A 69,386-nucleotide genomic window follows, 5' to 3' on the forward strand; every position below is an offset into this window, starting at 1 on the left:
TAGACCACACAGAGTGGTGGGCAGCAAAGCAAGGTTTATTGAACGATCGTAAAGTTTATTGGATGATAGGGTACAAGCTCCCAAAGGGCGGGGAGGGGAACCCGACAGGGTTGCCAATTTGGCATTTAAATCTAGGGGCTTTATGGGCTTGTTGGCCGGCTGTTTTACTCTGATCAGCCCTGACCTTCCTTTCTTCCAACTGTTCTTCATCACGAGGTCAGGGGCTTTGAAGGAAAAGCTAAGCATGGACCGGCTGGGTTTTCTCTCTCACTGATCCTAGTTGGCCAGGAAGCAGGCCGATTTACCTAAGCGCCAGGCCCGGAGGAGCGGGGTGGGTGGGTGCCCACCAGGCAGAGGCTGGAGGCAGGGTCTGTAGGCTCATCCCAGGGGCTGCCGCCCCCCGGGTGGAGGCCCGGGGCTGGCCGCGGTGTGGCCCCGCGGGGTCCAAGAGTCTGATGGCCACTCCGCCAACGGGAGAGCGAACCGTCAGGCCGGGACGCTCACGACACCTGACTCACCGACCCGCCGTCGTCCCGCAGCTCCTTACACTTGTCCCGTTCCGGCTCTCTCATTGGCTCTTTCCGCCCCTCCTGGAGAAGGCTACAGGAGGACCGCCCACCCGATTGGCTCACAGTCTTCGGTGTGTCATTCTGATTGGTCGAGGGGGCTCACGCCCCCCTCTCCCCGCCCCCCGGAGGGCGACTGGACCATACCATAAGAGACGAGGGGGAAACGTGTAAATACCAAAGCTTCCCTTTTGGGCTGCCTTGTCCTAGGTCGCATACTTGCGTCTCCAGTGCCTTCTAATCAGAGTGATCGTATTACCAAGAGGAAACACGGAGGCATTTCGGGTAAGTCTGACGCGGAAAACAGCCCCGTGATCCGCTCCCCCCCGCCCGCCAAGGTCGTGCGCTCCGGGCGGGGCTCCGCCTTCTGGCCGCGCCCGGGGCTCAAGGTCTGTGAGCAACCCCGGGGCTCACCGAGTGCGAACAGTTCCGCTGCGAGCTCGAGATGCAGTCGCTCCAGTCTGCGCTCCGCCGTGCCCTGCTGGCCCGCCCCTGGAGGGAACCTGGGTGAGTGCGCCCCGAGTCTGCGGCGGGCGGGAGGGGGGGTGCCTGGGGGCCCCTCCCTGCCAGATCCCCGCGGCGATCGCGAGGGCTCCCCACGCCGGGGGTCGCCTCCTCTAGCCCTCTGCCCCTCACCCAGGCCTTCCTCCCGCTGCGACCCACCCCCCGGTCTCCTCCGCGAGGTGGACCCCTCCTGGCTCCCACGCTCGGAAAGTCACCTCCTTAGCGCTCGTCTTCCTCCTCACAGGGAACCCACCGACAGAGTGCATCTCGATTTTTTGCACAGCGCTTCTCAGCCCCTCATCCTCGGTCTCACATTCAAGACTCGTCTCTGGGAGTCCCTGAGTCTCCTGTCCCCTTTCTACCGGGACTCCTCTTTCCTCTTCTCCCTTTTCCAAATTAAGTCCTGGGCAGAAAAGGGACCCTTCCTCCCCGTAGGTGGAAGAGTAATACTTAGGGAGTGCTTGTAATGGGCCAGACGCTGGGCGAGGTGCTTGATGCATGCCTCACTGTGATTTCTGAGGGAGAGACACTACACGGGAAGTGCATCGAACAGTGCATGGCACTTAATACCCAGTTATTATTATGCAGATAGTCGTTTATCACTCTCTTTTAAGCTGTGCAGGAGACATTCCGAATTACAGGTGAAGAAACCAAGGTGTAGTTTTGGGGTAGATCAGCCCTGCAAATGTCCGAGCTGTGGAGTTGGGTTCCTGGACGCTTGCCCACTCAGTGACATGTTCTTTTTTTTTTTTTTTTTAATAAGATTTTATTTATTTGACAGAGAGAGAGAGATCCCAAGTAGGCAGAGAGGCAGGCGGAGAGAGAGAGGGAAGCAGGGCCCCCGGTGAGCAGGGAGCCCGATTCGGGCCTCAATCCCAGGACCTTAGATCACAACCTGAGCCAAAGGCAGAGGCTTAACCCACTGAGCCACCCAGGTGCCTCTCAGTGACATGTTCTTAGAGACCCTCTGCGCTAGGTAGAGGGTGGAGGGAGGTAGGCAGAACACAGACCCTGTCCCAGACAGGCTCAGTCTGACAGGCAGGTACTTCTGTGGGCCTCTCTTTCAGGGCTGGGCAGCCCCCGCCTCCAGTTTGAGTTTTGTTTGCCTGACCCCTAGGACTGTGACCAACTCTGTCTCCCTGCTGAGCTATGCCTTTTCTGAGTTAATCAGTTTCCCAAGGGATAGTGGGGGGGGCGCACCCTGGGCATGGGTCAGTTTCAACACTTCTGGGTGTCCTTTGTGGGTGGGGGCTTCATAGGTAAGGCCACAGGAAGAGCACATGGGGGAGGACTTCTCTCCCAAGCCAAGGTTGGGGGCCACACTTGCCACACCTTCAGTGCAATCTCTTTTGCAAGCTTCTCCCTGGACTCGGACACCACCCTCCGCCCCCACCCCCACCCCCCGACCATGGGGAAGGAAGACCATAAGTTCATGTATTTACTGAGCACCTACCATGTGCCATGTGCTAAACCCTGGAAGAGAGGGGTACCCAGGGGACTTGCACGTGGATGGGGACTTTGGAGAGTTTTCAGTTTAATGGTGCGGGGGAGAGGGCTTAGCCATAAAAACCTATAATACCTGGTAGAAAGCAATCCATATTCTAGAAAAAAAAAAAAAAAGCTTACGATAGCAGTAACATCTCTCAAGCGATCAAGAACCACAGACCTGGCAGTGTGCTGGTAAGCATTGTACTATCCCTATTTTTACAGATGGGAAACTGATCTGCCAGTTAAAACCAATGGAGAGCTAAAATCGCAGTCAGGCTCCCGCTTCCTGCTCTTAATTACAGAGCCTCCCGAGTGGAGAGTGGAGCTAAAGCGTTTTTTGCAATCTGATCTGAAGGCTCAGGTTACCTCTTTCGATAGAGCAGCTGGCCCAGAGCCCCAGACAGGGTTTCTCAACCTTGGCACTGTTAACATTTTGAGCTGGGTAACCCTGTGTGTTAGGGGCTGTCCTGGGCCTTGGAGAATGTTCGACAGCTTTCCTGGCCTCTGCCCACGAGACGCCACGAGCACTCCACAGTTGGGACCGTCCATATAGGAATGTCAGACACTGTCCAACGTCTCCGAGGCCAAAATTGCTCCTAGCAGACAGCCGTTGTGCTAGAAAAACAGGTCTGATGTTGGGCCATTTTTTTGTTTATTCAGCTAATATTTAGGATGCTCTTGGGCCATTTGTGGAAAAACAGTTTTAGAACATGTTTAATAGTATCTCTCCGTGTCCTGTTCATAGAACTAATGCTGAGGAAAATCACCTCTTTTGAGGAACCTGGTGTGGGTGATGATGTTCATAGTGTTTCCCTTTTTGCCTGGAGTGCCAGGAATCTCAACTGATTTTTTAAAAACACCTTTTTTTTTTTTTTTTTTTTTTTTTTTTTTTTTGTGGGGGAGGGGGTGGCGCCTGGGTGGCTCAGTCATTAAACATCTGCTGTTCAGGTCATGATCCCAGGGTCTTGGTCTTGAGCCCCGTGTGGGGCTTCCTGCTAAGCGGGAAGCCTGCTTTCTCCCTCTCCCGCTCCCCCTGCTTGTGTTCCCTCTCTCCCTGTCTCTCTCTGTCAAATAAAATCTTAAAAAAAAAATCTTTTGACCCCAAATTTTATTTATTTATTTATTAAAGGGGTGGGGGAGATACAGAGGGAGAGAGAAATTTTTTTTTTTTGGTTAGATTTTATTTATTAGCCCGGAGATCATGACCTGAGCCAAAAAGTTTAACCAACTGAGCCACCCAGGCGTCCCAGGAAGTGAGAACCTTGAGCAGGCTCCACCTTAACGACCCTGAGATCATGACCTGGGCTGAAATCAAGAGTTGGACACTTCACCTAGCCTGAGCTACCCAGGCACCCCTAAAAATACTCTTAATCATGCATTCCCCCCCGCCTTTTTTTTTTTTTAAGATTTATTTATTTGGAGAGAGAATGCAGGGTGCACATGCATGATTGGTGGGAAGGGGGTGAGAGAATCCCAAGCAGCCTCTGTGCCCAGTGCAGGGCTCGATCTCACAATGCTGAGATCAAGAGTTTGGTGCTTAACTGACTGAGCCCCCCAGGCACCCCCATGCATTTTCTTTTTATTTAATTAACGTGTGTCCATTGGAAAAAGTGCAGATAAAGCAAAAAAACATGAAAATGACCTAGAATCTCACCACATGGAGGTAACCACTGCCCTCACTTCGATTAATATCCTTTTAACTTTCCACAAATATATACGCTTAAAAAAAAAAAAGCAAACCCAACAGTATAATGGGGGGCTCATCTGCATACACTTTTTTGTAGTTTACTTTTATTTCGTAGACTTGTCCATTTTACTATCTCCGTGGCCTCGTACCTTGTAATGACGTGGATTATTTTACTGGGCTTCTTAGCAGCCTGTGATAGTTTTATAGGCATTACTATTCCCCCATTTCATGGATTAAACAACTAAAGCCCTTGAAAGTTAAGGAAAACTCGTCTAAGGCTTTAAGCTAGTAAACATCAGGCCCCCAGTTGACTGCCTCCTGTCTCCCTGGGCCCTGACCTGTTTTTTTCTCTATTTCGTTGACTTTATCAGGGGGTTATCCTCAGTTATGTCTCTGCACATTCTTATTGGAAAGAACCAAGATACATATTTATATTTATGTATAGATTTAATAAGTAAAAAAAGTAGCCCAGGCACATTGTAGGTTTATGCCAATTGTGAATTTTTCTCTGTTACTTTTGTACAAGATGCTGCTGGGTGCCAGGGGTCCCCCCCACCATCAGGGGGTGGGTGGGCTGGAATTGGCTACCGTCCTGTCCCCTGCAAGAATCCTGGGTCACTCCTCGCAGCCCACCTACCTGCTTAGTTTGCAGCATTTCAGAACTCCCCAACACATGTCCCAGCCTGCCTGCCCCTGGAATGGGCACAGGCTGTGCTGGGCAGGGGGCTGGCCCATCCCATCGCTTCCTGGACATAAACTCTGCTCTCAGTCCTCCTAGCAGAGCCCAGGCAGTGCCTCTCTCCTGGAATGTTCTCCCCTGCCCCCTTGGTGAGCCCACACCCAGCGCTTTGTGGCCTTGGTGGTGTGGCTCTCCTTTGGCCCTTCATTGTCCTGTCTGTATAATGGGGAGACTCATCCGCTGCAGAGCAGAAGGGTTAGAGATGGTGTGACGGTGGCTCATTATGTAACTAGTGTCACGAAGTGATGCTAATTCTGGCTTCAGAGGTTGACGGAATCCCCACTGGGCTGTGGTTGTCTCTGGTGCTCCCTGAGCACCTGCCTCTGGTACCGCCTCCCACCGGCCCCGGCCCAGCACATAGTAGGTGCTGGATGCTTGCTGTTGGAATGGTCCAGAGGACAGCGTGGGGTGGATTCTGGCCCCACCTCTTACCAGCTCTGTGGCCCCGGGCAGGCTCTTCAGCCTCCCTCCTGCCTCATTTTCCCAGGCGGTAAGGACAGTAGTAGCTGTCTCCTAGGATTGCCTTGAGAGGAGATGAGTTCGTACACACAAACCACTTTGAAGAGTATCTGCTCCTGGACAATGATGCTTTTTTTTTTCCCCTTTAATTTTACTCCTTTATTGGACAGAGGGGGGAAGCACAAGCAGGGGGAGCAGAGGGAGAGGGAGAAGCAGGCTCCCTGCTGAGCAGAGAGCCCGACTTGGGGTTCTATCCCAGGACCCTAAAGTCATGACCTGAGCCCAAGGCAGTTGCTTAATGGACAGAGCCACGCAGGTGCCCCAACAATGTTGCTCTGAGTATTGTTTTGATCCCTCTCCCCCCCAGTCATGAGCTGTCCCGAGTGATCACCCTGGACCAGGAAGATTCAGACACGAGGGTCCCAGCCAGCACAGGGATGATGGAGGCAGGTGTGGAGCTCGGGTGCCCTCGGTGCCTTCCCGTTGTCCTCACTAATGACGCCGAGGCAGAACCCTTTCTGTTGGGGTAGACCCTGCTCACCCCCCCGGGGTGGGGGAGACAGCTGCCCATTTGGGGGGTTTCCTACCCTGCCCCCACCTTTCCTTTCCTGGCACGGAGTAGACAGCGCCCATGAACAGCAAACCACCGCCCTCCTCTCTCAGCTGGGAAATGCTGGGAGGGAGGAGACACAAGCTGGGTGGAGAGGAGGACGAGCCCGTCCCCTTGGCCCCGCTGCTAGGGTCTTTGACAGGCGGCAGGTGCTTCTGCCGTGTGAGAGAGGAGGCCCTGGGTTCAGGTGCTGCTCTGTGGGGCGGGGAGCTGTGCCCTGGAGCCATGCGACAGCATCAGTATCCCGGAAGTCGGTTTTCTCATCTGTAATAGTAATAGTAATAGTAATCCAGGTCTCTTTCTCATGCATTCGGAGCTGGATTCAGGAGATAATCACTTGGTGTCTTGCCAGGCCTGTTGTAAGCACTTAATATGTATTCCTTGATATTTCTGGGGCAATAAAGTTCTGGGGCAATAAAGCTTGGCCTGAATCTGCCGGGGCCCTGCACTTTCTCTCTGCTCACCGCCCCTTATCTCCACGATAAAGAGGATTGGCCTTATCAGGTGCAAGATAACAGCTGGGAAAGTCTGGAAGCTGAATGAAGCAAGGGTAGTTTCCTTTCTCCTCCTCTCCTTGTGCTTGCTCACCCTGACCCCAGGCACTCGGGACCTGCATCCAGCCCCAGGTGTTAGCAGAAGAGCACTGGCCTGGGAGTCCAGTCCCGGGGGCCTGGTGTTGTTCCAACAACACTTTGGGTGTTCCTTGTTTTTCTCTTTATCTGCCCCCCTCTTTTTTTTTTCTTGATGAGTCTGATAAAGGGTTTATCAGGGTGTACTTTGTTTTAAAAGTTTTTTCTCCAGTGCTCCCGAGGGCCAGGTGGGGTGTCCGTGGGTGAGTGGCGGGGTCGGGGTCGGGGGTGGTGGCCTGGCAGGAGCCACAGACAGGCAGAGCACTGTTGGTGGTGCTGTGACCAGAGCGTGGGCTCTGAGATGACCTGATACACGGCCCATCCAGGCGCCAGAGGGTGGCGTCCCCAGAGGAGGGGACTCCAGAAAGACCCCCTGGTGGCCGGACCTGGGCAGACAAAGTGGGCAGGGGGGAGGGGTGATGGGAAATAGGCCTGAAGGCCTCAGGAAGGATTCCAATTTTTTTGTTGGAGAAGAGATGAGAAGCCACCGAGTAGGCAGGTTTCATTGGTGGTATCCAAGCTATCTCTGGGCCCTCGAGATGTGCGATGAATGTGTGTGCATGAGTAAGGAATGAGTCCTGCCTGGAAGGGCCTCAAGCAGACCCTCGCAGAGGCTCCAGGTTCTGTGAGTGATTCTTCTCTGCCTCTCCAGAGCCCAGGGAAGAGCTCGTGCTCATCCCACATGGCCCATAAGCGAAAACAAAAGGTGGCGGGGGGGGGGGGGGTTGGTTTTGTCAGGTGTCCTCGGGTTATGTTTGGCTTCATATTTGACTCAGGCTCATCTCTGAATTCTGTTCCCCACATTCGGACTGATGAGCAGCTGGGCTGGGGCTTGGAGACTTTCCAGGCAGAGGGGAAGCCAGTGGGGAGTGTGATGATCCTGTGGTCACAGTGGGCCTCGGCCCTAGGGAAGGTAGAGGAGGAGAGAATGCAGGATTTCTGCTTCTGACACTGCCTGGGAGGGAGCGGGGTTCCGTGGTAGCTGCTACATTTTAGGCTGGGTGGAATGCGGTGCTAAGTTTATTCCAGCACTGTCTGGTGAGTGCTCAGGCTGGCCCGATTGTTGTGACCTGGGGGGTGTCTGAGAACCATCTTGCCCTTGAACACCTGGCCTGGTGCGGTAACGTTCTGGGTGTGTGTATGTATACATACGTATACATATATACGTACACATCTGAAGACAGTATCCTTAGAAGTACAGAGCCCGAGGGGTGAGGAAAGGCGAGCACTTTTCACCTCCCAATGCCCCAGAAGGGCACACGGACTGCCCCCACTTTTCAGGTGGGCAATCAGAGACCTGCCGAGTTTGTCATAGTGGGCTGATGTCTCGGAGCCCGTGGGGGTTTTGGTCCCATGGCTGTCTGCTAACGGAGCTGGGCTTTCTGCATGCCCCGCGAGCGGGGTCCAGGCTCCCAGCCCACACCCCTCCTCAGCAGGCCCCCTCCTGGCTATAGCTGATTGACTGCTTGCTGGTGGTGTGCTGCTGCTGGAAACTTCCAGAGGGCCCCTGGGGGTACATGCCACTCCCGCTTTCCTGACTGGTGTGGAGGCTCTGTTCCTCCCCAACTCTAGGTTGGGGGGGTGGTCGGTGTGGACTTGAATTTACGGGATAAACCTGTAGTTTTGTGTGATTGTCTCCCTGGCTCCTGAGAGTAACCCAAGGGAAGGGCTGGTGGGAGCCTGGCCTAGCCCCACATTTCTAGCCGTGGTTAGGGGATGGGTGGGGCCTGAGGAATGTGACTGGCCTCCAGGGGTGGGGTGGGTGCTGCCTGGGAGGTGGGGTGGGGGAGGTAGGGTGGGGGAGGAGGCAGAAGGCCTACCTCACTTAGAGCCGTTAGGCAAAATCTTGGGCAACCGGGCCCTGCCCGCTTCCCTCCTGGACCGCCCAGGGACCTCTCGGTGCTTCCTGTCTCGTTTCCTGCTCTGGGCCTTTGGACTTGCTCTCCTTTGTGCCTGGAAGGCTCTTCCCAGTTCTCAGATTCCAGATGGTGCTCCGAGAGGACACCTCCCCTGAGAGGCCCTCCCTGATCACCTTGGCTGGAGCAGCCCTGCCCCTCCCCTTACTTGTTCGCTCACCCCTTGTTCTCGCTCACCCCTTGTTCTCACCGTGTTTTATTTCTTTGCTGTGGTCCGCACTGGAGGTCAGCTGCTTGGGATGAAGGGTAGTTGGAAGAAAGGCAGGTAGGAACGGGAGGGGTCCTCCCACCCTAAGAGGAAACTACCCTTAAAAGGATTTTACACCACCCTGAGGGGACCCTCCAGCCTTTCCCCACCGGTGATAGGTAGAGGACCGGAAACTGATTGGATGATAGGCTCAGGGAGTGTTAATCACATTAAAACAGATACCCTGCTAGTAGGCAGGGTAAAAACAGCTGGGCTTAGAAACTGGTGGTACCCCTCTCAGTCCCCTCCCTCTGGAGCTTTGTGCATCTCTTTGCTATCATGTCCTTAACCTTGCTTTGCTGCCATCACTGCCGGTCCACCTCCTCATTCTTCGGAGCCCGGGGCACCGAGGGGAAAGAAATTCTGTAGCCCATGCAGCCGGAGGCCTTGGTGTCACGGTCACGGTCACTGCTCTGTCCCCCGTGTCTACAGTAGCGTCAGGCATAGCAGATACCCAGGAACCTTCTAGAATGAATGAAGGACCAGTCCTGATGGCCCCTGCTTTCCTGTCCTTCCTCCAGGCCTTCCAGACTGGGTCCGTGAGCCTCCAGACCCCTTCCCAGGGAGAAGGAATAAAAAGTGCCCCCCAGCACTCACTGCCCAAGTGACACAGAGGCCTGGAGGACCCACCCGTCAGTGAGGTCCCAAGGTTCAAGATGGAACAAGGTTTCCGGGATGACGAGCTCTTGAAACTCAGGACCCTGTCATCAGACCCTGGACCCTGATAGCCACCCTCCCCATGGCTGCCAGCTGAGCTCAGGGCACTCCTCCAAGGTCCTGGCCCACATCTTGAATGTTCCTGCCCATGGGAGCTCAGCTCTTGGTGCCAAGGGAATCCCAGCTGGGTCCCATTCTGATGGGCTGAGCTCTGGAACAGGCTGCCTTTTCAGCCCAGAGAAAGCAGTCTGTCACTTGGGGCCCCTTGGGATAAGGGCTGCATTGTGGGGAAGGAATGGCAGAGTCCACCGTCTCTCCATGTGCAAAACACTTAGAAGTAGTTCTGTGTTGACTGAACTTAAGCTTCAAACGGCCTTGTGGGTTCATAGGATGGTCCTCACTTAGTCGATATAGAAACCAGCTCTGAGGAGGCAGGTCTCACACACCTGAGGACGCACAGGGGCAGGTCTGGGTCTGGAACTTGGATTTTGGACCCCAGGGCTAGTTCTTGCCCCCCCAGTTCTATATTTGTTCTGGATTTCAGGATTCTGGGCCAACCCAGAACATTGCCCTCCCCTACTGGAGATAGAGGGGCTGGGTCTGGTGGCGGTCACCACTGACCTGTCTGCCTCTGTTCCCTGCCCTTGGACCCCAGGCTGTGGTGGAAGCACACGTCGTCCTCCCCGAAGGTGGCCAACGAGCCGGTCTTGGCATTCACGCGGGGCAGCCCGGAGCGAGATGCTCTACAAAAGGTAATGGCCAGTGGGGGCAGGGGCACCCAGTGGGAGTAGGGGGTGGTGTGAGGACAGCCTCCAGCAGCGCCCCCAGGATGCCTCTGTGTGCCTACAGCCCTCACCCGCTGATGTGCCTGCCTCCAGCCTTGGAAGGAGACCAGATCAGGGACGGCCGTGCGTCTGGAGGATGGGAGAGGCTGGAGGCAGCAGGGGGGGAGGGGGGTGGCAAGCCAGGCCACTTTGGGGTCCGGGCACTTTTGGGGCTCCCTCCAGGTTAGGGGTGGTAAGCCCACAGACATTTGTTTTCTGCTTACAAACATTGTCCTGTCAATTGCCAGCATTTGAAAAATCGTGAGGTGTCATGTACGTTTCAGATGCAGGGTTTTCTTTTCTGTTTATAATTCGAAGCCCTGGCAGCACTGGCCTCCCCTCCAGCAGGACAGTAAGTGACGGTGGAGGGGAGTTCTGAGTCCTGCTGCCCCCCTGAGCAGAGCAGATGCTCTCTGGCCTCAGAGCCCGGCCCCTCAGTATTTCTGTTCCCGCCTGGGGATCTGTGTTTGCAGGCTCTGCCCCCCGGGGTTTTTAGGTGGGGCAGAGAGCGGGGAGGAGATACCCAACCCCACAGTTGTCCCCTCTGCAGGCCTTGAAGGACCTGAAGGGCCGGACGGAAGCCATTCCATGTGTGGTGGGGGACGAAGAGGTGTGGACGTCAGATGTGCGGTACCAGGTGTCGGTGAGTCCTGTGGGCGGCGGGGCTCAGTTTCTCCCCGAACCTGGGGTCCTCTCTCTCGGGCAGCAGATCACACGGGCATCTCTGCCCGCAGAGTTTATAGTCCGTTCCCTGATTTTGAGTTCTGTGCGCCAGTATAAAACCTCCAAAAGTAGTCTTGGGGGTCTTGTCATGAAAGATGCTGACTTCACACCAGTCAAGAGGGAGTTAAAACGGTGATAGCCACCGGCTTTGCCGTCTCCTTAGAAAGGTGGACCCATTGGCCACCTAAAGGGTAGAGAGAAAGGGCAGAATGGCAGAATTGAAGATAATCTTTCCAGAGAATCCGACAGTCTCCAAAGCCCTGCCCTCTATTTTGGAACTGCTGCTCTCGGGGAAGATAAGCTCCTCTGAGGCGAGCCCCCAGGGCGTGGACCCGGTGTCTGGCCAGGTGTCCCCTCCTCCTAGAAGCCCTCCAGCTGGAGCCACACTCCTACTGACACATCTGAGAGGTCCTGCCCATATGCAGGGGCTCCTCTCTCGGTCCTTGCCACTTCTCTTAGAGGGAGGAAGAGTAGGGAGTTAGCTGCCCATTTTGGAGATCAAGGCTCAGAGACACTAAATGACCCAGCTAGGGCGGCACAATTAGATCTGGAATAGGGATGATTAATCCTTGTTCTCCAGAACCACACCCTGTTGGTGTTGATTCTGGTGCATTTTCTGGGGAGGATTTGGAAGCGGCATAGTAATTCACAGTGCAGTAGGGTCTTCTCGCTGTGGCCTCCTGGTCACGGAATGAGAACCGTGGAGCCCTGGGTGCAGGAGACAGCCTGGACTTGCCTTGATGCCTCCTGGTAATCGCAGGGAAGCCAGCACATCACTTACACTAGTCAGAGTGTTCTTGAAATAAATTCCAGCTGCACCTTGGGAGAAGTATAGCCCTTCCCCATAGGGGGCCTGGAGAGAAATTGCTCCCGAGGGCGTCAGAAGGACGAACACTGCCTGAGTCTCAGCTCATGTCCAAAGGATGCTTTTTGTACACTGTCATTCCGTGCAGGCCAGAGCGCCCACTGCTGGGTCAGCAACCAGAGGGCATGACACCCGGAGCCCTGGGAGCACAGCCCCGCATCACACAGGTCACCCGGCCCCTCAGCGCTGTGCCACCTGCCAGCTAGGATTCCGATAACCCTCTGGGCGGGCACTTCCATTCTCATGGCCTGTGGTGCCTCACTGACCTGGCCACGTGGGAACTGGAGGAGCCTAGGCATGGGAGGCAGTGGCTGGCACGTGGCTGCTGGCGTCGGGGAGCTGCGGTCCACGGGGATGTGCTGGGTCGAAGGGCCGGGGTCCGAGCTGCCGCCTCAGGCCCTGAGCATCACAAGCCAGACTCGGGTGTGGACAGGATACAGGTGACTCTGCTGGTGGTTGGAACGAGGGGCAAAGGGCCACTTTGTCCTGAACCCTAGACCAGCACCGCCCAATAGACTATTCTGCAGTTCCGATGACCAGTATCTACATGCTGTCCCACTACCGTGGCCACGGGCCGTGCGTGGCCGTCCAGCCCCTGGAATGTGGCAGGTGTGGCTGAGGAATGGGGTTGAAATGTCAGCAGGCACATGGCTCATGGCTGCCGTGTTAGAAAGGAAAGCTGCAAACAGCCCGTTGGCAGACTGCTGGGTGGTAAAAGTGTTGAACTGTGGTGGAAAGAAGGGAAATTCCTCCCTGTCTTGTTGCTCACGCTAGCGTCTGACGCTGTTGGGTTCTGTTTGTAAATGTTTGTGGAGGGTCTTCTCGGTGAGTATATTTGGGTCCCATTCCAGGGGCTAGAGAAGTGGTTGGTCTGTCCCCTAGGCACTCAGGGGGATGGCAGAAATCCTGAGCGTGTGGGGCCTCGCAGGGGACAGTGCTCACACCTGAGCCCCAGCCACGAGCCACACCCACTCTGGCGGCGTTTTCACCTGTGAACCCACTTGGCCCTACTCCCCATGCTGTGAGATGGGGTGGGGGTGGGGTGGGGAGTGTCCCCATTTCCCACAGGGGGAGACGTGGAAAGGGGAACTCACTTTACTCTGGCCTTCAGCTAGTAGGTGGCAGAGCTGGATGTGAACCCGTGTCTGTCTGGCCATGAAGTCCACACTTTCCCTGAAAGACTGTGTGGTCCATGCCTTTCTCCGGGACTGTGACCCTTCCAGAGCAGGGATGGACTTACCGAGCCGCAGGTGCTCTGTAACCCTTAGTCAGAGAGACGGATGTGGGGATCGGAGGGGAGAGGGCAAGGGTGCTGAGGGCTGTTGCCTGGTAGGTGAGCTCTGTGCCCAGCCACGTCCCCACCTGTCCTGGCATCTCCCGACTGGGCAGTGACCTCGCTCTCCTCTCATCTGGCAGCCCTTCAACCATGGACACAAGGTGGCCAAGTTCTGCTATGCAGACAAGGTAAGGCCCTGGCGACTTCGGGTTGGGCTGCTGGCCCTCTGTTGCCTTCCTGGCTGCTGGCCTGGAGGCGGGCTTCAGTGTCTGCTTCCCTCTGTGCCCTGGTGGGCGGAGTCTTTCACAGCCCGGCCCGCCTGGGGTTCATTCGAGCCAGATGAGAGCTGCGTGGGCTGGGGCTGACATTCCCCGACATGCCTATGGCTGTGAGGCAGCCTGGTTTCCAAGGGGCGTAGATTCTGCAAGGCTGAGTCAGGGACATTGGAAACACCAAGGATGGGAAGGTAGAGGGTCGGCATCATGGGGGGCAGTGAGAGGGGTTGGGGTGCCCTGTGGCAGGGGGTCTAGGAGCTGGCCTCATGGAGCAGCGAGAGCATGCTGGTGTCAGGTTGGAAGTCTCAGGCTATTGTTCTGTGCACCTGACCTTGAGGGCTAGAGGCTCTGGCTGGTGGGCTTGGGGGCCCTGGGAAGAAGGTGAGGCCCTAAGGAGCCCACAAGAGAAAGCAGAGCTAGCTTATCAGCTGGGGGACTTGCTGCCGAGTCCCCTGGCATTCAGACCTTCCTGGCGGGTCCCTCAGACCTCCAGATGGCTGCAGGAAAGGCCTAGAGCCTGGGGTGGGCTGGCAGGTGGGACACTGTTTGCTACTGTGTATGTGGGGGCGGGGGTAGCACTGAGGCTAAGGGATCCACGGGTCCCTGGGTGGAGGGTGACCTCCAGTCTCCCTTGCCCATTCCCCTGGGGCCCTTGCTGCTGTAGGAGACAGCCCTGAACCTGTTCCTCTTCATTAGGGTGTACTCAACAAAGCCATTGAGGCTGCATTGGCTGCCAGGAAAGAGTGGGACCTGAAGCCCGTCGCAGACCGGGCCCAGATCTTCCTGAAGGCAGCAGACATGCTCAGCGGACCGCGCCGGGCAGAGGTCCTTGCCAAGACCATGGTGGGACAGGTGAGGTGCCCGTGGGCACAGTCGGGGTGGGGTGGGAGGCTGTGGTCACGCACCATCCAATACAGTAGCCTTGAGCTGAGCTGCTTTGGGTGCCGGGACGAGCTCTGTGCTGGAGACCGAGAGATGTCCCGAGACCCCGTGCTGGCCTCTAGGCTTAGTCAGCCCTCCGCAGCCCTCCACAGCCCTCCGAGGGGCCTTTATGACACCTTTAGCAGAGGCTCACAAACTGCCGGGGTCTCTCTGTCCGTGACAGTCATGTCCAAGTCCTGTGCTCAGGGCCCTGTTTCCGGCCCGTGCCCAGCTTGCCGGCGGCTCTGCCTGTGAGGTCACCAGTCTGGATTCAGCAAGATCCTGGACACCAGGCATCCCTTCTCCCTGCCTCTCCCTGCCGGCCCTGCCTGCCATGCTCCCTTTCTGTCCTGTGAACGCTTCCCTTCGAGCTCCTGCCCAGACATCACCTCCTCTGTGAGCCTTCCAGAATCTTCTCTGTCCAAAAGGATTCATCCCGCTTCTGCGCTCCCATAGCGTGCTGTTCATTTGTCCGTTATAGCTCAGGTCCTGTTGGGTACAGTGAGTTCCTGTGTGCGTATCACCTCTTTACAAGCTTTTTTGGGGGAAGAAATGGAGTTAGCTGTTCTCTCTCTTCCCGGGCTCACCGCAGGTCTTCCTGCAGTCATAGCTCCTGAGGAATGTTTCTGGACTGCGTGCATGGGGGGGAGCCAGGGAGAGGCACCAGCAGCTCCAAGTGGGGAAGGGAGCCTGGAGGGGAGAGGGTTAATTTTGCTGTCCCCAGGAGGAAGCCTTAGGCTCTTGGGTCACCTGGTCCTGGCCAGCTCCCCGCCCCCCCCACCAACGCCCCCCCCCCCGCCCCCCCACTCCATCCTTTGCTGAGAGCCCCCTCTGCTGCACAGAGGTGGTATGACAGCTCCTTGCCGGCTAAGGGTCTGTCTCCTGGTTCTCAGCAGCCCCTGCAGTGGTTGTGGGCTCCGCAGTGTCCCCGGTGAGCCACACACACTCGGTGGCCAGATTAAGGTGCTTTATTGGACTAAAGTCTCAGGAGCTTCTCGGAAGTGTGGTGACCTCACAGAACCGGGCAGGGCATCTTAGCTGCTGTGGCTGCAGGTCCCGAGCAGGGTGGCTGTTGACAGTGACCGTGTGCCAAGGAGGGGCTGCCCTGATCCGGAAAAATCCCATTCTTGCAGCCCAGAGGTCCTCCCTGGGCCCTCCTGTCTGTCGGGAGGAATGGGCAGTGAAGGAAGTGGCCGCTTTTGGGCCTCCTGCTGCTTGTTCAAATGCTCCCAGTGAAGGCACCTGCTCCCCTGGGGAGAAGAGAGCCGCCAGCACTGTGGGCGCACAGTCCGTGTTGGCAGAGGGCCGATGGGAGGCACGTCGGTCACCACTGACCCTCTGGTGGTCCTGCACGCAGGGAAAGACGGTGATCCAGGCAGAGATCGACGCGGCGGCTGAGCTCATCGACTTCTTCCGGTTCAATGCCAAGTTTGCCATGGAGCTAGAGGGCCAGCAGCCCCTCAGCGTGCCGCCCAGCACCAACAGCGTCGTGTACCGGGGACTGGAGGTACCCACAGGCGGTGGGGCGGGCAGAAACCTGCTGGAGGACGCCAAGAGCTTGGCCTCACCCCCTCCCCCTCCCCCAGGGCTTCGTGGCGGCCATCTCCCCCTTTAACTTCACGGCGATCGGCGGCAACCTGGCGGGGGCGCCGGCCTTGATGGTGAGACGATGACCTGGATGGTGAGATGGGGCTGGGCAGGCGGGCAGCTCTCCTCCCTGCCTCCGCAGACAGCAGTGGCCCAGCCCTGGCTGTGGGGAGACACCCAGAAGGTGGAAGCCGTGCGGGCCCCTGGAAAGGCTTTGGGGTCTGAGACTGGTTTGGATCCCAGCTCTGCCCCATGCTGGGGAATCCCCAGGCAAGCCCCCAAACTTTTCTGAGGCGGTTTCTAACCCCTTAAAGTAGAAATCCAGTAGGAGAGCCCAGAGTACAGTGTTGTGGGGAGCATGTGTGGGACATGCACATGGGACATGTCTGGCCTGGCCTGATAATGGGCTTCAGGGAAGGTTGACAGTGATGGCAGATCCCTTTCTAGTGTCTACTGTGTGCCCTACAAGTGACTTGTCAAGTCTAGGAAATGACCACACAGTAAAGATTCGGGCTTAGCTTCCAAGTCCCTGGCTCCCCTCCCCTTGTCAGGGAGAAGGTGGCTGTCACCCTCATGAACCCCCACCAAAGTGGGGGGTGATGCAGTCATGCTCTTGGAGGGTCTGGGTGGCTTGTGGGGCAATAGGAAGAGGGCTGGCAGGTGGTAGGGGCCTGGGCCCCACATGGGGCAGCTGGCTGGTCTCGAGGCTGCTCCTGCCCAGGGCTGTCCTCATCCTATGCATCTGTGCATAGACAGACATGCACACACCCAGGTGCCCCCGTGTCCTCAGCCAGGACACATGCAGAGACAGCCCTGTGAGCACTTGCCTGCCATGCCCAGTGAGCGCCCAGCGACGTGGAAACACTCAGAACAGGTCTGCCGGAGGCATGCTGGCAGGACCCGTCAGTACAGGCTTCCAGAAGAAGGGGACCTTGGCCAGAGCGAGGGAACAGGGGGACAGGGTGTGGTCTCACTGGCGAGGGTGTTTGGAACACCGTGCCTGACACCTGGAACCGTGGGGACATCCTGGCCTACCGAAGGGCCTGGTGGCTCCACTTGGGGGATAGCCATGCTTCAGGGTGGAGGGGCAGTTGGGTGGTGACCCCTGCTTTGTGTGTCATTGCCGTGCCTCCCGGGCAGGGCAATGTGGTCCTGTGGAAGCCCAGCGACACCGCCATGCTGGCCAGCTATGCCGTCTACCGCATCCTCCGGGAGGCGGGCCTGCCCCCCAACATCATCCAGTTTGTGCCAGCTGACGGGCCCACGTTTGGCGACACGGTCACCAGCTCGGAGCACCTCTGCGGTATCAACTTCACAGGCAGCGTGCCGTGAGTCCGGGGCACAATGGGCCGGGGGCATGGGGACGTTCACCAGGCGATCTGGGAGCCAGAGGTCAGGCACAGATCATACCTACGGACTCGCTGTGTGGTCTTGGGTGGCTCACTTCACCTCTCTGAGCCTTCATTTCTTGACCTGTTCAAGAGGAACATGGTCCCGACCTCGCAGGGCGATTGTGAGGTTCCAGTGAATGATCCAAGAGGAAGAACTTCATGGACTGGAAGCAGCCTACAGGCGTTTGGTGGTGCTGATTTTGATGCCACCTCTGTCACTGGGAAGGGCACAGAGGAGCTTGGAATGAATTAGAGGAAGCAGGAAGGCTTCTTGGAGGAGGTGGTATGTAGGCAGAGGTGATAGCCAAGCAAAGAGGCAGTAGGGAGAGTGCTGTGGGAGAGGGAACAGCACGTGCAAGGCCTCAAGGCTAAAGCTCCCGTGCTCCGGGAGCCGGTGGTGGTTCCGTGGGGCTGGAGTGTGGGGTGCCAGGGCCGCGGGAAGAGTGGACGCAGGAAACAGTTCAGTCGTTTATTCAGTAACGATCAGGTATATACATCCGGTGAACATGTGGGCAAGTCCTGATTCTCGGAGGGTTGAGTCCCATGACTGTAAGGCCCTGTGAGCCCACAGAGGGGTCTAGACCTTATCCCGAAGGTGATTGGGAGCCACGGAAGCTTTCCCCCCAGGGTGTACATGAAGCAGCAGCTTTTCAAGCAGAGTCTGCCGGTGGTAGTAGCTCTCTAGTTGGACCTGGCAAGTGGCCTTGTCTACTCTGACCCCTAACTGAGATGGACCAACCTTGTACAGTTGGGACGGTTTCATGCAGAAATCTTTTTGAGATTTCAGGCTGCTTTTGAGAACCTGCCCATCTGGGCCTGCGTGTCCATGGGGCAACCCTGGCTGGAGGTAGGGGTTTAGTGCTCTCCGATCCCTGCCAGCCTCAGCGGGACCAGGGCCTCTGCATACATGGTCATTTTTTTCCCAGTCTGGCCCCGCTGGGGCCCTGCCTTTGTAGTCTCTGTCCCAGATGATCGTTCTGGCTTCTCTGTGCATGAGTCCCCAATGGCCAGAGCGGGACACCAGTGAGGAGGCCACCCCTGTCCAGGAGGGGACAGTAGAGGACTGAAACAGGGTAGAGATGGTGGGATTGGGTTTAGGTGAGCAGGTGGCAGGGAGACGCGATTGTGTGTCCATGGGATTGGATCAGTGGATGGATGGGGTTCTGTGGGAAAGTCCAGGGGCTGGGCGGAGGGGCTTCTGGAAGGCGTGGGTGGACATGACAAGTCCCATGCTGGTCACTTTGAGTGTGGGGAGGTGCCCAAGAGTCATCTGAGTGGAGATGTCAAGGTCTGCACTAGGGGGTCCTTCCTGGTGACCCTAGGGACACCTGCGGTGGCTTTTGTCTCCCTTGCCTGGCCTTGGGCTCTCCTACCCCCCTTCCCAGGCTTTGCCGGGCGTGATGGCAGCATTAAAATTGCTGAGGAGGACTGTTTTCCAAAAAAGCCCCCTCTGCCAGCGTGGGCCCCACGGGTCCCTGCCTGTTAGCGGGCGGAGCAGGCCTGGCCCCCATTTGCCATGCTCTGATGAGCGGAGGGCGTAAAGGTAGGAAAGTCATAAATTAGTATTAGCTACTGTGTCGCAGGCTGCCTGGTGATTAGCATTTTTATTGTTTTGTGGTGCTGAGGTTGGTCACACTTGGAGCTTGGGGAGGAGGTGGGGGCCTGCGCTCTGTCTCCCAGGACCCTCCTTGGTTCGGCCTCTGGAGCCGGGGCGCTGGGCTGGGGGCGCTACTCTCTGTGGCCGTGTCTGTCCCCCGCCGGGCACCTGCAGCGTGTCTGGCACTGACCGAGGCACTTGACTCCCGCTGGAGCCACCGCAGAGCAGTGTTGCCAAGTGGGAACGTTCTCTCCAGGTCCCCGAGGAGCAGCGCCATTTGAGGTTGAGTGATGAGTGCGAGGTCCCATGGCCATGAGTGTCGGAATCGGGGCCCCTGGCCTTGTCGGCCTCATCTTGCAGCCAAGCCTACCTTTGCTCCCCGCCACGGGCCCTGAATGTAGTCTGTCTCCAGCTGCCCCTGCCTACTCCGTTCCCCTTGTCCAACCCTCGCTCTGACCCCTGCCCCCACCTGCTGGGCTTTGGGCCCCTTCCTCTAGTAGGGCCTTCTCCCCACTCCCCAGGACCCTCACTGTCCCAGGGGGCTGAGCCTCACTTCCTAATCCTTGCCCTGTCCTCTGCTTTCAGCACCTTTAAACACCTGTGGAAGCAGGTGGCCCAGAACCTGGACCGGTTCCGCACTTTCCCACGCCTGGCCGGAGGTGAGGGTCCCTCTCTACCCGGTGCCCTCCCTGTGGCGGGGTGGGGGGGCAGCCCTGGAGGAGCTGAGCGGGGAGGGGCTTTAGGGGTGGAGCCTCAGCTCTGCTTGATCCCGGGGCCTGTGCCCTTGAATGTGTAGTTCGTTTGTCATTCAGCAGATGAAACGCTAAGGAGCTACGTAGGCACTCTGGACTCCAGTGGTGCTGTGAGGGCAAGAGACACAGAGCCAGCCCTCAGGAGCTCGTGTTCCGTGCCAGCTAGCAGATAGTGGGCACACAGTGATGGCCAGAATCCACGGAGAGAGAGGCGGTGTGCAGAGTCCCTGGGGCTGGGTGTGGTAGCTGGAGGGGTGGTCCTTCTCAAGGAAGGAGCCTTTGAGCTGAGACCTGGACCCAGAGAGGAAGCCAGCCTCACAAAGATCTGGGGAGGCCGAGCTGTTGCAGGCCCCAGTGCCGTGCAGTAGAGCTTCGTATGGTGATGGGAAAGGTCCATGTCCATGCGGTCTGGGCGGGGGCCCACGGGTGCCTGTTGAGCACTTGACAGGCGCCTGGTATGACCAAGGAAGTGAACGGCTTGTTCTGCTTCGTTTAAATTAGCGTGAATATAAATGGCTACATGCATCTGGCAGCGGCCACTTACTGGGATCGAGGCAGAGGGACCTGCTGGTGCGGAGGCCAGGGGGTGGGAATGAGGCCAGTGTAAGTGGCATAGGGAGGCAGGGGGCCAGCAGGTCAGGGGCCCAAGAGCTCAGCTTGGTTGGAGCTTACAGCAATACTACAAATGTTCCCACAAAGAAACACCCACATGGTTGAGGAGATTTCTGTGTAGAAACAACAGAGTCCTTCGCTACAGGACTTCTCGGAGCCTTTAATGCTTTTAAAGGTATGACGTTTCTCTAGGAGTCAGGACTGATACGTGTTTCCCAGACTCTCTGGCTCACAGAACCCCATTTTTGTGGAGGCTCCCATGGACCAGGATTTTTTGGGGGAAAGGGCTGAGTCCCTGAGAGAGGGCTGTCCAGGGTCCTATAGCACAGCAGCCACAGAGCAGGGGCTGGTGGTTCAGCATTCCTGCTCCAGTGGATGAAGTGGGGCCCACGGGGAAACTGGACCCACTCCTGAGCTGGTGGGCTCTCTGAAGGGGGCTCAAGGAAGGGGTGGCATCTCCACTCCAATCCACCCTTCACAAGATGGGAACAGTGTGCTGGATCTGGGTTTCTGTTCCCTGCCCCCTTCCTGCTATGCCCCAAGGAAGGGAGACTACCACTTCTCTGCCACCTCCCAGCCTCCAGACTTAATCTCTCTGTGTCTCAGTTTTGTTTTTTTTTTTTAAGATTTTATTGATTTATTTGACAGAGCGATCACAGGTAGGCAGAGAGGCAGGCAGAGAGAGAGGGGGAAGCAGGCTCCCCGCCAAGCAGAGAGCCCGATGTGGGCCTTGAATCCAGGACCCCGGGATCATGACCTGGACCAAAGGCAGTGGCTTAACCCACTGAGCCACCCAGGCGCCCAGTTTTCTTTTTTTTTCTTAAGTTTTTATTTAAGTAATTTCTGTACCCAACATGGGGCTCGACCTCATGACCCAGAGATGAAGAGTTGCGTGCTCTTCCGACTGAGCCAGCCAGGTACTCAATTTTTTTTTGCCTTTAAAATGGGGATAAGAGGGTTGGTGTGAGGCTTTCCCGAGACAAAGCAGGAAGTGTTTTGAGCAGAGCTTGGCAGGTGATTAGTGCTTTGTGACTGGGAGCTGCTGGTCAGGAAGCTGCTGGTCACTCGTGTTTCAGGGAGGGAGGAACCAGGGCCCAGGGGCTGAGAAAACGGGTCGGGGAGGGGGTTTGGTTAGCTCCCATGAGTAGGGAAGAGGGACCAGCCCTGGAAGCCGGTGTGGAGTGGAGGAGCCCTGCCCTCTCCTCTTACCGGCCTGGGGGTCGGGAAGGGGCCAAGAAAGCGGTGTGTGCTTCTGGGAATGGATTGGTTCCTGTGAGGCTCAGATCCTGGTCCTTCTGCCCTGATGGTGGGCACACCCCTGCCCTAGCCTTGGTTTCCCCAGCCATGGGGTAGGAGATGGGTCTGGCTCGCCGGCTTCCGGGGCGCTGTCCCGCTGTGACCCGGGGTTGGGGCTGCGCACACCTGTGCACAGGTGGGATGGCCGGCTGGCCGGGGAGCCGGCTCCCCTCACACCCCCCTCCCCTGCAGAGTGTGGCGGGAAGAACTTCCACTTCGTGCACCGCTCTGCTGACGTGGACAGCGTGGTGAGCGGGACCCTGCGCTCGGCCTTCGAGTACGGCGGCCAGAAGTGCTCGGCCTGCTCCCGCCTCTACGTGCCCAGGTCGCTGTGGCCGCAGATCAAAGGGCGGCTGCTGGAGGAGCACGGCAGGATCAAAGTGGGCGACGTGAGTGGCGTCCTCCCTGCCGCAGCCCAGTGGGAGGTTGATGGGATTGGATGCTGGTGGGGGGGGTGGGAGGGAGGCTGGGGTGCACGGGGAAGGGTCTCCCTTTGTCTCGGGCCTATGGTGACTCACTCTGACTCACTCGAGCTCCTCTGGGACCTCCCCTCCTCCAGCCGGCAGAGGATTTTGGGACCTTCTTCTCAGCCGTGATTGATGCCAAGGTAAGGGCACGAAGCGGGTGTTCTGGGGGGGCAGACCCGGGCCCCGGTGGGAGAGGGAGTAGGAGATGTGGGGGCCTTGACGGGGCTCACCCGCCCCACTGCCTCAGGCAAGGCAGTCCAGCGGCTGCACGGACGCCCCAACCCCGAGCTTTGAAACCTGCAGAAACATCCGTAAGCAGACAGCTTGATCCCTGTGTGCCCTACGGCCAGGTTTGACCAGCCCCCGCTGAGTGTGGGTCCACACTCGTGCTCAGACAGGCCTGCGGGGCCGCAGCCTGCGCCCACACACTTGTGTGCGTGCATGCCCGCCCATGAACATGGATGGGCTCGGTGCGTAGGCAGGCACCTGGGTCAGCGGCAGAAGCAGACACACCCACATACACGATACACTACATACGTGCACGTGTGTGTCACGTGTGTCCGTATGTATATAGATGGACGTCGTCTGCATTCATACGCGTGTGTGTGTATGTATGTGTGTGTAACACTGGTGTGCTCATACACAGGTACTTCAGCACGAAGGCTCGTGACCATGCACATGCCCATGTGTACATTCTTGTGTGTGTTGTGTTTCTGTAAGTGTAATTGTGGTCCACACACACACACAGACACAGACACGCATGCTTGTCTGCCCTTGTTTCTCCGTGCCTCCGCTAGACCCTGGCTTGGCCCTCTCCCCATCCCCCCATGCCAGAATTTGGGCCCTTCAGGGATAGATGTGCTGGGGTGAGCGTGTTGGGGCCCTGCTGCTGGGCACGGCCTTCCAGCCAGTCTGTGACCTCCCTTCCTCCCCACCTACCGCAGTCCTTCAGCCGCATCAAGAAATGGCTGGAGCACGCCCGCTCCTCCCCCAGCCTCAGCATCCTGGCGGGGGGCAAGTGTGATGACTCCGTGGGCTACTTTGTGGAGCCCTGCATCGTTGAGAGCCAGGACCCTCAGGAGCCCATCATGAAGGAAGTGAGTGGGGCGGGCAGCTGGGGGCACAGACCACAGTCTCTCCCCTAAGCCCAGTGCAATAGGGATCCTTGTGTGTGGCTTCCCGCTTGTGGTGCTACCCAGACCCACAGCTGGAGTGTGAGGTTCTGGAAAGGGAGTGTCTCCCTCCCAGTGAGAACAGAGCCAGGCCTGGCTTTCCGGCTTCCTGACCCCAAATCCAGGGCTCTGTCTTTGACACTGCAGAGCCTGGCGGCGTCCTAGCACTTCCACGAGGCCACAGTCCCCATCTTAACTCTGGGCCGGCCACAGCTGGGCCCTGGACTGAGAGGAGAGGTGATATACCCATTTTATAGATGAGAAACTGAGGCTCCGAGGGGTGAAAGCACTTGCCCAGGATGGCAGTGCAGGGCCCAGAGGACAGTGATATTGCCGGGCTGTTCCTGTGCTGCGTACTGCCAGGTGTGGGTTTGGCTGGCATGGAGAAAGTATCCTGGGACCTCCTGCCAGGTTGGTATGGGGTCGGCGTGGCAGGAACCGTGTGTTACTCTCCGGAGGGAGCCCAGCAGTGGGAGGCACCTGGTCCTTCTTACTGGTGCTGAGCTGTGGCCCAAGGCCGGGGAGACGGGGGAGAGGTGGAGACCAGAGCAGGGGGACTGGGAGGCCTTGGGGCTCAAGTCCAGGGCGGGTGTGACCCTGGGCTTCTGTGTCAGGAGATCTTCGGGCCCGTGCTGACCGTCTACGTCTACCCGGACGAAGAGTACAAGGAGACGCTGCGGCTGGTCGACAGCACCACCAGCTACGGCCTCACGGGGGCAGTGTTCGCCAAGGATAAGTGAGTGGCCACCGCCCTTCTGCTCTTGGCCTGATGTCCTGCCCCATCCCGTCTCGCAACCATCCTCCTGGATGAGGATCCTAGTCCTAATGCCATCCCTTCCCCTCACTTCAGCCCCAACCAGCAAGCTGGCGGGCCTCCCAAGCACGGGGATACGGGCACCTGGGCTCTTTACTGAGATGCATATTTTGGAGTCCCAGAGGGCACCTGCCGAGGTACCTTTGAGCCCGGAGGCCATGATGCTAAACCCTTGGCTTTCCCTTCCTCCGTGCACTAGCTGCTGCCCCCTCTGCCTCGAGATCATGGAGATGAGATTGGGATCTGGGGGGGGGGGGTCTTGGGGAGTTCCTCCAGCTCCCCGGGGCAGAGGAGGGGATAGGAAAATGGGACCAGGATGGGCCACTCAGAGGCTCTCAGACCCTGCCCAAGGGGTCTAGAGCCCCGTGGCCAGATCCTGTCAGCTGGGCAGCTGGTATGGGCTGGGCCGGTCCCCATCAGCTGGGAGCCACTGCGGGCTGGGCTGGTTGGTGGCGGTCAGACCTGGGGCGGGGGGCAGGCGAGCCGGCTCCCCTCTGACCACTGCCCTGCCATGCAGGGATGTTGTTCAGGAGGCCACAACGTTGCTGAGGAACACAGCCGGCAACTTCTACATCAATGACAAGTCCACTGGCTCGGTGGTGGGCCAGCAGCCCTTTGGGGGGGCCCGAGCCTCTGGTGAGTGGGTCCCTTCTCTGCAAAGGAGGGGCAAGTTCTGTCAGGAGAGTCTTCAGCCCTCACGTTAGGAGTGTTAAGAGTAATAGCCAACACTGTGGGCCGGAGCTAAAGAAGGTCGTTCTTCCCATTTGACAGAGGGGTAAACTGAGGCACCAGGAGGTGAAGTGACTTGCTCAGAGGCACCTGGCTGGGAAGTGGCAGAGCTGGCATTTTGGTTCCAGGACCCACGCCTTTTACCACTGTACTCCAGGTCACCTCAGTGCAAGTCTGTTCTGTTTACAAACGGGGAAACTGAGGTTCAGAGTGGGGCGGTGGCTCATGCTAGGTCCCAGCTGCCTTGGCGCAGAGCCAGGGCTAGACCCAGGGCTCCTGGCTCCCAGTGGAGCATGTTCTTCATGGTGCTCCCGGACACCCCCTTGCAGGCAGGGCACATGGCCCCAGGGAGCGTGGGTCCTGCCTCCCCTGGCCTCACTCAGGAGCCCTGCCCTCGTGGACACGTTTAGTTTCTGTTGAGCTGCATATTGCCATTGCTGGTGCCCGGTTAGTCGGTCAGCTCTACCCACTCCCTTTCCCTTTGGCCCGGGGCTGCCGTATCTTTTCGGAGGCAAGCAGAGCTGTCTTTTCCACAGGAACCAATGACAAGCCAGGGGGCCCTCACTACGTGCTGCGGTGGACATCGCCCCAGGTCATCAAGGAGACCCACGAGCCCCTGGGGGATTGGCGCTACGCCTACATGCAGTGAGCCCCACCCGGTGCCTCTGCTGTGTGTCCACCTGTCTGTCCGGACAACCCACCTCAGAGCCCTTGCCCCGCTCCAGCCCCTTTGACCTGCTCCCTGTGGGACTGCCCCGTTTCCCTGACTGGGCTTTATCCTGGCCTGTCCCACACCCCTCAGGGGCAGGTGCCAGCTCTGATTTGAGACCTGCTGGAGGGGAATGGAGCTGCCGCCCCTTCTCTCACGGCTGTCCTGGAGATTCTGTCTGGCAGGTTCTCTGCCTGTCTTCTTTCTCTGCACTGTGGCCCAGTGGCTCAGGTACCTGGGGAATGGCAGTAGAGTGCCTTCCAGGATCCCTTAGGGACCAGGGGGCAGCTCTGGGCCCCTTGGTGAACCTGAGCATCCACAGAGACTCCTGGCCTTGGCCTTGGCTCCTCCAGGGCTCCAGGATTAGCTATGACCCGGGGTGGCTGCAGGGCATGGGGGCACCAGCTCGCCTGACCCTCCCTGGTCTGGGCTGCCCACCTTCCTCCCCAGCGGTTGGCCCATGCCCACCTGGGCCAGTGGGTACCTGGGCCTGATCTGGTGCCTTAGACACCCCTGTGCCTTTGTCCAGGGCGCCCATGTTCTCTGGAGGCCCATGTGACTCCTGGCAGTCTCTCTGTGTGGGCTTGTGGGGCTAGCAGAGGCTCTCTGTCGAGGTACAGGGTTTGATGGGCCTTCCTATTTGGGCTGTGGTTTCGTAAAAACCCTGGGGGGCCTTCATGCCAACTCAGCTTGCCGTTGGCTCACGGCTCCCCACCTGTGTGGGCCCAGGGCTTCCTGCAGGAGCTCGGTCCCCACCAGCTATGGTAGAACAGGCCTAGGGAGACTGCTCCCACCTTCTCCCAGCCTCAAGAACTAGCCTTGGGTTCCTGTCCAGCCCAGGCTGAGGATGGCCCCGTAGAACCTTCCCTCCCTGGCACAGAAGTGGCTCTGTGTGGACTAGCCCCCAGGCGGCCCAATCTTCGACAGAGCCAGCTGGGGGACACTCAGAATTGGATTGAATTGGGGGACATTGAATTGGATCGCAGGGGGCTGGGGACTGATAAGGGGTGACTTCAGAGGACAGTTTTTAAGGGTCCTGGTCCTTTGCCGAGGACAGCTGGCATGGGTCCCCTGTGGGGCTGTCTCCCAAGCACCGTGGTTGTACACTGTGGCTTGCAGTCTGGTGGGAATGCTGCTGGGACAGGGCGTAGTTCTGCTTCCTTCCAAGTTCCTCATGGCTGCTGGGAGAGGCTGGGGCCGTCACCTGTGGGGAGGTGCTGGAGATGTCCTGGTTCCACAGATGTGAAATTGCGAGGTGGCAGTGGGCTTCTCTCTGCGGACACCCTTGTGAATGCTTGTTACGTAGATTGCTGGTCTTTCTGGCGGGGGCTGGGGGGCTAGCTTCTCCAGACAAAGGCTGATGTGTGGGATGTATGTTGCTCCCGTGTCCTTGATGTCAGGAGTGCGGGGGCCTCGGTGTGATGGAGGAAAGGGCGGGCACTGAGGTTTGGGAATGTGGGCTGGAGGTATGAGAACTCTGGAGTCGGGTGGGTTCAAAGCCTGGCTCTCTGCCTCCAGAAAGTTGTTCAACCTCTCTGATCTGTCTCTTTCTCTGTGAGCTGGGTAATAATACACATACACACGTGCACACACGCACGCAGATTGTCGTGACGACTGAGTTAATTCACGTAATTGTTTAGAACAATGTTAAATACAGAATGAATGATTTAGCCATGTATACATTGTAACAGCCACTGTTACCGTGTTGTGATGGTTTAAGTTTACGTGAAAACTGAGCTGGGCTGTGGTGCCCAGGTAGTTAAACATTATTCTGGATATTTCTATGAAAGTGGTTTTTGGACAAGATTGACATTTAAATCAATGGACTCCTAGGTTAAAGCCCATTGTCTTCCGTACTGTGGGTGGGTCTCATCTAATCAGTTGAAGGCCTTCATAGAACAAAGACTGACCTCCTCCAAGCAAAAAGGAATTCTGCCAACCGACAGCCTTTGAACTCAGCTGTGACTCTTCCCTGGGCCTTCAGCCCACTGGTCTGCTCTGCCGATTTTGTACTTACCAAGCCTCCAAGATTGTGTTAGCAGTTTCCTTACAATAAGTCTATTCTGTTCGTTTTCTCTGGGGGACTTTGTTTTTTCACAGCAGCTGGGTGGAGTACACGCTGCTGTGCTCCCATTTCACAGAAGAGGAAGCGGGTGCGGGGGGGTGAAGGGACTTGCCAAGGCTGTGGCCTATCGTGGGGACTCTCTGATTCCCAAACCCATTCCCTGTCCTCCCCCAAGATGTCCATACATGGCACTGACCTGCCTTGGGAAAACCTCAGCTGGCCAAATTGGGGTGGGGCGGGGAGCGGCAAGGAACCACGGCCAGCTAGCTTGTGCCCAGAATCTGTGGGTCTAAGTCCATGTGGGCCGGCTGACTTGGAGGGGGAACTGTCCTGGGCTGCCTGCAAAGGACAGAGGAAGAGCTCCTGGCCACGTGACCCCTCCCTGTCCCGGGACCCACTGATCGGGACCCACTGATCGGGGCTGTTGGGGGCAGGATCTCAGAGCTGTGCGGAGGGATGGAGACTCTGCCCTTGGCAGCGCCCCCACCTGGCTTCCCCAGGGGCTTTGTGCCAGAGGGGGCTGCTTCACTCAGGGACATAGGGTGGCCCCAAGAGGGCCCCGGCTGGGGCTCCTGGGTGGCAGAGGTGGCAGCTGCATTTATAGACGAAGGGTAGAGCTGTTAATGTTTTCCAGCAAATGGACTGACTTGCTCAAGGTCACACGGACACAGCCGAGTTGGCATTCTCTGCCTGGTCTCATCTAGCCTGACATTGACCTTACTGGCTGTTACCTGCCTTCTTTGGAAGGACTAGTAGGGGTCACATGGCTGATTCGTAGGGGACTGGGGTTTGAGCCCCTGGGTGGGTGCCCACAGGCCCTGCTCCCTGCCCGCGGCCCCTCTTCCTCTGCCTACCCCCTTACCAGGTGCCTTTGCCTCCTTTTAATGGGGATGGGGGCCTGACGCCTGGTGCCCACCCTCCTGGCATGGCCACCCCAGCCAGTGCCTGTGTCCGCAGTGACCCGAGGAGCCTCTTCATTTCCCCGCGGTGGTCGGGGGCTGCCACCAGTGTGGCTCGGAGCGTGAACCATTTGACTGAGGCCGGATGTCCCTGCCACCACTGGGTGCCAGCCGGGCGTGCACTCTAGGGAAATGAGCCACCTGTGCTGGCTCTCAGATGCCAGGCTGACCCAGAGCTCCTGGGCTGGGGGTGGGGGGACTCCAGGAAGAGGCAGGATGGAGACCCACCCTCTTCACAAGCTTGTGTCTGTTTCCATGAAGCCTCCGCGGGCGTGGTACCTGCACATGGTCTGTCAGGCTGACACGGGAAATAGCAAGAGCCACATTATGTGGCTGCAGCCCGTGCACCAGGCCTTGTGCCACGTCTTCAGAGCATCACTGCAGCCCCCGAAGGTCCATGTGCTACTCCCCTTTTGCAGACGGGGAGACCGAAGCATGGGTGGGTGAAGTAACTACACCAGCAGGACATGGTCCCGTGTCCGCCTGCCAGGCCTTTGCTCTTAAGTGCCGCAGCGGTACCTGGGAGCGCACACAGCCCTGCGGTCAGGTAGGCTCGGGTTCCCGACCCGTCTTAGTGCCCCTTCCCCGAGCCTTGGCCCCCACACCCACCCTGAGGCTTGGCACTTCTCGGGGAGCTGAGGATCACATGACACGTTCCCTACAGACTGAGGCACTGGGTGAATAAGTACCTGTTATCCACTCCTGCCTCCTACCTCTGTCCTGGTTTCCTGTGCCCAGGCGCCACCAAGCACCTGTCACTGGGTCAGCCGCTCCCACCGGTTACCTGGAGCCGTACGGGCCTGTGAGGGAGGCAGTGTTCTAGCCATTTCCCAGATGAGGAAACAGCCCCCGGGAAGGAAGACCCTTTCAGTATGGGGCAGGGACAGAACTCTTCCTGGTGACCATACCAGCACCCTGTGCTCCCTTTGGCCTGGTCCCTTGCAGGAACCCAGCAGCTTCTGGGTGGGAACCATCCAGGGAGGGGACGGATGAGGCACGGCCGTCCCTGTGGCTCCAAGCACAAGCGGCCCACCTCCACTCTTGGGGTGCCGGCAGCCTCCCTGGAAGGTGGAACAGGGGCCACACAATCCCTAGGTGTCCGGCATATTTCGGAATTCTGCCCAAAGGCTCTGCCATGTCCTTCCTCCAGGCCCCATGAGCCCAGGCAGTCATGCTCAGCCCCTGGAGCACTCAGCACAAGGGGCTGGGGCAGGGCGAGGGAGCTGAGGTCCTGTCCGGTGCCCACTCCAAGGTGCGCGTGGAGGCAGGCATCTGGAGCAGAGTGGGGCTCAGAGAGGGACGTGCCTGGGATGTTCACACAGCCAGTAAGAGGCAGAGCCAGGGTCGGCAGCCAGGCTGGGCAGATCCGAGCCCTAGGAGGGTCGTAAAGAGTCCTAGAGCCCAACCTTCTATCCGGGTTAAAATTGAGAACGCCACTGACACTGTGGTTCTGGTGTTTGCTCTCGTGCACTGAGCAGATTCCTGACATGTTTGTCTCATTTACTCGCCCTCACCAAGGGTGGCTATGGCCGCTTCAGAGGCAGGGAAGCGGAGAGGAGTCAGAGCCCGCCGCCTGGCCCCTGGCGCCCCCGGGCTGGGCTGGGCTGGGCCCGTAGAGGCACAGGAACAGGACCGCCCCCTTCTCCATTCTGGCCCTTTCTTCTCCTGGCAAGAGCTTCCTGAGGCTTCCTCCCTGGGCTCAACGTCCTCGTTCCTTCATCTGCTCCCGTGGGACACGGTTTCTACTTCTTCCTCTTCCCCGTGGCCTCTCCAGGGGCCACACCATCTGCTCGATCTACTTTTGCCTTTGAAACGTCTCTCAGAGGAGTGACTGATAAGGCTGAGGTCCCTGGGAACTGGCTTGAGGCTCCCCTGCCCAGGGACCCTCTCCCGGGCTGTCTATGAACCAGGCTGGCTGGGGCCACCCGTCCGCCAGACCTTCCCAGGGGCGGAGGTCCTGCCCACTGTGTCCCCCGCTGAGCTAGGTTTCCAGCTGCCCAATTTTGTCCTGGAGGAGGCAGCATAGGCAGGAAAGAAAGAGAAGGAAAATGCTGGGAGAGGGGGTGGGAGGCGGTTGGGGGGTACAGAGCAGTAAGGGGAACCATGCAAATCTGTAGAAAGATTGGAGGGTCAGGTGGAGGGGAAGAGCTGAGGCAGCCCCCCAGTCACTGGGGTCAGGCCTCTCTTCGGGGAGGCCCCTGTGCTCCATCCCCGCTCCAGACACCATGGTGGGGGGAGGAGGGAGCTTCAGGGAGCTCTTTCCAACCCAAAGCAAATGTGGCCAGTTTCTTTCTGTGAGCCCCGGGGGAAGCAGATGCAAGGCAAATGGGCAGCTTTTCCTGACCCCTGTGTCCTTGTCCCCTCTCCTCCACGTCCTTTGCATAAACCTGTCATGGTCTCTGCCACCCTGGCCAACGATGGCCATGCAGGTGTGAACGTGGGGACTTGGACCCGGACTGGGCCATGAGGGCTTCAGTCGTGCTGGGCCCTGGCCACCTCGGAGTGTGTGCACCCCGAATGAGAGTGCCAGTGGTGCAGGGTCCCCGAGCACCTGTCCTCAGGGCGGCCAGCACCCCAGCCTCACCCACTTGCCCCTCTGTATGCACCCATGTCTGGGGCTTTCAGCAGAATCTCAGAGGGGCATGCTAAGAAGCCCTGAGTCCATTTTACAGGGAGGGAGACTGTAGCCCAAAGAGTGGCAGTGACTTGCCTAGGGGTAGTTGGGCAGAGCGGGGCCGGAAGCCAAGACTCCTGACTCTCTGTCCAGTGCTCCTTCCTCAGACTTTGGCCTTCAGAGAGATCATCCCTGTCAAGGGGGCCCCTTATTCCCTTCTCACTGGAGCCCCTCTGGTGCCACCACCCCCTGCAGCCCCCACCAGGGTCTCGGATTTCTCCAGTCCACATATTCGCTGTGTGGCTTTGGATAAGTTACTGTCCCTCTCTGAACCTCATCCTCCTTATCTGCCAAGTGGAGACATAACAGTAGCACATTGGAAGCATGACGGAGATGGGAAGGGCTCTACTCAGTGCTCGGCCCATCGTAAGCCTGCAGAACATGTTAGCAAAGGAGGTGACTGTGCGCATCGCCACCACTGTCCTCCCAGGCCATGTGGCACAGACCCTGCCTCCCCTGCAGAACCCATATCCCTGTGTGTCCTCGCTCTGTCCCTTGGACCCTACCCAGCCCTGCCACATGGCGGGCTCCCCAGTGTTGGCCGGGTGAATGGCCTGCACCCAGGAATGCTTTCTTTCTCTACCATCTCCTTACCCACCCCATCCCCCGGCCTGGCTGATTTTGCTGGAAGTCTCCAGAATGTTCCAGAGTCTTTCAGCAACCAGCATCTTGGTTGTCCCTCCTCAGAACTGCCGTGTGTAGTCATTGTGCCCTGGAATGACTGATCCTTCTCCAGCGCCAGCCTGGGTCTAAATCCTATTTGCTGTGTGACTCTCGGCAAGTTCATTAAACTTTCAGCCTCAGTTTCCTTGTTTGTTGGTTTGTTTTAAGATTTTATTTATTTATTTGAGAGAGAAAGAGAGCATGTGTAGGGAGAGGGGCAGAGGGAGAGAGAGAAGCCGACTCCCCACTGAGCAGGGAACTTGACATGAGGCTCCATCCTGGGACCCTGGGATTGTGACCTGAGCCAAAGGCAGAGGCTGAACCCACTGAGCCATCCAGGCGCGCCTCAGTTGCCTTGTTTTTATTTTTATTTATTTTTTATTTTTTAAAGATCTTATTTATTTATTTGAGAGAGAGAGAGAGAGAATGAGTGAGAGAGAGCATGAGAGGAGAGAGGTCAGCGGGAGAAGCAGACTCCCTGCTGAGCAGGGAACCTGATACGGGACCCAAACCCAGGACTCCAGGATCATGACCCAAGCCGAAGGCAGTCACTTAACCAACTGAGCCACCCAGGTGCCCCAGTTTCCTTGTTTTTAAAGTGTGATTAAATAATGGCTGCTTCGCAGACTATTTGAGAGAATTAAATGGTATAATGTACATAAAGTGCTTGATGCGATGCCCGGCCTATACCACACCCTGGAAATGTGCTCTTTTTTTACCCTCCCCACGGCCCAAGTGTCCGGCTGGCAGGTGACTGGTCTTGGAGGCTCCAGCAGGCCATCCTGGGAACAGCCTCTGGGGACCCCATTCCCAGGAGGCCACTGTGGTTTGGGGCAGGCTGCACACGCAGGGTCACAGAGGATGGCCGGGCTGGGGCCAGGCTGGGGAGGCCTCCAGCGCCAAGGCCAGGAGCCCAGCCGTGATCGTGCAGGCAATGGGGAGTCCAGGAGGTGGTAGGGTGAGGAGGGGTAGAGCTGTGTTCCGAACTGTCAGCGTGGGGTGACAGAAGTCTAGAGAGGAGGTGAGGTGGGTCTGTGGCAAGAGGGGGAGGGGTCTGGAGAGAACCCCGTGGGTGAGGGGACAGAGGATGAAATCAGGCTGGGGCTTTTGACTTGCTGACGGCGGGGTGGTGGGGGGGAATGGAGGATAAGGGCAATCCAAAGAGGGCTTCCCCTTGTACAGATGAGGAAACTGAGGTCCGTAGAGTTGAGAGCCAGGCCCAGAACCCACCCCTCCAGAGAGCCAGGCACGGCTCTTCCTTTTGTGTTATGGGCTGGGTCTCCCCTCCTGAGCACTGGTTGACATCGGCCCAGAGAGGGGCAGGGACAGGCCCAAGATCACGCAGCAAATCTGCACGTTTCCACAGCACCAGGAGGCTTTCCCGGTCATTCTATATGTCTGTGGGATGACTCCACCCCAGGAGGGGTCCGGGTGGGGAGGGGTGCTCCCCCTGAAGTTGCCAAAGATACCCCGTACCTTACAGGGAAGCTTCGTGAAGCTTTGGGCTCTTCCCGCAAGGTACGGCGTCCGTGGCGCCCGCCCCCGCGCTAACCCCATGGCAGTTCCTTCCTTTACGGGAAAGGAGAATGTTGGTCTTTGGTCGATTTACCTTCCTCTGGGGTCTGCTCTGCACCCCTCGGTTCCCACGTGCCACCCATCCCACCAGGCTGGAATTATTATCCCCATTTCAGGAGGGGAGAGAACAGAGGCTCAGAGAGGTTAGTACCACCCGGGAGCGCACAGCAAACAGCTGAAGTTCAGTCCAGGTTGGCTGGAGTCATGTCTCAAGCTGCCTCGAGTGTGGACATAGCCATCGGTGGGAACCTGTCAGCCACGTAAGGCTGTGAGCCGTGCCCCATGATGAAGCCCTTGAAGCAAGAGCCGGGCTTGGCTGGAGTGGGACAGGGCAAGACGGTGGGGTTTTGGGTCAGTCTTTGGTGTCTTGAAGCCTCCTCATAGCCCTGGACCCTAGGGGCCCTGATGGGACCTGTCTGCTTTGAGCCCCTGGGTGTCCCCAGGCTCCTGCTGGGTCACGCATCGTCTGGGCTGGCAAGGACCAACACGGCATTACATGGACAGGGTCTCTGATTCAAATGGGTGCCTGGTTTGCTGGAACCATCCCCCTTCCATCCCACTTGGGATAGTCACCTTGGACTTTGGAAATGTTCAGCTTTCCTTTTTGACAGTACCCTGCCTCTTGGGGCTGGGTGCCAAGAGGGTGCCCCATCGGGGCTCACTCAGCAGAGCTGACTGACTGATTGTTGGGCTGGCAGAGGGAAGCTGCCCACCCCCCATTCTCTTTGCTGCTGCTCTGTTTTTTTTCTCAAAGGAAGTAACTTCACGATGTAATATATCGTGGAGATGGAGAGCCAGGCCCTAGAATCTAACTGTGGGATTTGAATCCCGGCTTTGCTGGTTGTGCAACCCAGGGTGGGTTTCTTAACTTCTCTGTGCCTCAGTTTCCTCATCTGTGAAATGGGATCGATAATGGTCCTGGTTATCATGAGCATTGAACGAGATGGTGAATGGCAACCACGCAGCGCAACGCCAGGTTCTTATTGACAACGGCTGTTACTTCTGGAACACTTGCTATGCGTCAGATGCCATATACGAATTACCACATGCCAGCCTCCACTTGATCAGGGTCTGAAGCTTGGGATCCTTTTGTCAGCCTACTCTGTCTCCTGGGTGAGTATTTGTGTCCCTGACTCCCAAATGTTGGAAATGTTAGGGGCACGAGACCAGTCTTCAACAAGTGGCAGGCTAGGGAGTGTCCAAGTTAGCAGGATGTGCTTTCTCTACTTCCAGGTGGGGTTCTCCCAGACCACCCAGGTCCCACCATGTCCTGGGAGGCGGTCATCCTAGTTCCAGCCTCCTCCTTTTCCTCCCTGAGTTCTTAAACCTCTCTACTTGTCCCAGGTGCTTTCCCCGCCCCAAGGGCCAAGGCAGGGCGGTCACTATGTAAATGTCTGTGCAAATCCCCTGGTGTCAAGCTGCCAGCTCTCTGATGAGGCAGGGCCACCTCCGGGGACCCCCACTTCCCAGCCATGGGACCCCGGGCTGGGGCGGTCTGCTCCCTGTTCATCCTGCTGCGGGTCCTGGCTGTGCCGGCTGAGAACTCAGACTTCTACCTGGCTGGGGATTACCTCCTGGGTGGTCTCTTCTCCCTCCATGCCAACATGAAGGGCATCGTCCACCTCAACTTCCTGCAGGTGCCCCAGTGCAAGGAGTGAGTCTCCCATGTGAGGCTGGACGTGGCGATGGGGATGGGGTGGGAAGCCTGAGCTGGTTCCGTGGTCCTTGGGGGACCAGGCCATGACCAAGGGCTCAAAATACTCCTCCTCATTCATTGCCAATCCCTCGTCCTGGATCACCCCCACTGGCCCACAGGGGGAACCCACACAGTTCACTTTACCAAGATCTTCGGCAATTGAGTCCTGAAACACAGAGAACTGGATGTCCCAGCGTCATGTCTCTTAGTAAAGACTTAGAGGATACTTGAGCCTGGGGGCGGGGGGTTGTAGAGAAATTGCAAACCACCCCCACCTACTTTGGCAAAGGAGTCTGTGTCAAGGCCCAGTCTAGAAACCAACGGGTATGCCTTTGGAAGGCAGGAATGTGGTTTTTCTGTAGCAGGTTCTCAGGCTGGAGGGGAAGGTTCGCATTTCCCTAGGACTGCAGTTAGGCAGTGGTGGTGGTGGGCGAGGGGTGTTTCCAGGACTGCAAGGGATTTCCCTCACTCACCCTTCTCCTGTGAGCCCCATGGGGTGGCGGCATCGCTCAAGATTAGGTGGGCCGCCTTCATGCAAGCGTGAGATTATGAATTAGTGACCTGGTGCAGAGAAGGCGAAGGGAATCTGAGAGAAAGGGATAAAGGAAAGAGTGTGCAAAGGACGATAAAGGGCTGACTCTAAGAAATGCACCCTGTACATGATGGTGGGGGAGGTTATGTGCTGGTTTGAGAATGGGAGGGTGATGGTGCCAGGGATGGTACTGGGCACATTCTTGAACGTTCCGATGCCTGTGAAACTGGTGGGGAGTCCAGTGAAGTGACGGTGGTGAGGGTGGTGATGTTGATGATGTTGGTAGCAGTAATACTGGTGGTAATGCAAATGGCGAAGAGTATGGTGATGATGGTGGTGAAGATGGTGGTAATGATGGTGACGAAGATGATGATGGTGGTAGTGGTGGCAATGGTGGTGATGGTGGTGAAGATGGTGGTAATGATGGTGACAAAGATGATGATGGTGATAACAGTGGGGGTGATGGTGATGAAGATGATAATAATGATGGTGGTGGTGATGGTGGTGATGCAGATGATGGTAACGATGGTGGTGGTGATGGCGGTGATGCACTTGATGATAATGATGTTGGTGAAGATGATGATGGTGATGATGGTGATGAAGATGATGGTGCTGGCAGTGATGGTGGTATTCGTAGTGGTGGTCACAGACACATGGTTTTAGTGATGGCAGAGGTGATGATATTGTTCCTAGGAATAGTAGGTATGACGGTGACTCTAGTGATGACAGAGATTGTAGTGGGTAATGGTGATCACATTGGTGGGTATTGGTAGAATGGTGGTAGAGATCATAGGGAAGGCCATAGTGGTGACAATGGTAGTGACTGATGATAGCCACAATGATCACAGTGTCAGAGGTGGTCATAGGGATGACGGTGATTCTAGAGATTTGGTATGGTATGGGGACCGGGATGTGATAAAAATGCCAGAATCTTCTGGAGCGGCTCCTTCTTGGACAGCTCCTGGGTTTTCCTATGGGAGGCAGAGGGGACAAGCTGGCTCTCACATCCCTTTCCCTTCTCACTCTGCACGTGCTTCCCACCCCACCCCATGTGCCCCCCCCCCAGGTATGAAATGAAGGTGCTGGGCTACAACCTGCTGCAGGCCATGCGCTTTGCGTCAGAGGAGATCAACAATCAGAGCGGCCTGCTACCAGGCGTGCTGCTGGGCTACGAGGTGGACGTCTGCTACATCTCCAACAACATCCAGCCCATGCTCTACTTCTTGGCTCGGGAAGATTATTCCTTGCCCATCCAGGAGGACTACAGCCACTATGTGCCCCGCGTGGTGGCCGTCATCGGCCCCGACAACTCCAAGTCCACCACAGTCGTGGCCCACTTCCTCTCCCTCTTCCTCCTTCCCCAGGTGAGGCCCCTGGCTCCCGGGGGAAGGAGGCGGGGAGGGCACGGAGATGTGATTGTCCAGAGGGCTCACTTCCCCCCATAGTCATGAGGGTAGGAGGAGGCGGGAAGCAGGGCTGGGATGTCAACCCCAACCCTGGGAATGCAGCCCGGCTGGTTGGTTAAGAGCTCAGGTTGTGCACCTTGGCTCTGAGTCTTGGCTACTGTGAGGTCTTGAGCAAACCTCTTAATCCTTCTGAGTCTCAGCTTCCCCAGTTGTACAATAGGATGATAAGAGTTAAGATTTTCATCCCAGGATTATCTGAAGGTTAAAGGGTCTAACCTCTCTGGAGTCTGTGGGGTATGGTGGCTCGTTGATGATGCAATGGTCATTATGTAACGTACTTTGTGCAAAAATGAAGACTCAGAAAGTGCTATTATCCCATATGGTTGCCTAGCATAGGGTCTGCCACACAGTAGGTCCTCAAAAAAGGGCCATTCATATTGGTATTATTACTGTGTCATTGTCCTCATGATTGAAAATGCTGCGACCAGCATTGGCCTGAAATTTTCATGCATTAAGGAACAGCTAGCATAAGAAGATAGCTCACACTAGGTAGATAGTTACAAATACTATCATTTTTGCCATCATTTTTATTATGTAAACTCCAAGGGTCTAACACGTAGTAGGTGCTTAGTAAGTGTTAGTATACTTACGTGAGGCATCTAGTTCAGGATGTAACTCATTCTTTCATTCATTTGACCAATATTTACTGAGCACCTCCTGTGTTAGGTACTGTTGTGGGGCTGGGGATACAGCAGGGGACAAAACCTAAGAGCCCATCTCCTGGGGGAGAGACAGGCCATGTCAGTAACCACATGATAAGGCTGCTGGAAAGTGGGGAGGGCAGTGCACAGAAGCAAAAGGCAAGCAGGGTGAGGAAGGCTGGACAGGTCCGTGGGCAGGTAGAACGGGTAGAGGGGGACTGCAGTTTCCAGCAGGGTGGTCAGGCGGGTCTCGGTGACCATTGGACAAGGACCCGAGGGAGGTGAAGGGGTGAGGGAGCTATGTGGGTGTCTGGAAGAGCCCTCCGGGATGAGGAGACAGAGAATGGAGAGGCCGGTTGGTGCCTGGTGCGTTCACAGGACCTGTGAGCAGAACTGGGACCCCGGGGAGAGTAGGAGGAGATGAGGTCAGAGAGGTGAGAGCTGGGGTCCGTGATGGAGCCCCTTGGGGACCAGTAAGGACTCTGGCTGTCCCTGAGTGACTTTTGGAGCTGTTGAAGAGTTTTGAGCGGAGGAGTGAGGGGACTGACACCTGTGTGCTGGGTCCCCTAGCTGCCATGGTCATCAGAGACCGCAGGGGGAAGGATGGGGGCGATGCTGTGGGGACCCAGGTCGGGCGACGGTAGCCTGGGGAGCCCCTCACTCACGCTGGTGGCGGTCCCGTCTGGCAGATCACCTACAGCGCCATCAGTGACGAGCTGCGCGACAAGAACCACTTTCCCTCCTTGCTGCGCACGGTGCCGGGCACGGACCACCAGATCGAGGCCATGGTGCAGCTCATGCTTTACTTCCGCTGGAACTGGATCATCCTGCTGGTGAGCAGCGACGACTACGGCCGCTACAACCGCCAGCTGCTCAACCATCGCCTGGCCACCCGCGACATCTGTGTCGCCTTCCAGGAGACGCTGCCCACGCCGCAGCCCAACCAGGAGGTGACGCAGTGGGAGTGCCAGCGCCTGGAGGCCATCGTGGACAAGATACAGCAGAGCTCGGCGCGCATCGTGGGCCTGTTCTCGCCCGACCTGGCCCTGCACAACTTCTTCCGCGAGGTGCTCCGCCAGAACTTCACGGGCGCTGTGTGGATCGCTTCCGAGTCCTGGGCCATCGACCCCGTCCTGCACAACCTGACCGAGCTGCGCAACACGGGCACCTTCCTGGGCATCACCACCCAGAGCGTGCCCATCCCGGGCTTCAGTGAGTTCCGCACGCGCCCCCCGCCCCCAGGCTGGGCCACCTGCACCCAACCGGACCAGCCTGGGGGCCACCTGCAACCAGGAGTGCGACACCTGCCAGGACACCACTGTGTCCTTCAGCACCATCCTCACGCTCTCCGGGGAGCGCGTGGTCTATAGCGTGTACTCGGCTGTCTACGCCGTGGCCCATGCTCTACACAGTCTCCTCCGCTGCACTCAGACCACCTGCTCCAAGAGGGTGGTCTACCCCTGGGAGGTGAGGCCCTGCCCGTGGGTAGTCAGGGGCCTCCACCCTGGGGCAGGTATGGAGTGGTTGCCATGGAAACCGCTGGTGCCTGTGCTCCGCGCTAACCTTCCCGTCTCTTGCTGCGTTCTGGGCAAATCGGTGGGAGAGGCTGTGGGACCACACCCTGCCTCCAGACACACAGAACCGGACAGAAGTCCTTGATGGTAACAAAACTCCTTTTTTATTTATTTATTTTTATTTTTTTTTAAAGATTTTATTTATTTATTTGACAGAGAGAGATCACAAGTAGACGGAGAGGCAGGCAGAGAGAGAGAGAGAGAGGGAAGCAGGCTTCTTGCTGAGCAGAGAGCCCGATGTGGGACTCGATCCCAGGACCCTGAGATCATGACCTGAGCCGAAGGCAGCGGCTTAACCCACTGAGCCACCCAGGCGCCCCCAAAACTCCTTTTTTAAATTTATGTAATCATTGCCGTCCAAGATGGCTTGTGCTGGGAGGAGATTTGGGTGAAATTCCCTGGAAGGAAGCCTGGGAGGCCATAGGCGTCGCAGGTCCCCTGCCGTCGTCTCTCTCTCCCGCCGAGCTGGAGACCCTGGGGGTGGACTGGTGTATTCTCTCTGCTCTCCGAGGCCCTGCTTCAGGGTTATGTATCTTCTCTGGTCCCAGGTTTGTGTTGTCCGGATTCAGACTTGAGTTTCAATTTGTGTTTTTCTGATTTGCGTGCGCGCATGCGTGCGCCCGCACATACCCCCCCACCCCCAAACCAGGAAGCCTTCATGGGGCTAGAAGGTTTTCCTGAGGCTCTGTCGGAGTAGAGGGGATTTACTTCAGAGATACTCACTTCATACCTTGCTTTCCAGCATCTCTCTGCTCGAAGGGTTCCTTGGCTTTTTCATAGTTTGGCGTTCAAGCTCCCCCAAACTTTGCCTATATTCTGTCTTTATTCTCCCCTTCCTCCCTTTTTCTGGATCCCCCATCCCCAAATATCTGTTCACTTCCTTCACAGAGCAACTTAGTTAATTCTGTAAAAAATCCCCCCTTCTCTTAACCTCTTTATTTGTATCCCTCTACCCCATAGTCTCAGAGCCCAGCCTTGCAACCCTAAGTGCTTGATTTTTTTTTAAAAAAAATGCAGTTATTCTTTAAAAGGAGTTCTAGGGGCTCCTGGGTGGCTCAGTCGGTTAGGTGTCTGCCTTCAGCTCAGGTCATGACCTCAGGGTCCTGGGATCGAGTTCCCATCAGGCTCCCCACTCGGGGGGAGGCCTGCTTCTCCCTCTCCCACTCCCCATGCTTATGTTCCCTCTTTCACTGTGTCTTTCTCTGTCAAATGAATAAATAAAATCTTAAAAAAAAAAAGAAATTCTAGTACCAGCCAGCGAAATACTACATTTTATTATACGCGCTGCTATGTTAATAATATACATAATTATCAAGTATCACGTGCTTTACCATTTTTTGAGCCTCAGTAGGCACCAAGGGCCTGGTATACATCGCCCTAACTCGTGGCCATCCCAGGAGGTTGGTAATCTACAGAGAGGAAGACTGAGGCAGGGAGTCAAGGTGACCCACTGGGGATGGTTTCAGTGTAAGCGGCAGACCACGGCTTTGAACGCTGGTCAGCCCTTTGGCCCCTGCCCCCCATGGTTTGCCCACCGCACTCTTCAGGTCTCCCAGCATGAGTGCCAAGAGCTGTGATGAAGGACCAGTCGACTTCTTTCCTCCCCTACCGGTGGAGCAGGGAGCCCAGCGCAGCCTGTGTGAATGTCACTCAGGCCTTTCACGGGCATGGACAGTGTCACCGTGGGAATTGGGAAATGATGCCCTTTGTGCGGACACATTAGACCTTGATGCCGTACAGGGGGTGTGGCTTGGTAGGAGTGTGAGCTGGGCTCCAGCTTTCCCTCCGCTTTGCCTTAATGGACCCTCTTGTACCAGACCCTCCACTATGGCTGGGAGAGCCACCCTATTGATTTTTGTCATAACACTTACCCTACATTGTTTCTATTGTGTTTATTTACTTGTGTTCTTGTTTATTGGCTACTCCCTACCCTGCCTCCTTCCTCCCCTCACATGTAGGCCCGAGAGAGCAGGGACCTTTCAGTCCTGCTCAATGTGGTCTCCCCAGCTGCTGGAACTGGGTCTGGCTCAGAGCTGACTCTAGGTGAGTATTTACTGAAGGAACAAGTGAATGAGCACTTACTGTGTGCTCACTAACCCCTTTTTGTCAGTCGCCGTCTATCCCCAGACACGCTGTGAGTAGACACAGTGAGTCGATGATGGCTCTCCCACAGATAGGTTCAAAGAAGTGATGATCACCTCGCTAGGGAGCGATGGGGTGGGTAGGGTGGAGAGTGGGGGTGGCAATGCACAAGGGTGGGGACGGGGCCTGGGGGCTGGAGGGGAGGGCAGCCCTGGGGCGGGCTTGGGGGGGGTGAGGCAAAGGGAGAGGCCTTGGGTGATGGGGAGACTTGGGGATGGAGCTGGGGGGACGCACTGCCTGTGGCGTTGGGGAGTGGGGGTGTGCTCAGGGCAGGCTGGGGAAATCCTGGCTGGTGAATGGGGGGGGCTTTGGCAGTCCTAGGGAAAAGGTTCAGAAGTTTATGGAATCACAGAGGGTGGGACTTGCACATACTTCTCAGACTCTTCAGGTCTAAATCGTTTTGTTTTATAAAAAGCCCACCTGCCTGCCTTCCTTCCTTCCTTCCTTCCCTCCCTCCCTCCCTTCCTTCCTTCCTTTTAAAAAGATTTTATTTATTTATTTGTTGGGGAGAGAGGGAGAGAGAGAGCAGAAGCAGGGGGAGAGGCAGGCAGAAGAAGCATCAGCAAGGAGCCTGATTCAAGACTCCATCTCAGGACCCTGGGGTCATGAGCTGAGCCCAAGGCAGATGCTTAACCAACTGAACCACCCAGACATCCCAGTGATTATCCTTTGCAACCCCTTACCTTGGAGCCCTGGAATCCCAGGTTGATCAGCCAGGCCTGGCCAGGTCAGTGTGGGGATATGACCTGGACACCAGAACCTTGGGTCTCCACTATTCTGACTCCGGTTCAAAGAGTCAGGACCACTTGGGAGGAGCCTCCCTCCTCTCTACTCCCAAAACCATTGCCCTCAGTCCTAGCAACGTGAGCAAATTCCAGAGAAGCTTCCAGAGCCAGGACCTCACTCCCCACGCAGGGTGGGGAGAAGGCTAGGGCTTCGAAGTCCTTGGCTATCTGTCGGTCCCAGAGGGGAGGTGAGCTCCGGACCCCTGAGATGTAGCCCAATAGACTCTCTTATTTATGGAGGGAAAATCTAGGAGCCAGACTGATGGAGTATCTAAGCTGGAAGTTCTTTTGGGGTCAGCCCAGAGAGGTTCAGTGACTTGCCCAAAGTCACAGAGCAAATTGAGGAAAGAACTCAGATTGGAATTCAGGCCCCAGGATGCCCAATTCAAAGCATGTTTCAGTTTGTACCAGCTTCTGCCTACTCAGAGTGATGGGGGACGGTATGGAGAGAGATTGGAGAGTGGCCTCAAATGGTGGGGGAGGCAGGAAGCACCCAGGGGACAGGGACAGGTGCTGCTGACCCTTGTGCGTAAGAGAAGCAGCAGGCTCTGGGGCCCAGATATTGGGTTCCCGAGGGTTGTCCGAGGTGACTTCCAGGGAGAAGGGATATTATCAACACCTGGACGGGAGGTGAGTACTTACTAGTTTTTTGTTTGTTTGTTTTTAAGATTTTATTTATTTATTTGATAGACAGAGAGATCACAAGTAGGCAGAGAGGCAGGCAGAGAGAGAGGGGGAAGCAGGCTCCCTGCTGAGCGGAGAGCCCGATTCGGGGTTTGATCCCAGGACTCCGAGATCATGACCTGAGCTGAAGGCAGAGGCTTAACCCACTGAGCCACCCAGGTGCCCCTAGTATTTACTAGTTTTCAGGCACTGTGCTAAGTTCCCAACACAGGTAAACTCACTGATGGCTTCAGAGCCCAGGAGACATGGTTTGTGTTGTCCTACTGTGCTGAAGAGGAAACCGGGGCTCATGAGGGTTAAGCGGCAGGTCCAAGGCCTCAAGCTGGTGGCAGAGCTGGTGTCTAAACCCTGAGGTATCTGAGACTAGAGCCAGCACTCTCAGCCACTGCCCCCCATGGCCACCTGCACAGTCCTATAGCCCCTTTGTGCAGCTGTGGAAATCAAGGTTAGTGGGGTGGGAGAACTTCCCCCAGGTCTGGCCCGGGCTCTGATGCCAGCCTCCCTTCGTTTCCCTTTGGCCCCTTTAGCTACTTCAGGAAATCTGGAAGGTCAACTTCACCCTCCTGGGCCACGAAATCTTTTTTGACAAGCAAGGGGACCTGTTCATGAGCCTGGAGGTCATCCAATGGCAATGGGACCTGAGCCAGAACCCGTTCCTGAGCATTGCCTCCTATTACCCCGCACTGCGGCAGCTGAAGATGGGCCACAACGTCTCCTGGCACACCGCCAACAACACGGTCAGCTCTTGGAAGGCTGTGGGGGTGCCGAGGCCTGGGGCTGGGTGCCGGCTCGGGCTGGGGTGGCCGGGGCCCTTTGGACCGGAGATCTGTTATCAATAGCCAGTGGGGGCTCTATATGTATGGGGAGTGTCTGGGCCTCGCTCCTCCCAGTGACCAAGCACTGGGGACATCTAGGGCTTTCTGGCTTCTCTGGACCCAGGGGCTCAGGAGCTGTGCCAAGTGAACGTTTGCTGGCCACGCATGTGCTAAGGATGTCAATTCTCGTATCAACCAATGCTCACGCTTTTGGTGCGGTCGCCGGACCCTCCGCTGTGCCTACCATCTGTCATTTGAAAGCTCCTTTGTTTTACCCTCTTAGACAAGCTGTCAGGATGGTGGTGGTGTGGGGAGGGACAGAGACTGGGTCTCCGGTGGGAGGGGATATAAAAGCTTGAGGGGCCTTCATTGGCATCCTCCCCACCCCCACACACTCTCCACCCTGTTTCTGTGATGTTGGGTGCTGCTGGTTCCTGCACTTCGTGCGGATTTTGATGCAGTCAGTTGGGTTGGTGTCTCTATTAATTTATGAGTCTGCAGTCCCAAGAGATCACAGTCAGGGCGCGGGGGGCAGGGCTGAAACAACAGAGATGTACTCTCTCCCAGTTCTGGGGGCTGGCAGCTCAGCTCAAGGTGTCGGGAGAGTTGGTTTCTTCTAGGGCGTGAGGAAGAATGTTCTGGGCCTCTCTCTCCCACCTCCTAGTGATTGGTTGGCCATTGCCAGCTTTCCTTGGCTGGGGTTGTCTCCCCCGACCTCTGCCATCACCTCCATATGGCCTTCTCCTTGTGGGTGTGTCTGTCTCCCAATGTCCCTTTTTATAAAGACTTTGGTTGTTTTGGAGTAGGGGCCCACCTGACTCTGCTAGGACCTCATCTTGACTAATTATATCTGCAATGATCTTATTTCCAAATAAGGTCACATTTGAATTTTGAGTGGAGGCAATTCAACAAATAACAGTGTCTTCGCCTGGGTTTCTCCTGGAAAGCAGAGCCTGAGGCAAGGGTTTATGCACAGACAGTTTGTTCCAAGATATGCTCCATGGGAACAGGAATAGGTGATGGGGGAGAGTTCATTAGGGACACAGGGAACATCAGTAGAAGAGAATGTTCTCAGGCTGTGCTGTGAGCTGAGTCTTACCAGGACCTTCTGAACCACCACTTTAGAATTGTCCCCAAGAGAGGGAAGAGGATGGGATGGATCCATGGGTCTGTACCACCCCACCCCCATCTGCCGTGGTCAAGGGTTACCCCATGGGGTGTTAACTCCCTTGTGCTTCTGAGTCACACATGCATGAGTGCCCAGCAGTTTCCCATGAGCATCTCACACCCCAGCCCCAGGGCAGAGAGCGAAAGAGACTGAGTGCTGCTTAGGTGAGATGCCGACAGGCAGCTGCCACACGATGCTGTCGCTGTGGCTGTGGCAGGACTAAAAGGAGGTTTGAGAAGATGTGAGGGAGGCCACAGGGATGTCTGCTCCTTGCTGTGCTCACCGTGATGCTGTCCTTCCCCCATCCCGGTGGGAGGGCAGCAGCCAGCCCAGTCCCTCCAGTGGGAACTGAGCGGACCCCCCACAGCCCCTGCTTGCTATAGCAGTGTCCCAGGTGGAGGCCCTATTTCTTGTGTCTCCCTCTGTCACCTGTCCTGGAGTCCCTCACCCTCAGCCACTTGGCTGCTGGGGTGATCCAGACACTGGTCCCCAGGTGTCTGAGCTCGTGGTAGCCTTGAGCTTGCTGGCCTGTCGATGTGGCAGGTGTGCAGCAGCTGTGAGGACTGGGCCACCATGGCCAATCTCCCGGATTTCAGACCGAGTCCCTCCTGCCTCCTTGAGGTCCAGCCACCTAGCTGCTCACGCTCATTGAAGTCGGTTACCTCTTCCTTCCTCGGCCGTCTTGCTCACTGGCATCAGGCTCCTGAAATGACCGAGGAGGGATCAGACAGCCTCCTTTGTCTGCTGGTGGAAACAGTCCCTCTTTGGAGACCAGAACCTGTGTTCTAGCAGAGTCCAGGCTTCTGGGGATGAGACTCACCAGCCCCACAGGGAGCCCCTGAGAACCATGGGGAGTGTGGCCAATCCTTCTGCCCCATGGTTGCTGGACCTCTGTATTCTAGCTGTTGGGGCCACAGTGCTACATACCAGCCTCCCACTCAGTGCTTATATGTTATCCTAAAGGGCAGCGGCCCCACCCTCAAGGGGTTGTCCCCAAGCTGGACCTCACCTGAACCCTTAGTGCACCATCCCATCATCTCATTAGGCTGGGTACTTCTGGGTGACGTGGTGTATGTTGTGATCAGTGGATCCAGGGGTCACATGCCCACGTCACACCCCCTTTGCCATACAAGGGGTCTCTTTCTGAGGTGAGGTTCTGAGGGGACCCAGGACTGTGACCTATTTGGTCTGTCCAGCCTTGGATCATGGCACTGTCCTGTGGATCGGGGAGGTGAGTTCTTGCATGGATGCATCAGAGCTCCCTCCAGGGAAGAAGACACCCAACATGGTAGATGTGCCAGGGTCTGCGTAGATTGGAAGCAATCCAGAGCTCAGCATGGGCTTTGGGCTGGAGGTTAGGTGCTCAGCCGTGGCCGTATCTACGCCAACCATGGAGAGAGGGGTCCACATTGCGGAGCTCACGCCACAGCCTCCATCCCCAACATCATGAGTACTCTGTTCATAGCCCATTGTGCGAGCCCCGGGGGGCCAAGGGCAGAGGCCAGCTGACCTGTGCTGGAGGTCCATCCTTTCCATCTGGTTTTTATCACTCCCTGCGTTCTTGGATTGGCATTCACACAAGACACAAAGGTCGTGATCATGGATTTGAGGAACATACTTGTTCCCCCTGGGCTTGCTTTGGCCTGATCCCAAGTGCTTTTCGTTGCATGGGGACTTGTCCCTCTTCCTGCCCAACCCCATGACTCCGTGCATCTGAGGGTCCCCTGAGGTCCTGAGGCCACGTGCTCGTTTTCCAAGGAGGCCCAGCAGGCTACAGGAGGTGATTTGCAGGCCGCGTGATGCCCTGTTTCGGAAGGCACGTTATAGCACGTTGTAGCCGCATTGCGCAACATTCTTACTGGGGCTGCCCAGCTTGTCCCCTGCAGGTGGCACTGGCGTCAGCACATCTGCCTGACCATAGGGCCTGAGTGGCAAGGAGAGCTTGTCCTGCAGCCAGGCCCTCCTTCAGAGGCTCTTTCTAGGCTTGTCATTCTTTACCTTGGAACCAGAAGCCTTCTGAGTCGTGGCAAAGTGTGGGTTGGAACAGGATTTCCAAGAGCAATTTATGCTGTCCCCCATGTCTGGAGGTTCCTCAAGTGCCCCACTTCTTTAAGGGGAGGAGATGTGAGATGTAATGACTCACCCTTTAACATAGAGAGGATGTCCTGGAATTTCGCAGACCACAGGACTCCTAAAAGCATCACCGGTGTGGCAGGCCCCCTTTGAATCTTTGAAGGGTTTGTCATATACCTTTATCCTGAAGGATTCACGTCCTAGAGGGGCATAAAGGACAGTTGCTACTTCGTACTCATGAGATCCAATGAGTACGATGCTGTTGGTAGAGCAGACCAGCGTGATGTTCTGCAGAAAGCCAGAGTGATCGAGTTCCATGTAGACCAAACTTTGACAGAGAGAAGCATACATAAACTTAGCTCTGCTGTGAGGTAGTAAACGCTAGTGATCTGAGACCTTTCTTCTGCTTTTAGTAGGCATTTAGAGCTCTATCTATCCCTCTAAGTGCTATGTTCACTGTGTTCTATTAGCTTTGGTGTGTGTTTGTGTGTGTGTGTATATATATATATATATATATATATATATATATATATATATATTTTAAGATTTTATTTATTTATTTGACAGACAGAGATCACAAGTAGGCAGAGAGGCAGGCAGAGAGGTGTGGGGGGGGGAGCAGGCTCTCTGCTGAGCAGAGAGCCCCATGTGGGGCTCGATCCCAGGACCCTGGGATCATGACCTGAGCCGAAGACAGAGGCTTGAACCCACTGAGCCACCCAGGCACCCCTTCGCTTTGGCATATATTAATTTAAAAGAATTTAAATTATGGTAAGAAAAAAACCCTATAACATAACATTCACCTTCTTGTCTAGTTTCTTCCAAAGTTTTTTTTTTTTAATTGCAGCAAGATATACATAAATAGTTTACATCTTCACCGTCTTGAAGGGCACAGTTTGGTGGTATTGGGTACATTCACATTCTGGTGGTAGGACCACCAGCCTTTACCTCCAGACCTCATCATTTACAGAATGAACACTTTATACCTGTTAAACACCAAGCCCCCATTCCCGCCTCTCCCCAGCCTTGGAAACCACCTGTCTGCTTTGCGTTTCTGTGAATTTGACTAAGAACCTCCTGTAAATGGAATCACATGGTATTTGTCTTTTTGTGACCTGCTTATGTCACTCAGCATCATGTCCTCAAGGTTCATCCATTTTGTAGAGTGTGTCAGAATTCCCTTCCTTTTTAGACCAAATAATCCATTCAATCAATGGATTATGATTATATGATTATGAATAATCACAATCCAATAAAAAATACCACATTTTGCTTCTCCGTTCATCCATCAATGGGCACACTCGGGGTGCTCCTACCTTTAAGCTATTGTGAATAATGCCGCTGTCAGCATGGGTGTGCAAATATCTCTTTGAGACCCTGCTTTCAATTCTTTTGAGTATGACCCGGAAGTGGAAACTGGATCATGTGTTAATTCTCTTCTTAATTCTTGAGGGGCCGCCATATTGTTTTCCACAATGGCCGCACCATTTCACATTCCCAGCCGTGGACAAGAGGTTCTGGTTCCTCCATGTCCTCGCCAAGACCGCTTGTGTTCTGTTTTTTTTTGTTTGTTTGTTTGTTTTCTTTTGGTTTTTTGCTTTTTCCAAAGTAGCCATCCTAATGGGTGTGAGGCATCTCTCACTGTGGTTTTGATTTGCATTTCTCTACTGGTTAACAACTGAGCATCTTTTCATGTGCTCATTCGTCATTTCTATCTCTTCTTTGGCGGGATTCCTATTCAAGTTCTTTGTCCATTTTTTAATTGAGATATTACGTTCTAGGAGTTGTCTCCATATTCTGGATATTAATCCCTTGTCAAACATATGATTTGCAAGTGTTGTCTCCCATTCTGTGGGTTGCCTTTTTATTCTCTTGGTAGTGTCATTTGATGGACAGAAGTTTTAAATTTTCACGAAATCCTATCCAGGACATCACTGCCAGATCCAGCTTCATGAAACTTGTTCCCTATGTTTTCTTCTCACTGTTTCTGTGGTTTTACATCTACCACTGAAGTCACGGATCCATTTTGAGGTAATCGTATATGGTGTTCGGTCCAACTTTATTCTTTCGTACGTGGATATCCAGTTTTCCCAGCACCGTTCATTGGAAAAACCATCTTTCCCCCACTGAATGGTCTTAGAACCCCTGTCAAAAATTGCTTGACCCTACGGGTGAGGGTTCGTGTCAGGACTCTGTTCTATTTTATCGGTCTGTATGTTTGTCCTTCTGTCCACACCACACTGCTTTGATTACTATAGTATCGTAGTAGGTGTTGAAATCAGGAAACATGAGTCCTCTAGCTTTGTTCTTTCTCAGGAAGTGCTTTGGGTCTTCAGGGTCCCTTGAGATCCCATCTGAATTTCAGGATGGGTTTTTCTATTCCTGCAAAAATAGAGAAATAAATAAATAAAGGAAGAGAGAAAGAAAGAAAGAAAGAAAGAAAGAAAGTCAGTCACTGGGGTTCTGATAGGGAGTGTGTTCAATCTGCAGATTGCTTTCGGTGGTATTGACATGTTCATCGTGTTAAGTCTTCCAAGGCATAAACGTGGAATGTCTTCCCCTTTACTTGGGTCTTCATCTCTTTCAGAAGTGTTTTGACCCCTTCTCCTCTGTTCTGCGGCTGCCTATTTAGCTAGAACCACCAACGTTTCTCTCCCGGGCTATTGGGATGGTATCCTACCTGTGCCCTCGCTTCCACTCTCGTCCCTCACAGTTTAAGGTCAACATGGAACCCAGGACAGTCCTGTGGAAAGGAAGTTGGGTCCTGCCTCTCCTCTGCGTGGAATGCTATCATAGTTTCTCACTTCACTCAGAGTAAAAGCCCCAGTATTGATGCCACCTCTTTGAATCGATCTGTCCTGTCCTTCATGTTCATTGTTCTCAACTTCCGTGGGGCTTCCTGCTCAGCGACCATGCCATGTGTCCCCTGCCACGGGGCCTTTGCATATGCTGTTCCCTTGGCCTGCACAGACCTCTTTGTGGGTTGGTCCCTCACAGCCTTTGGGTTTCTGCTCCAGGGTCAGCTGCTCAGTGAGGCCAGCCCTGCCCTCACCCTTCAAATGTGCACTCAGCCCCTCTATCACTTTCCATCCCCACTGCACGGCTCTACTTGCCTGCCCGGTATTGATCACCAGCTGTCAAGTTACGCATTTCTATGTATATGGTGTCTTTTCTGCATGAAAGTATTTATTCCTTAAGAACAGAGACTTGGCCTCATTGGTTTCACTGCTGTATTCCCAGCGCCTGGCATCGGTATGAGCTCAGTACCTTTTTGAATGAGTGAATGAATGAATGAGCAAATGGCAGGTTGAGAGTCCACAGTTGAGAGTAGGATGAAGTTGGTCACTTAGGGAATAGTGAAGAGATGGGTTTGGAAGGTGGTGGTGGGGACCAATAGTGGTGAGGGGGTGGTAAGCCATAGTTCTGGATAAGGCACACATGTGTGTTGGGGTGCACGTGTGTGGTCCCGTGGGTGGCAGAGATGACTGCTGATAGGCTGCAGGGGATCAGATGTTTCATTTTGGCTGATGGAGAGTTCCTGAGGTTCTTCCAGGGAGGAGCTTCAGGCAGGAGAACAAGACATTTGGAGATGTCATCTGATGGCCATGAGCAGGAGGGACAACAAGGGAGGAGCAGGAAGGCAGGTGACCTGTCAGAGGCAAGAAGGGAGGGGCACTGGGGCTAAGTGGTCCTACTGTGGCTCCCTGTGTCTGGGCCTTGGCCCTTCACACACGTGTTCTTGTAACACCCTTCTATTTGTGCAACAGAATGATTTTTGTCCCACCTGGATCTAAATAGGCTGCCCCTCTCCAGGAGCCATCGTTGCCTCCCACTGCCCCTTCATTCTTAGTGTGTCCCACATGAGACTTCAAGATGTGGCTCTCCCACACTATACTCTTCTTCTGGGGCCTGCTGACTCCCTTCTATTCCCCTGCCCTTATTGTCCCCTCTGCTTGTAATTCATTCCTGTGTTCCATAAACCATCAGTGGGGGCTCCTCTGTTCTCTAGAAGTAGGGAACATCTCTGTTCTCTGTTCATCTGAAAACCCTGCCCCTCCACAAAGGCCATGTTCATGCTACTCTTAGATGCACATGGCAGAAGCTGATGGAAGCAGGGACTGAAGCTGTTGCGTCCCATCATTGAAAACTCCAGGGGTAGACCGTGCGGATTTCAGGCACGGCTGGATTCAGGGTCTCTCTCCAGATCTCAGTTCCTTCCTTGAGAGTGCTCCCCCTCCGTGGAGATAGGCGGCTGTCAGCAGCCACAGAGTCACATCCTATCTGCCCGGCAACCTCAGGAAGTCTCCGTCTCAACAGTGGGGTGCTATTAGAAGGCGGCTTAGGCATCAGGCAGGCCAAACTAAGAGGGTCCCTGCAAAGGTCCAGTTCTAATGGCAGTTCCTCCTCCTTCCCCATCCCAGACAGGACCCAGGCTTCCCTCCCTTCAGCATCCTGCTAGTTGGGCTCAGGATCTCTTGTCTTCCTCCCTCCAGATCCCAGTGTCCATGTGTTCCAAGGACTGCCAGCCTGGGCAAAGGATGAAGCCCATAGGCATCCATCCCTACTGCTTCAAGTGTCTTGACTGCCTTCCTGGCACCTTCCTCAATCGAACTGCTGGTAGGACTTGCAGACCCACACCCCTGCCCCACCCTGTCCTGCCCTGCCCTGGGCTCTCAGGGCCTTTCATCTTTGGCAGGGTTTCTGGAGTCTCACCCAGGGACCGCGTCTGATTCCAGGGTATCTCCTTACGAGCTAGTGTAGAGAAAAACCCTCAGTGCATACTGTTAGGGAGGGTGGGAGAAGGAACAACCCTCAACCAGGCAAGGCTGTCACTGATCCCCACTCCACACACATGTAGCCAACCGAGGGCCCAGGGGTGTCAGACCAGAGAATGTCCACCGGATGAATGAATGAATGAATGAATGTCTCTGTCCATAGAAGAAATGTTTCCGGCAGGTAGGGATAGGATCTGATTTATCTCTCTGACTTCCCTGTGCCTAGCGTCGTTCAGAGCATATAATGTGGGCTCAGTGAATATTTATTAAGTGACATCCTTATTAGACAAATTAATAGCTCCCCCTATAGACCATAAAGTCCAGGAAGGTGGGGACAATGTCTTCTCTCTGTCTGTATTAGTGTTGAGCACTGTTCACAGTTGGGGCTCCAATTACTTTGTTCATGACTTCCCTGATTGAGTGGATATAGACATCGACCAGAGGACTTATCATGTACCTAGTGAACCCAGGGCACAGAGTAGGTGCTCAACCAAAGTTTGCTGGATGATTTCACAGGCTTTTCCTCTCCTAGTTGACCTAGCCTGAAGACAGGAGGCTAGGTTTTACCCACGTCTGTGGCCTCCTACCTCAGACGCTCATCACCGTGGAGGGTGCTCGAGAAAGCACTGGTTGAATGAATTCTTTGCCCAAGTACAAATGTCTATCCCACCATAGGGTAAGGTCCTGGAAGGAAGGAATTGCAATTGTTAGGATCAGAATCAAGGGAATCTCGGTTCACATCTTGCCTCTGTAACTTACCGGCTGTAACTTACTGTAACTTACAGCTTTTGTGGCTGCCTGGATGAGCCTCAGGTTCCTCATCTGTGGAATGGGCTTGCAGTGAGGAGTGGATGGGCTAGTGGATATAAGGGATGCAGAGAGGGGTGGTTAGGACTGTAGGCATTGCCCTTTGCTTGCCCACCCCCAGCCCTCATCCCTGAGGCCTGGCCTGGTGCAGTGCAGAGGACGTGGTTGTCAGCAAGGTGGGTGTGGCTGAAGGAAGCTTCCCTGAGCTTTTGCAGATGAATATGACTGCCAGTCCTGCCCAAGTTACGAGTGGTCCCATAGGAATGACACGTCCTGCTTCAAGCGGCGGCTGGCCTTCCTCGAATGGCATGAGGCTTCCACCATCATCGTGGCCATGCTGTCCTTCCTGGGCTTCCTCAGCACCCTGGCCATCGTGGTGGTCTTCTGGAGATACCTGCACACGCCCATGGTTCGCTCCGCCGGGGGCCCCATGTGCTTCCTGATGCTGGTGCCACTGCTGCTGGCCTACGCCATGGTCCCCACGTATGTAGGGCAGCCCACGTTCTTCACGTGCCTCTGCCGCCAGACCTTCTTCACCCTCTGCTTCACCATCTGCCTCTCCTGCATCACCGTGTGCTCGTTTCAGATTGTCTGCATTTTCAAGATGGCCTGGCGCCTCCCGCGCGCCTACGGCTACTGGGTGCGCTACCATGGGCCCTATGTCTTCGTGGCCTTCGTGGTCCTTCACGGCACTCAAGGTGGTCATCATGGTGGGCAACGTGCTGGCCATGAGCGCCAACCCTACCGCCCGCCCTGACCCTGATGACCCCAAGATCATGGTTTTATCCTGCAACTACCGCAAGGCGCTGCTGTTCAACACCAACCTGGACCTGCTCCTGTCCGTGGCCGGCTTCAGCTTCGCCTACATGGGCAAGGAGCTGCCCACCAACTACAACGAGGCCAAGTTCATCACTTTCTGCATGACCTTCTACTTCACCTCCTCCGTCTCCCTCTGCACCTTCATGTCTGTCTACGAGGGGGTCTTGGTCACCATCCTGGACCTCTTGTTCACCGTGCTCGACCTTCTGGGCATCAGCTTGGGCTACTTTGGTCCCAAATGCTACATGGTCCTCTTCTACCCGGAACGCAACACACAAGTCTATTTCAGCAGCATGATTCAGGGTTACACCATGGGGAAGGACTAGCTCCAACTGTGGGCTGCCCAGGAGGCCGGAGGCCTCAGCCCGGGAGATGGAGCCTGGGTGTGGGGGCCTTGCTTATTCAACTCCGGCTGGGAACAGGGACACCGTCTCTAACAGTCACCCCAGCTGGGAACAGGGACACCGTCTCTAACAGTCACCCCAGCTGGGAACAGGGACACCGTCTCTAACAGTCACCCCAGCTGGGAACAGGGACACCGTCTCTAACAGTCACCCCAGCTGGGAACAGGGACACCGTCTCTAACAGTCACCCCTTCACCGTGCTTTGATTTGACCTCCTCCCCCCAGGTTCTCTGCATCCTGGCCACATTTACCCGCTTTCCCTATAGCTCTTCCCCATTCTAGGAAAACCACCCAGGGTGACCTGTTGGTCCCCAAGGCAGAGATAGATTTAGGCAGCTGACAGTCGCCATCTGGTGGTCACAGTTGGCATCTGCGGGTTCAGGCTCCTTCCCCTTCAGTCCTGTTCGCATAGTGAGGGAAGGACACACTGGAGAGGGCTGGGCTGAGGCTGGTGTGGGGGGATGTCTTCCCCGATATGGGGAGGGGCAGTCACTAGCTGCCCACATGTCTGTGCCTCACCCCCCAGACTCCCTCAGAGTTCGGAACCCAGCTTCTCTGAGTAACGGCTGGACATTGGGGCTGCTTCATAAATGTGTGGGAATAAAACGCATTTGGGTGAAGTGAATGAGTTTCCCTCTTGTTTCCAGAGGTCCTCCAAGAAAGATTTCCTTCAGTTTCTATCCCAGCATTGCTGCTTCCGAGCTGTGTCCTTTGGGCCCCTGATTTATTCTTTCCTCCACTTCCCAGTCTCTATCATAGGGACAATAGTTGCTTCATGGGGACATTGAGGAATCAGAGAGAATGGGTGTGGGGTGCATACAGTAGGTACTCAATAAATGCCAACCACTGCAAATCCACATGTCCCTTGAACGATCAGGGTCAAAAGAAGGCTGTGTTTCCTTTTTATACCCAGATGTTCATGGAACACACTCTAGTCTATGGTACCAGCCTCTGTTGGAAACTAGCTTGGCTCCCAGCGAATTCTGGGTATTGTCTGGTGGGTGCTTGGGTCTCATGTGTGCTCCGGAGCCAGGGTGGGCCATGGCACTGCCACCTCGGCACTACCGAAGCTTGGAGAAGGTGCCGTCCTGGGTGTGGCTGTGCCTATGCCCATCACCCTCAACGGCAGGAGGAGCCCTGACTTTTCTGCCTCCCAGGCTCCCCGGGGAGCCAGAATGTCAGGGCTGAGGCTTCTAAGCTGCTGCTCAGAGAGGCTGAGTAACCGGCTCAGGGGCGGCCAGCCAGAAGCTGGGAGCCGGAGTGTCAGAGCCTCAGGCTTCCTGAAGACTTGGTGACTGGGGTGACCTTATGACTGTCTCAGAACTCCCCTGGGTGCAGTTTCTGGACTGACCCCACATCATCCCTGGCAGGAGCAACTTCTGGAAGCTCATTTGCAGCCGGGAGGGCAGGACCATCTGCTTCTTGTCCTGAATTTACCTCTCTCATGCTTCAAGGAGGTGGGTGGTGGGATCCTGGTTTGAACCCCCTGGAGTTTGGGGGAACCGCCTTCACGTTGTGGGGCTGCTTCTCCATCACGGTGGGGACAGTCCCCGTTTTTCTCACCAGAGCTGGCCTGTAGCAGGGGCTCCATGAATATTGACAGAGCAGCTAAATCACTCCTCTCCCTGCCCTTCTCCTCCTCCACTGCTCCCTCCAGCCACGGCATCGTAAATTCCATGCGTCTCTCGTGGCCTTGGGTGCCAGACCCTGAGCGGCTCTGAGAAATACAGAACAAACACTCGTGCTCATCATCGATGAGGACAGCAGTGAACGTCAATTACCCTCCCTGCGGGCTTTGCTACATCATTCTCTTTCCTCACCAAACTCCATCCGTCCCGTACTGTTCGAGTCCTTGTTTTATAGATGGGGAGAGAAGGGCCCTCCAAGAGGTCACGTAACTTCCCCAGCCCCTCACAGCCCGTCCCCAGAGCCATGGCCGTCTGTGGAGTAAGACCCAGACACCCTGCTTGGGGAGTTGGTGCAGGGGAGGGGGGCTGTAATCACATTTGGGGGGGACGCAGTGTCTCAACTAGGCGTTATGGTGTGCTGGGGAGCCTCCGATTTTAGGGAGACGGCTGGTGGATGCGGTGCCCAGGGAAGACTCTGGGGGAAGCTGGCATCTGGAAAGAGCAGTGAAGGGCAGAGAAGTGCCCGGAAGGCAGGGAGTCTGAGTGTGGGGAAAGCTCGTGGAGACAGCGGGGCAAAGGTGGGGTGCCAGGAGGCTGGGGGCTGAGGGTGGCTGGTGTGAGAACCAGGCTTGGAAAGCTAACTGTGGTTAGATGTTGGGGACCCTGACCGGGCATCCGACCTTGTCTTCCTGGTGCCCACCGCCAGCATCTGTGCACACAGGACGATGTCCTGGGACCCCGAGAGGCTGTTCCTGACTATCATTCACCTCTGTCCTCTTCCCACAGTCCTGAACTCTGGCCTGGCTTCCCGGCTAGAGACTGCGGGGGAAGCCCCCCAGGATGGGCCGTGGTGTGTGCCCATCCCTCCTCCGTCCCCTGCTCCTGGGTCCCAGGAGGAGAACTCACCCAGCCCCAAGCTTGCAGCGAGCCGCTCTGCCGTCTGCTCCTGGATGTGTCTATGTCCCGTCCCCCTTGCCCTCGGGACCAGATTGTCAGGCTCAGGGACTTTTAAGCTCTTAATTCGCTTTTCTTATGTGCTTCTGATGCCTTGGTTTAAAAAATTTTTTTAAAGAGATAATGACCTCCTTTTCCTGGTTCTGCCTTGTGGACCGCCCTTAGAGAGAGAATCCTGGAATCCCGCCGACCTCAGAGAACTGCTCCATGCCTCGTTCTACAGCTGCCCTGAGCTGAGCTCCTCATCCTCCTTGTTCCCCTCCAGTGACGGGAGGCTCACAGAGGACAACACCAGCTGCTCGAAAATTTCGTTAGATTGAATCAAACCCGCCTCTTTGGGATTTCTATTTATGGACCTTAGTTTCATCTTTGACCACAAATTCAATCTCATTCCTCTTTCCCATGATGGTCTTTTGTACGTAGTGTCAACAAGAATGGTTGCCTCTCGAGGGTTGCCGGCCCTGTGACAGGTGCCTCACACTGCAGACTCTAGTCCCCGCGATGCCCCTGCTCGATGGGTATCTGGGACCATCCGCAGCCACATGCTGATGCGTCCTCCTCTCTCCCATCCTACCTGACCTCCCCTGTCCTCCCAAAAGAGATCTACATTGTTCTGGGGAAGCTGACTCTGTCCTGGCTCCTGGGAGTAGAGCGGATGCCACCCAGGCAGGGGCTGGCTCTAAGCAGAGGGAGTCTCAGGACTTCTGGGACGGGGAATCTTTCTGTAGGAACTAGTGAGGCTGAGACACAGCTGCTCCTGTGGGACCGCAGGGCAAGTCAGCCGTGGAGGGGAGCTGGACTGCAGAAGGTAAAGTGGGAGGTTAGAAAAGCTGGGTCCTTGGAAGCTTTGGAGCTGACGGATCCTGCCTGAAGCCAGCAGCCCCGCTGAAGTCTTCCTGGGTCCCTTCCCGTGCGTGACTGCTTCTGGTAGTTGGAGTTGGGTCTTCTGTCCCTGGTAGCCCAACGCATCTTTACCCGCTGAGGAGGAAACAAGCTCAGAGAGGCTGATGCCCTTGCTCAGGGTCACCCAGCTTGTAAGTCGGGGAGCTGGGAATTGGAGAATGGGGGGGTATGGTTTTGTGTTCCCAGATCATCTCTTTTCGGCCTAAAGGTCATCAGTTGCTCTTAGGACCCGATTTTGGGCGCCGTCCTAGTCCTCTCCTTGGGGCACACTCTCACCTATAAACCTCTCTCGAGCTTCCCGCTCCCGGGCCCCTGACCCTCTCCCCACACCAGGCCAGCAGAGCAATGTCCCCTTAACCCCGCCCGGCCACAGGCTCTCCCAGCTCTGACCCCTTCCGTGGCTCCCTAGTGCCTACACACCCCTGGGCCTCCTTCGAGTGCCGCTCAGGTGGTACAAAACTGGGCTCCCGCTGGCCTCTCCAGCCTCACCGCCCAGGGGCTCAGGTGGGCGCCTGACTCTTCCTCCCAGTGGCTCCTGCCTGGCTTCACCCCTGTGCTCAAGCTGTCCCTTCTTGCTTCTCTCTGCCGGCCTCACACGGGTCCCTCAATGCCCAGTTTCAGTGGTTCCTCCCCAAGGAAGTGTTGCCTGTCTTGGGGCAGAGGAAATCCTCGGTACTCCTGGAACTGCTTGAGTTTAACTCCTGTTTGTCCTGCTGATGTGCCTTTCTGGTCTGGGGCCGCCTGAGTCAGGGGCAGGCTGTGCTCTGTGTGGCCTTTGTCTCACATGTCATGTCCCCTCCGATGCATTTGCTGCTCGAGGCACTGGGCACTTGGTGGCCTGGGTGTTTGCAGGGCTGGCACCGAGCCGGTGGGAGCTGGTAGGAGCTGATGGCAGCTGGCTATGGTCTGGGGCCCAGTGCCCGGGCCAGGCTACATGTGCTTTCCCCTGGTGGCTGGGCTGCAGGGGGAATGGAGAGGGTGACCAGGGAAGGCAGAAAGCTGGAGGCGGGCCTCCCAGGCAAAGACAGGTCTGTAGCAGACTTGATAGCCTCTCCACCACTCCCACCAGAAACTTCAGTCACGTCTGACTCCTCTCGCTCATCCTGTGTCCCACCTGTCAGCAACATGGTTGGCACTACCTTCAGAAGAGACCCCAATCCCGGGGTAAGCCTGGCTTCCAGCAACAGCCTCCTGGCTGCTCTCCCTGCTTCTGCCCTGGCCCCCACAATATGCAGGCTGTTCCTCTGACAACCTAAGTCACTTCTTATCCCTCCTCTGCCCAGTGCCCAGGCTCCCCATCTGTGTCAGATGAAGATCTGTGGTCCTTGTGCTGGCATCAGACCCACGGGGCTCCCTGCCACCTCTCCCACTTTGCTGTGGACAACCCCCCTCCACACACACACCTCTGCAGCCATGGTGGCTTCCTCACCATCCCCAAATGTGCCATTTATATGCCCCAGGACCTTTGCACTGGCTGTTACCTCTTCTTGAAATGCTCTTCTTCAGATTGTCACATGGCTGGTTCCTCCTGCTTAGCCTTTTCCCTTAACTCTCACCACTTATACACTATACATTTTACTTCTTTGGCTTGTGTGTTGTTTTCCTCCCCTAGTAGACCATAAGCTCCTTGAGGGTGGGGAATTTTGTCTGTTTTGTTCACCGATGCAGTCCGAGCACCTAGAAAAGTGCCCGGCACCGAGAAGGCTCTCTGCAAATGCTGGTTGAGTGGAGGAATCAATGAATGGGCCAGAACTGTTAACAGATTGTGTGGACAGAAGCCAGGAGAACCAGGCATAGGTCGGGAGGGGAGGGAGATCACGGTCAAGGTGAGTGGCCCAGGTCCGCAAGCAAGGGAAGGGTGCTGGAAGGGGCATTCCCTTGTGCATTCATTCACTCACTCATTAGTTCATTCACTCAACTAGTGGTTCATGAGCCCTACTAGGGTTAGGCCCTGCAGCGTGGAGCATACACTGTCGCCCAAGAGGATGGTCCCTGTGCCCAGTGGAGGACTCGGGACACCAAAAGGAGGGAGATGAAAGGAGAGAATGGAAGAGGTGGAGGGATATAAGGGGGAAAGAGAGAAAGAGAGAGGGAGGGAGGGAAGGAGACAGAGGGGGCAGAGAGAGACAGAGACAGAAGGGGGAGGGAGGGGTGTCCAGCTGCGTGACTCTGGAGTTCACTGGACACCCCTCCCCGCCCTGGGTTGTAGTTTTCTCCTCTGTGGCATGGGGTGATGCTCACAGTGCTCACCCCCCAAGTCGCACACAAGCGACCTGCAGAAACACAGGATGCCTGGCACAGAGCGAGTGTCACGTGTTAGCTCCAATCATTGTCAGGAACTTGGACTTTATCCGAAGAGAGACGACTGAAGAGCATGGGTCTGAGACAGGAGGTGGGAGGCCCCTTGGAGCTCAGCCACCAGGTCCAGCTGAGCGAGGATGGTGGCCTGGACCCGTGGTGCCATGGACTTGGGGTGTCAGTGCTCCTTGGCGACAGGTGGGCCCTCGAGGGATCCTGGGGTGTGTAGGAGCGGCCAGAGAAGTGGTCTGTGGGTGGGTTTGGACCACCGGGGTTCCCCTTCATTCATACCACCGCTGCCTCTTTGCAGCCGGTGCCCAGCCCCGTGGCTGGGGCTGACCTGTTCCCTAAAGCCCTGGGCGGAGGGAACCGGCATCCGCTTGTAGACTTTCTGGGAATTGGGGACCGCGTGGGTGGGTTCTCATCCCGGCTCACTCCCCATCCAGCAATGGCAGCATCCTCCAGCTCTGGGACCAGCTGACGAGGCCGACCCTCCCCGGTCAGGTGTCCCACCCCAGAACACCGCCCCCAGGAGGCCCTCAGACCTGCTGCTGTCCGGGGGTGTGTGCAGGGTGGGCGGGCGGAGAAGGGCTTCTGGAGGAGAGAGGGAGATGCGGGGCTTCCATACAGTATCGTATAGACCCATCTGCTTCCAGTTAGCAGCTCTGGGTGAGCCTAATTGGCAGATCAAACCATTCGATGTTCCATGTTAGATAAGTAGTCAGAAGAGCCCCTGCCGAGTCTGACACTCTCTGGACGGAGCCCAAGCCCTGCGTCCGACCACCACGGGGCCCGGGGTGCTAATGCGAACCAGACCCTCTTGCACGGAAGCGGGAAGACATTAACAAGTGTCAAAGACCTTTGAAGCTCCGGCAGATGCGGCTCTGCCTCTGCCCCCTGCACCGACAAGGGGGGCCCGGCGCTCCCCACACGAGCTCCGACTTGAGGAGGAGGGGGGAGTGCTCTGGCGGGCGGCTTCCTGGTGGTGGTGGCTGTGGCTGGGACATCCAAGAGTCAGAGAGATTCTCGGCGTGGTGGAGGGGGGACCTCCGTCCTCACTCCCTGGGGGACCCACGGTGGGGGGGTGTCGCATGACACAAAGGCGTGGGCTCCAGCTGTGGGACTTTGGGTCCCCGCTCCGCCTCCCCAGGCACATTTCCAAGGCTCAGCGAGGTGCTGAGGGACGGCTTTCCCATGTTGATCGACGCAAGTGTTCTGGGACGGGAATGAGCCACCACAACAATGGCGGTGGGTGCCATTAATGAGTGTGTCCCAAGAGCGGGGCTGCGTCTAGCATCTTGACCACATCATCCCGTTTAATCTCATAGCCTCCCACTAGGGGGTTCTTATCCCCACTTTGCAGATGAGAGGACTGAAGCTCAGGGATGTCCTGGGTCCCTGTAGGGTGATGGATCTAGGTCTGACTAAATGAAAGGAGCACTGATCCTTCTAGTCACCAGGGTGGGGATACCCACGGAGTGGCCCTTCTAGCGATGCAGGGGCAACACGCAACGTGGTAAAGTCCCCACAGCAACAGCCACCACCGAGGAGACAGCAGACCACAGGGCGGGGAGGAGTGAGGGAGGGCAACACTTTCTGATCCTGTCAGCTGTTTACGATTTGTTTCATCCTTATGGCCACATTGTAACACACGTCATACTGTCATGATGTAGGTGGTGGCTGTTTAAACAGGGTAAGGGAGGCTACAACAAAGAGACCCCCCAAAATGCTTAAACACAACAGAAGCTATTTCTCTTATAGGTAACAGTGTGGAGGTGTGCAGTGGAGAACCGACGGGCGACTCTGCCACCATCTACATGTAGCATCTGTCTGGATCCAGAGTGGCTGCTCTAGCTCCCACCCTCACAGCTGCATCCCAGCCAGGGAGCAGGAGAGGAGGAAGGGCAGTACATGACAATTCCCTTTCAAGCACAACCTGGAAGAGACACACAGAATTTTCTCTCACATGCCATTGACTAGAGTTTATTCACCTAAGTACACCGAGCTGCGAGGGAAGGTGGGAATGTAATATTTAGTGGGCATCTGTGGTGGACATTATAATGTGTCACCCAGATTCCCCTTAAGGACTGAAGAACTTCTTTCTGCAGCTGCTGGGAGGGCTGCCGGCCGATAGTCAGCCCTCTCCAGAATGGTTCCGGGCTGGAGAGCTGCCTCCGCACGGAGCATCTTGCATGCTGGGACTAGATGCTGTGGGAATACCAAGGAACATCAAGGCCAAGTCTCCTAGGTACAATGCAGGACCGCTGTGAAAAGGTCGTGGGGGTCTGCCGAGACCTTTGTTGAGCCAGCATTGCAGCCTGGTCTTTTCTTGGGCGCAACCCCACTCCTTTGCCCAATAAACCTGCCCTCTTATGTGCATCTCAGGCTCTGCTTCTGGGGAGAAGAATCTGGAAGGGCATCCATCAAGTACATTAAGGGAAGAAGGGAGAATGGCCACAGATAGGCAGTAGCAACCAGCTTAGGGCTTCATAGCGGGGTAATGAGATGTGCCGCGCTGTTGTCACAAGGCCACTTATTGTGATGGTGCTGGTTATGGCCATGATAGGAGTAGAAAGCCATGATCATTCAAGGTTGGTATTCGCTCCCCTGGCATAGGCTTACCAGCCCACTGAACCCGAACCGAGTAGCTGTTCACTCTGAGCCCTTGCCTCATGAGCAGGCTCCGGGGGTCTGGTCTCCTCTCTCCATCTGAACCACTGTCACCTGCTTTCTAGTTATTCAGACTCCTAGTTCTTCCTCCTTGTGGTCAGCCTGACACCTGCACTGGAGAGGTTCTGTCTTCTTCTACTCTTCAGTACCAGCGCTAAGCTTTTCCAGTTCTCCCAGCTCCATTTTCTTTCCCATTAATTAGACCATCTGGCCCTCCCTGGGTGGGGGTGGGGGGCAGAGTCTCAGCCCTCTCACTTCTCCAGCTATATTTCTGGGTTCAATGTCACCTGCAGCGGGCTCCCTCAGCCCCATGGTGCAACCCAACTCAGGTCTACTCAGCAATGATGGTGGGAAGGTGTGGATGGTGATGAGGATGAAGATGACTATCATGATGGTGTTTATGCTGGGGGTGAAGGTGGTGGTGGCAGTGATGGCTGCGTTGACAGTGTTTATGTTGGTGGTCGTGCCATTGGTAGTGATGGTGATGGGCTGGTTGTGTTGGTGATGTTGGTGATGGTGGTGGTGATGGTTGTATTGGTGTTGGTGATGGTGAGGAGTTGGTTGTGTTGGTGATGGTGGTCGTGGTTGTATTGGTGATGGTGATGATGATGGTAGTGATGGTGATGGGTTAGCTGTATTGCTGACATCAGTGATTGTCCTAGTGATATTGATGATGGTTGTGGTGGTGGTCGTAATTGGTGTTGGTGTTGGGGGATGGTGATGGGTTGGTTGTATTGGTGGTGTTGGTGTTGGTTGTATTGATGTTGGTGGTGGTGATGGTAATGGTGATGGGTTGGTTGTTTTGGTGATGTTGGTGATGGTGGTGGTGATTGTATTGGTGTTGGTGGTGATGGTGATGGGTTGGTTGTGTTGGTGACGTTGATATTGGTGATAGTAGTGGTGGTGGTTTTATTGGTATTGGTGATGGTGATGGGCTGCTTGTATTGGTGATGGTGGGTGGTGGTGGTGATTGTTTTGGTCTTGGTGACAGTGATGGGCTGGGTGTGTTGGTGATGTTGGTGATGGTGGTAGTGATGGGTTAGCTGAATTGGTGATGTCAGTGATTATCCTGGTGATGTTGGTGATGGTGGCAGTGGTGGTGGTGGTGGTGGTGGCAGTGAAGACCATGTTAATGCTGATCCTTTTCTTTCTGGCTGAATGCCTTCATTAAGCCTCTGATTTAGGGGCCAAGGTCCAAGGTCACTTCTTTGTTTTTGCTTACACCAGCAGGGTGTAGACTTCGCTCTTTGTCAGATCTGGGTCATTAGAAGATCCATCCAGATTCTGGCTAGGGCGAAGACCATGGATGGTGCAAAATGGGGGTGAACTCTGGTGGACAAATCTATGTTCCTTTTCAGTCCTCACCTCAATCTTCTTCTGTGGAAAAGGGTGGGCAGGCCTAACCAAGCCCCTGACCCCTGTCACCATAGTCCTTGGGGCATACCTTGGGCTCACAGCACAGAGAGAGAGAGCACTGGAAGAGGAGCCTGGAGACTGTGTCCTGGTTCTGATTCCCTGAATGACTGGCAGATCCCTTTGCTGTTCTGTGCCTGTTTCCCCACTTAGGTAATGAGGGGATGGGACAAGAGCTGAAGGTTTAAGTTGTTTCTTACAGTGGCACAGGACTGCCTCTGGGGCAACAGTGACCCAGGAAGTCCACATTGGGGTCCCTTGGAAACCCTGCCTGGCCTCGCCATCAGCTTGCCTGGCTGGGTCTCTGTCCTGGTGCAGTTTGATCACATGAGGACCACCTGAGAGAGAGTGAGTGGTTTGGTATAGCTGGTTCCTTTAGGGCTGAGGGTGATTTCATTCATGCCTTCCCCTATGAGCGTGTGTGTTGTGTGTGTGTGTGTGTGTGTGTGTGTGTGTCTACCTTCAGAATATGATCTTGTCTCTCCCCTGGATTTCTGGGCGGCCCCTCACCGGTCTCCTTTTACCTGTGTTTCTACCTGCGTTCCCTCTGCAGTCTGTTAAGCACACAGTATCAAAGTGCCCTTTGAAACCTAAGTTAGATCTTGCCCTTGCCCTGCTCAGAATGGCTCCCCATCCCATCAGGGTGGAAGCCAGAGTCCTGATGAGGGCCCACAAGACTCTACCTGCTCCCCCTGCTCTCACTCCATCCTGTTCTCCCCTCTGCTCACTCTGCTCTGGTCACACTGGCCCCCTTGATGTTTCTTGAGCACATTAACCACACATGCTCTCCCACCTCAGGGCCTTTGCACATGCTAGGTCCTCAGTCTGGAAGGCATGTCTGCCTGGCTGGTTCCTTCACCTCCCTCGGGTCCCTGCTCTAACAGTCCCTTCTCAGTAGCACCACCCTGAGCCTCCTCCTGTGTAGGGTCACAGCCATACCCCATATACGTGCTCCCTGTCCTGCCCCCATGCTCTGCTTTGCTCTATGATCTGTATCACCATGGGGCATGTCTTTCACTGATTCATCTTGCATGTTTGTCTCCCAGTAGAAGAGAGTTTCATTGGTTTACTTCTCTGCTGTATCCGCAGCACGTGGGACTGTGCTGGGTATACAGCAGGTGCTTAATAACTACTTGCTAATGAACTTCTCTGTGTTTGCATACCTGTGTGGCAGTGGGCATCAATACCACTGAATGGATTCAAAGAAGCAAGCACGGCCCTGGCCTGGGTCTGGCACAGGGGGCCAGGGAGGGGGGCTTGGACTTGGGGCGAGGGTCCCAGCCCTGAGTCCTGGTGCAGCCACTTGGGGTACTGTGCAGGTGGGCAGATCCTGCAGCTCCCACGGCTTGCTTTCCTGGTCTGCAAGTGGGATAGAAGGGTGCACACGCGGGGAGACGACCCCACACTCCCTGATAACCAGTAGCTACCGTGATCTGACCACCGCTGTTCAGAATCCCTGAGCCCCTGGGAGTCCGTGACATTGACTACTTCATAGGAGGCTGCCGTGGACAGGGATATGGGTTGCCCTAGGGCTTGGCTTAGAAACCTACTCAAGGCCACCGTGTCTCTAGGCCCTCTGCAACGTGAGGCTCATTAAAGTCCTCTGGTCTGGGAGGGAGGCTGGCCAGACCCTTCCAGGGCCTCATGCAGCCGTGGCTGCCAGGGATGCAGAAAGAGCTGCCCGTCCCCGGAATGGATGATTCTGAGCCCAAAGGAAGGAGGGGGCCAGTCATGTGGAAAGCAAGAGCTCTGGGCTGGGAGTCAGAGGAACTGGACCAATTCCCAGCTGGCCATTCGTTCCCGTGACCTTGGGAACCACTCCACCGTATGGTCCCTCGCCGAGTGGGGGACCACATTGTCTCCTGCACTGGGCCAGGGTCCTGGGCCATGGGATGTGGCCTGGTCTTCTTCATATCTCTCGTCCCTTCACGGTTTCCTGCCTGGGCCCCCCACCTCAGCGGCTCCTTTCACAGGGGTCAAGTGTGTGTTCACCATTTGGGTGAGACCACCGTCGGCCTTCCTGGCGAGGGCAGGGCCCAGTGTGTCCCCCGCTGCCTCACCCCAGCCTGCTGGCTTCATCACACAGCTCCCCCAAAGGAATCTGTTGAACCCAGTCTTAAGATGGGAGACAAAATGAGGAATTTGAGAAAGCACTCCATTGGTGAAATTGTCTAGGGGCGCCTGGGTGGCTCAGGCGTTAAATGTCTAACTTCACCTCAGGTCATGATCCCAGGGTCATGGGATCGAGCCCCACATTGGGTCCCTACTCGTCAGGAAGACTGCTTCTCCCTCTCCCTCTTCCCCTGCTTGTGTTCCCTCTCTCTCTCTCTCTGTGTGTGTGTAAAATAAAAAAAAAAAAAAGAAGAAAAGAAAAGAAAGAAAGTGCCATGCCTTTCTTCCCAGGATAACCAGTGATCTCATGACTCCCTGACTTGGGGCCCCAGTTTCCCCATTCATAAAAGTGGAGGGGTGCCCAGCTTGGGTAAGAACCTTCCCGGGAGGTTCTGATGATGAGCCTTATTCTAGACCTTGGTATCGGGATGTCCCCTCAACCCCAGCTTGTTCTCAGGATCATGACCCTGACCCAGGTCCTTTCGGAAAGCCAGCTGAGGGCCCCGGCCAGCCTGAGGCCCTCTGAAGGACAGTTCCGGAAGCCGACAGCAGATGGTGCTGTTGACCCCAGTCCTGGGCAAAGGGAGGCCTCGCAGCAGCTGCCGGTCTCTGGGGCTCCTGGCTCCAGGCAGCCTGGCTGTCTGGTCTGGCAGGGTTTGGGGTCTCCTCTCGTCAGAGTCCAGCCCAGACTCTGGGCACACCCTCTGTGGCCCATCACCACGCTAGGGAAGGCCCTTATGGGACACACAGCTGAGTGGGGAACATGGTTGTGCAGACGCGCACGTGGGAACACGTCTGCAGGGGTACATGGAGGGCACACGTCTGCTCACCTCTACCTGCGTGGTGCCGAATGCGTTCACGAATCATGGGTGTGCTTCCCCGTAACCGACGTACACAAGTGTCTGCCGGGTCGGTGGTGTGTGAGGGAGAGGAGGCCTCGAAGGAAGGCCCTGGTGTTGTGCATTCCTGCGGATGAGCATGCGTGTGTGGACCCTCACGCCTGTGGTCCATGTGTGAGTGCACCTGTGAGAGGTGTGGTGTGCGGGCGTGGGCACACAGGTGTGTCTGCGTGTGCATACATGTGAGTGGGTGTTGTATGTGCGTGAGCACTCCAGCATTGCATCTCCCCGGGCACAGCTTTGCAGCTGTGTGTGTGCACGTGTGTGTCCGCAGCTGCCCATGCACGCACCTGTGTGCATGTGTGCGAGTGTGGGGGCCACAAGCCCCAGGCTGGGCTGAGGGACGAGCAGCCCGGAAGGAATGACCTTCTGTGCCACGCAGAGGGTGTGGACGGACAGGCTGGAAGGACAAATGAGCCTCTTGTTGGGAGAGAGGGGCTGAGGCAGGAGGACCCAGCGCCCTGAGACCCTGGCCCAGACCTGGCGGGACAGAACAGTCATGTAGAGCCGGGATGCAGGGGCAGAGCTGGCATATTGTCCTTCTGAGTTGAAGGGAAGTGCGCTCTGTCCGAGCTGGGCCTTGGACTCCTGCTCTCACCCGCCCACCTCCCAGAGCCCGCCTCTTCCAGGTGAGGACACGGAGGCTCAGGGCGGCCAAGGCACTTCCTGGAAGCAGACGGTGAGGAAGGGGTGCAGCTGGGTCTGGAACAAAGGTCCGGCACTGAAACTCGTCATGAGATCAACTCTGCCCCAAGCAAGCATGGCCAGCAGGCCGTGATGCCCCGGAGTGTCCGGCCCGAGGCAGGGGTTGGCGAGGAGGGCAGGTGTCAGGGCAAAGGGGGATGAGGGGATGAGGGGATGAGGGAGAGGAGACGGCGGACTCCAGTGGCGTGGAAAAGAAGCGTGCGGGGGAGCGGAAGGATCCTAGCTCTGTGGCAAGCCCGCCCCCAAGCCCCTGTCCTCCACCATGGGGCATCCGGGAGCCTCAGTTTCCCTGTGTGCTGAGCCCTGATCTCACGCGGGAAACTTGATTGGGCACGGACCACCTCCGTTCTTCAACAGGTGTTTATTGAACACCTACTATGCGCCAGGCACGATCTGGATGCTGGAGATATAGAAGGGAGCAAGACACACACGTTCCCTGCACACAGGAGCCAACATTCCAGTATGCAGGAGAGACAGCAAAGAGAAATGAGAAAGCATGAACGAGACATGTCAGGCAGAGGTGAGCACTGGGATTATGACAGTGGTGGGGTCAGGGCGGGGTCTCAGGGGGCGGCCAGGGGCTGGGAATGGGGCAGTGGGAGCAGCCAGTGCCCCAGGAGGGCCTCCCAGGTCACACCGAGCTCTGGGGATTTTATCCCCAGGTCACAGGGGAAGCCACAGGAAGGTCTAAGCAGGCAGAGCCCTGACAGCAAACCTACGAGGAGAGTCCCCCCGAAGGCAGGAGCTCCCTGAAAACCCGCTGGGCCTTGGATGTAGGAGACGGGGGCCGCTGGGCTCGGAAATCTGGATCCCGGACAAGCCTTCCCCTTAGCCTCTTCCTTCCGCTCGGGACCGTGTGTCCGGGGCTTCCAGCTCTTTCCTGGAGCTGGTTCTCCTAGGCCTGGTGTGTTTCCTTGGCCGCTGTGGATTCGGGGGCCGTGCAGACCCTCCACCTGGCATAGACTTCCACCCTCGGCTCGGCTCCTGTTGGCAGGGCAACTGTGGCCACGTTGCTTCCCTGCGAGCCTCAGTTTCCCTGTCTGTGCAGTGGGGATGATGATGCCTCTCGGAGCACCAGACGGTGTGAGGATATGTGCTGACTCCTGGAGAAGGCTCCTGATGGTGCCAGGCCTGGCATCGGGGCTCTGAAGCCCTCACCATGGGCTATGGTGGTGATTCCTGCGACACCCGGATGGCCCGCGTGGGCTGCTTCTCTCTCCCAACTGCAGCGTCTCCCCCTGCACATCACACCTGTTTCGGGAAGGGAGAGGAGGCAGGCACCGGGTCAGCGCAGCAGAGACAGGGGTGTGGCAGGCCCCTCGGGCTCTCCCTCCAGCGGCCTCCCTCTCCCTCCAGTGTGCCCCAGAGAGTAGACGACTGGCAGATTCTCCGCTCTCTTCCCTGCTCCTGATTTGCGTGTTTAAAATGTATCTGCAGACCCACGCTGCGTCCCCGGCCCAGCCTCCCTCTCTCCCTGCCCGCGTCTCCGGGAACAGAGCTAAGTGCGTGCACAAGAGCTCGGGAAAGCACACGCTCCTGGCCCTTCCACGCCAGCGCCATCTGGGATGCCCCGTTTCTATGAGGGGGTGTTGGGGTTTCTTTTCATTTCCCCATCTTTGCCTGCACCCGTGGGGCTGTGCGCTCCCTCGCCGGCTGCTGGGCGATGCTCTCAGATCACAGGCCTGACATTTCGGTGTTCGTGTCCCTGTGCCAGGCAGGCAACAGCCTGTGCAATTGATTCTCCCTGCATAATCGCCAAGCACCATCCATAACGTTTCCTCCGCCCCATTGGCCCTTCCGGCTGCTTGCTCTGGGCCTCACGCTGTCCTGCTTGGACCCTATTTTCTTGGACTGGGCACTCCCTTTCCCAGCGCCAGAGAGAACTGCCCCCTGTCCCCACCACTACCTGTCCTCCACTCTCCATGAGGCTGGTAGGACTTCCTCAATTTCCGGTCGCTCCCACCTTCCCAGGTCC

General features: G+C 56.2%; 2 protein-coding genes across 2 annotated transcripts; both read left to right on the plus strand.

Moving 5' to 3' along the window:
- The first annotated feature begins 923 nt into the window (after positions 1-923).
- On the plus strand, positions 924-27,586 carry ALDH4A1 (aldehyde dehydrogenase 4 family member A1). The gene is made up of 15 exons (XM_047727116.1): positions 924-1,073; positions 10,158-10,254; positions 10,877-10,969; positions 13,331-13,378; positions 14,162-14,317; positions 15,744-15,893; positions 15,973-16,047; positions 17,114-17,301; positions 19,547-19,620; positions 21,814-22,010; positions 22,181-22,228; positions 23,033-23,185; positions 23,875-23,996; positions 24,592-24,710; positions 25,340-27,586. The coding sequence occupies exons 1-15, from the start codon at positions 1,012-1,014 to the stop codon at positions 25,450-25,452; spliced, it is 1,695 nt and encodes a 564-aa protein (XP_047583072.1). The 5' UTR covers positions 924-1,011; the 3' UTR covers positions 25,453-27,586.
- Positions 27,587-34,920: 7,334 nt separating this feature from the next.
- On the plus strand, positions 34,921-53,955 carry TAS1R2 (taste 1 receptor member 2). The gene is given in 8 exon segments (XM_047723554.1): positions 34,921-35,102; positions 36,743-37,040; positions 38,473-39,012; positions 39,014-39,250; positions 43,496-43,705; positions 51,518-51,641; positions 52,822-53,285; positions 53,287-53,955. Coding segments are annotated over 8 exon segments (2,520 nt in total). The 3' UTR covers positions 53,752-53,955.
- Positions 53,956-69,386: the final 15,431 nt, after the last annotated feature.

This window comes from Lutra lutra, chromosome 4, assembly GCF_902655055.1.
Source record: "Lutra lutra chromosome 4, mLutLut1.2, whole genome shotgun sequence".
In the NCBI taxonomy this organism is placed as follows: Eukaryota; Metazoa; Chordata; class Mammalia; order Carnivora; family Mustelidae; genus Lutra; species Lutra lutra.

Coding starts and splice junctions, on each gene's coding strand:
- ALDH4A1 (XM_047727116.1), top strand. CDS start 1,012: ATGCAGTCGCTCCAGTCTGCGCTCCGCCGTGCCCTGCTGGCCCGCCCC. Junction 10,970..13,330: donor ATGTGCGGTACCAGGTGTCG/GTGAGTCCTGTG, acceptor CTCATCTGGCAG/CCCTTCAACCATGGACACAA. Junction 13,379..14,161: donor AGTTCTGCTATGCAGACAAG/GTAAGGCCCTGG, acceptor CCTCTTCATTAG/GGTGTACTCAACAAAGCCAT.